The sequence below is a fragment of the Haemaphysalis longicornis genome, unplaced genomic scaffold (genome assembly GCF_048455015.1).
Source record: "Haemaphysalis longicornis isolate Haplotype H1 unplaced genomic scaffold, Haemaphysalis longicornis Haplotype H1 scaffold_12, whole genome shotgun sequence".
Classification (NCBI taxonomy): Eukaryota; Metazoa; Arthropoda; class Arachnida; order Ixodida; family Ixodidae; genus Haemaphysalis; species Haemaphysalis longicornis.
In genome coordinates, this window is record NW_027526225.1 from 118,248,252 (window position 1) to 118,316,927 (window position 68,676).

Below are 68,676 nucleotides of genomic sequence, written 5' to 3' on the forward strand. Positions count from 1 at the left end.
CACTCCTGCGGGGTTAAAAATCTCACAGGGTTTGTATTTCATTCCTATAACAATTTAACCTCTCCGCTACCCTATTTCGGGAATTTCGATCAGATGTAAAAGTGAACGAGCCAACGCTAGCACAAAAACCCATCCCGAGCTCTGACTGCTGATAATAGCTACGTTAAGTTCATCCTCGGCAACTTACTTCGGTTTTGAAGGGTGGCATTTAGCAATAACATATTAAGTTGTGGCATGCGGGGTGGCTTTCTGACTTTACCGCGACCTGCCAAGGTCGTTAAACAAACGTGACCGGGCTTCCAAAAGTTTACACCAACCCCCCCAAGACGGATCTTACAATTTCTACGTGTAGAGAGGTACTAATAAAGTGAGATCACGTGTTTCGAAAAGGGAATAGAAGTGATTTTATTGCCGTTTCTAATAATGGAAGCGATTGGGCGCACAAGAGCTTCGCAACAAAGCGTCGTATAAGGGGATCGCTCGAGAAAAAAGCCCCGGGGTGGTATCCTTTAGATACCACCGAGTGCTTAGCAGGCAACTTTGCGTATGCTCTGCCGTGAACGTTGCAGTTATATCGCTGCGCTATCTTACCCCCAACTTGTAGTTGCGGACTTTGCAGACTTCACGTACCAATTTTATAGTACGTCGTACTTCTCTTTCGCAGCACAAAGGTTTATATATGTGTGTAAGAGTTCAGCATGCGTGCTATGAGCACCTTCTCGTTCATCAGCTCCAATGTATGGTTTGCGTTTCTTATCAACTAATGGTACGCACACACGGATAACCTGGGCCACCTGGGTCGTGGGTTCGGCACCCGGTCTGCACAGAACCCAGCCACACGTCTGCTGGTCGCTCCACTTTCTCCAGTGCTTGCCCCAAAGCTCGACCAGTCCCAAGACGACACAAAACTCAACACCACTAAGCTACAGCCTTTGACAAAATTTTCTAGGCCATGCCAACAGGGCATGGACCAAAAAAATAACATCAAAGTATAAGTTTACCCTTCGAGTGGGGCGGAGACATTTTATGCCAAAACGAAAGGGAAGATACATTTATTTATAAGAGCCATAAAATACCCTGGTCACAGCAAAAAGTTAAGCCTGTGCTTTGGTTTATCTGTGGTCAGAAATCTTCGGCGTCGCGTATAAAATTTTTACAACGGCTGTACCTCTTGGGCGTTCCCTATTTGCAGCGTTCCGCGGACATCTTCGCGTTCAAAACCGTGTAAAATGTCACCTTTCTCCAATCAGATGTTGGAGAAATCCCCAAGGTGGAGTAAGTTTCTCCCAAGTAAAATTTGACCAAGTCGAATTTTCTTCAACTGTGAGTTTCCTAGAAAGCTGTATATGATTCCCTCGCAGCCGTACGACTGCATTCCAGGTAGATGTCAAATTTTCCTTCGCGAAAACTCGCTATACAAACGGCTAGCCGCCAGGATAGCTCAGTTGGCAAAGTGACTGCCCTAAATAGGCGACAGACCCGGTGTTGGAATTCCGGTCCAGAACGACACTTTTTTTCCACCGCGAGGTTTCTTAGAAAGCTGTATAGGGACCGGGCGGCCGTTGTATGGCACCACCGTCGTGTCAGCGAACAGCGCCGCCCGTGGCGAACCGCTCGTCAGTGGAATGCCGGTGGCGGTCAGCGCAGCGAAGTTGTGCATGTCTTTCTTTCGTTTTTCTGCGGTGCAGCTTGCAAAGCGTACGTAACCCCGCGTGCATTTTTCATATCGGTAAATCTTGAGCGTGGATGTGACGTTTACGAGGCATGCCATGTGTGTTATTTACGCCCATACTCAGTATTTACAAATAGCAGACGACGCTCAATGCGCCAAGATGGAAGTAAGCTGGAAGTGAAAGTTCGTGGCTTCGTGCAATTTTTTCATGCCTGCATGCAGTTTCGCGAATCGAGGAGTATATTGCCGCTAAATGCTCCCACAAAAGCCGGTGTGTGCAACCGATCTAGGAATGCTGCGGTGCTGGCCTTTGGCAGTTGATGACGAAACGGCGTCGACGTCGTGCACAAGCGAAAAACAAAGTTGGGGGGGTGTCTTTGAAGATTTACATCAAAACAGAAATTGTTACGGACGACGCTTCCGTAACTTCATTACCTACGGCTGAAACGTGTTTAATTTCACAGAAATGCTCTTACTACAGTCATCGGGAATCGTTGATAGAATAAATACCGCATGATAGTAGAACGTTATTGCTTGTCGTGGAGAAGCATTGCTTTACAAGAATTGCAATGGTTGCTGGCTAGTTGGTAAATGGTTTTTAAAAAACCAATTCCTGCGTGGCTGAAGGACGCAAGAAAGGAGGGTGCCCGAAACCTGTACTCAGCTTCACAACTGAATGCTGCGGTCGGTTTACAAGCTGCCACTTACGCTTGAAAAATCATGCACACCTCCGTCTAACGACGATGATGGTTTATCGCAAAGCTCTATCGTATGGGTTTCCTTGGTTACCTTCTGGATTTAAACTTTGACTAGTTAAGCGTCAATTTGACCAGCACGCAGTTTGGTCTTTTGATCGCAGCGTCTTTGACTTTGACCATTTCCCATTCGATTTCGCACGAAAAAAGCTTTGTGTTCAACCATCATAATCATTAGACGGAGGGCTAGATGATTTTGCTGTTTGATTTTGAACTTCCATGCCCCCTCTCCAAATCTAAACTTTTTCCAGCGTGTCGGAAATGTGTCTGTGGTGGAGGACTCGGGCTCATGCACCCATATTTGAGGCAACTAATCGCGCGTTTTTGGTATCTTCACCAGGCATTACACGATTTTTTTAGGTACTCTCTAAAGAATACTTAAGCATTAAAAAATACCTGCTGACGTTAACACTTCCACATTTTTTAACTATCGGTGCCAGCCTTTATTCCACGCAGGTGGTAAAACGGGAAGGGGAGGAGGGATGGTTTGTAGCGTGGGCTGTTGAGTTGGTGAATAACTTTGGCTCTTTATAAAATGACCACCACAAACGTGGGACTTCCACTTCGGCTTTCAGGCTCCCATGCTGTCACAGTGTCGCTCACCAAAACTGAAGGTACAAAGCTCACGGTTACAGAAAGTGTAAACTACCGCAACATTTCTACGGCTACACGGTAATCCATCTCGTATGCAGGTGCCTTTCTATTTAAAACACACGTATCGAGGTATCCCAGCGCTAAGGCTGGCGTGGAAACCGTAGTCACTGAAACCAGTGAAGATAATTTAAAGTGGTAAAAATGAATTATAATATTGCTAATAGTTTTATTCCTACTCCGATCGCGCGGAGCCAGGCGCAGAGCGCTGCAAAAAGCGCTCGTGTCAATGTTGCCCTTCCCCAACCTTACAAGCATTCAATAAGTTTGCGTAGCCGTTAGTGCATTTAAGAAGAAAATAATACTAATAATAGTAGTTTTCCGCACTCAGAACGGGTGGAGCCAAGCGCAGATCGCGGCAAAAAGCGCTCAGGCCATTGCAGCCGATACCCAACTTTAGACGCGTCTGACAAGTTTACGTAGTCATTACTGCATCTAAAAACCCAACACATCTGTCTAGACTTCGTTTCATCTCACATGTTTGCTCACAACGCCACCAAAACATACAAAGCACCGAAGCAAACACGACAAAAACAACGGGAGGCTGTGCAGTCCAATGCACCGGCTCATTCCACTGACGAGGGAGCGCCGAGTGGTGGCGCCACCCGTCCAGCTGCCCGGTCCCTATACGCCTCGAGCGCGGCCTGTAGGGGCGCCACTGAAATCCCCCTAGCGGCCCGTTTCGAAAGCAGGCGCGGGAGTCCGCGCCCGCTCCCCAGTGCCGCCGCTGCTTTTGCGGCACGTTCACGACTGAGATTTACCGTTTGTGAGCGTTTGAAATTCATGTTTGTGTGGAGCAGTCACTCTGCTCGCAAATGGGGTGTGTTTACGAGAGTGTAAATGTTTCCGACGCGATCTTAGTGTGGTATTTTCGGTCTGTATAAGCGCCAGGTGTGTGTCACAGGCCAGCGTCGCGGAATCGGCGTATGATGGAGCCGATTGTAGTTACGCTGACCTGAATTTACTAGCCTTGTCTCCGTAACCACATGTTCCTCAGATGTTCATGCTACGGCTATACACTACGATTTAAATCGGTTTTGTGCGCTTACATAATCAGCGGAGCACTCATACCTGACAGCACACCAGTTACGTTTGCCAATATAATACCCCAGATATTCATCACCACCATTTACAAGCCAGTCTGTGTTAATTTCGGAAATATTCAACAAAAGTACGATGGACAATGCATAATTATACTCTGGGATCAGCACACGACAGAGTCGTCTTGTCATGAGGTGCGCGCCCGCAGACCTTCATCTGCTTACATATATCCTCTGCGAGCAGCGCGGAGACGGGCTTACAATATAATCCGCGTCCGCGACTAAATGCTTCTTCGAAATATCGTCATATGGCACAGGAAGCCTGCAGAATAAACCAGAAACTGAAATCAGAGTGCCTTATCACATACCACACTCTTCCAACGACACATTTCATCGCTTGTTGGACAGCCTACCCTGTATACTTCCAAAAACGCATCCGCCGTACGATCACCTCTTCGTTGAAGTAGAAAAACAAAAGGAAAGTGAACGCGAGATTTATGTGTGGGATTACTAAAACGTTCATTGCTTGATTCCGCTCCGCATTTGTACACAGCGTCCCCCTCCCCCCCCCCCCCCCCCCCCCCCCACCGATTTCTCGCGAAATAGCAGTGCATTTCACGTATAGTTGGTCTAGTGAAACCTACCTGGCTTAAGTTTAGACGAACGTCGTTAGCATGCCAGAAGCTGCACTGTTTTTTTTTTCTAATTTCCGTTAGAGCTTTGTTTCTAAATTCCGCATTGGCATAGCATTTATTTTTCTGTGGTTTCATTTCCTTGGTTCTTGCTATATGGCGTGTGTGGGCACATATTTAACGACGCACAGGCTTGGAATATACTTTACATTCTCGCATGGTTTATATTCTTATAAAAAGCATAAGGTATTGTCCGGGATTGGGTAATCACTAATCACATCCCCGAAACATATTTTTCTGCGGCGTATATATGCGAAACGATGCCGCATTCGTTGTCCACGCTGCAAAATGACGCCAACCTCTCATTGTGCCAGTATCAGGCCTAAACGAGGCGTCAGTCGAATTCATTTGTGCCTGATGTTTTGGAGGTGACATGGGTGATATGTTGCTGCCGTCGCCGACGCCCGGAAGAGCGGCGACGAAGCGCGCAGAACCGCATCCCCGGGTAGCTCTTGCAGGCGATCGCGTACTCTACGAAGACGCAGCTGCTTTTTAAGTGACCTAAACGTAATCTTTGCCTATAGTCATCACCATAACAAGTTTTTTTTAGGGCGCGGAAAGGCGAAAAGAAGCGAAACAGAACCAAAACACTGCACGAGCCCCTATCAGTCACGCAGCGCAAATCCCGTCAACGCCGCGGAGAAGCGGCGGCAGGCGGCGCAGCGATCGCGAAGCTCGAGGCGTATAGCTTTCGTTTGCGGCCGTACGGCTGCATTTCAGGGCGGATGTTCACACATCCTTCAAAATGGCTTCTTTCTGCTTAAACAGCCTCATTTGGTCCATTCACTTCAAGCTTACTTCCAGCTTTGCAAACTTAATCTGGAGTTATCTGGTCTTCATAACGACCGCAACAGCCTATGACGTGCAGTCGTCCTCAACTCTACTCTAAAATTAAAGTCACCATTCCACTGGGGAAACTACATTATGTCGACAACGTGATAAGTCGGATTGATTGATTGTGGTGTGTAACATGTCGAAGCTACACTGGGGCTGTAAGGCGCGCCGTAGTGGAGGACTCCGGATTAATTTTGAGCACCTGGGTATCTTAAACGTGTGCCGAAATCTCGACACACGGGCCCACCACGGCCGGGATTGAACCCGCGTCCTTTGCCTCAGCAGCACAACGCCTTAGCCATTGAGCCCACGGACTTATACACCCCCAACACCCCCCAGAAGGATTTCGACACCCCCAAAAATTTTTCAACAACCATGCGCACCCTGTCCAGGGATTTATGCACACACTCCAGGTGGTCAAAATTAGTCCGGAGCCCTCCACTACGGCGCGCCTCATCGCCTGCGTGGAGTCCGGCGCGTTAAACCCCACAATCAATTAAATCAATCACCCATCCCCCCCCCCCCCCCACACACACACACACCCCTAGGAGGACTTCGACACCCCCCCAAAATCTAAATACTAGATAGACCCCTGACTGAGGCACCGCAGCGGAGAACGCATTGAGTTTGAATAACCACGGTTGTTTGTCGCGGGTTTTTTAAGTACTGGGCATCATAAGCAGAGCTGTGCAGAATTAATGGTACTTTTCAAGTCCTTGCTGACTTCGTAGCCGGGAGAAACTCGCGGTCGGCCCAGATTTTCCGCTGCGGTCGCGGCGCTATATAGGACGGGCAGAACGACAATACCGTCCCTCGACGTAGGACGGCACATCGAAACGCTTAGACGTGGAACGAAGAAAGGGACGACAAATTGGAACAGATGAAAGAAGTCGGCCAGTGTGTCCTACGCACAAAAAAGCACGAATGCGCACGCCGTGTGCCGTTTGTGTTCCAAGCAAATAAAAAAAGAGATGCATGAGTGATGCGTCGCGGGCTTCTTTTGATAGCACACGCACGGTCGGCTGCGCGGTGACAAAAGGTGTGGTAATAACAAATATTAATAACAATGTCCGGCTGAACCGCAGCGCGGCTGAAGCCAGCGAGGCTATGCACAAAGAGTGACTTCACAGTGAGCGGGATACGCAAGCGTGGCAGGGAAGGAAAGAAAAAAGTCAGAGCCAGGCGATGCGCCTCGTTCCATATCCGTGCAGAGGAAACGTAGCGCTGAAGCCGCTTCCCAAGGATAAAATTCTGCAGAAATTCAGAGAATTATCTACTAATGCATAGCATTCTGATGCCGCTTTTCTCGACTGTGAGTTTTTAGAGTCAATTAAATGTTTTGTTTTTTTCTCAATCCTATCCGACCAATTATCTGCATTACGCTAACCATCTCAAGTGCAACATTCGCGAAATCTTCATTATTGTGGAAATGCAGGGCGTTATACGGTTTGCCATTTTCCGTAATTGGTTAATATTTTGCTTATTTCTTAGTTTTTCAAAATTTTCTTCCAGCAATTATCCACATTTACGCTATCATAACGATTACAGGTGAAACTATTGCGAAATCTGCACTACTGTGGAAATGCCATACGGTATACGTTTTGCCTGTAATTTCCTGTAATTTTTCAATATTTTTCTTATTTTTCAGTTTTCAAAGTTTCGTTCATCTAATTATCTCCATTTACGCTATTATAAAGATTACAGGTGCAATTTTCGCAAAATCTGCATTCGTGAGGAAATTCAGGACGTTACACGTTTCTCGATTTTCCGTATTTTTTGTTTTTTATTTTTTAGTTTTTCAAAATAACGTTTTTCAAAATAGTTTTTCAAAAAAATTGGCTGCTGGGCAAATAACGCTACGCATTAAAATTCGGTGGTGGAATTCATTGTGCCCCCCTTCTCCCCACCCGACAGGTATAAACTACGTCTTGGGATCGCCAATTTTCTCATTATGACGACGACGACGACGATATTGATGTTGTCGATAATGATGATGATTACAATGCTGGTTGTGTTGAGGAAGAAGGTGAGAAGGAGCAGGAGGAGGAAGCATAAGTGGAAGAGAAGAAATAGGAGAGCGAGAAAAAAACATACAAAAGAGCATTATCATCATCATGATTGACAGACTGCCCAATTTTTCCTTCTTGGCCATTACCATATCTCTAGCCAGGGGGGTAAAGCGAGCTCCGAGACCGTACGAATCGTGGGCGCTGACATGATACAATTCCCATGGTTGCCAGATCAATTGTATTCAGCCTTCTAAAAATTTCTGCCATAATTATGTAACTAAAACAAAGAACTGAAGCAAAATAGTTACAAATAATTGCCTCAGTAATTAAAACTAGCTTTATAAAAACTTTTAGTGTAATTAGGCTTTAATTAGCGAAGAAAGAGTAAGTGCGTAGTTCAGTTTTGGTTTCGATTTTTTTAAGTGTGCTAGGAAGTGGCGAGGCCCTTGCGCCTGACTCCGGCTCAGATCTGCGTGCGTGCAAAACGTATACAAGTTATACAACTCGGATGCCCGCGCTGAGCAAGTGCCTCCCCGGGCGCTTGAAAGGCTGTCATTCTTTCACCACGTTAAGCACCCTATCTATTGCCCTTCAATTCTGACGCCGGAACAGCGATTTCGATCTGACCTTGACTACCGCAAGTTCACTACAGGCTACGGAGTGGCAGCCAGCGATCGTTCCCGTTGGAAGAGAAATAAAAAGAGCTTTTATAATCATTCGGTTCCAGTTGTTTTATTCATGGAACTTCTTACAGCTCTTCGTGCTTCGAACTTTCGCGCAATCGTTCGTGACGGTAGAACTAAAAAATAGGTAACGAAATGCGGTTTCTTTTTTAATCAGTCACAATAAATCAATAAGTCAGTGTTCTCTCCTCGCGCGCTATGTGCGGTAAATTACTGCCCATTCAATACTGCGCATTCAGTCCCGCAAGCTTTCCCTTTGAAGTGGTGGAAAGCAGCTAGAACTTGACGAATACAGACAGAAAGGAAAACGGGACACGCCGCGGACTGTATTTCGCATACTCCCTTGACATGCATTCTTCCACTCCGTTGGCCTGCGATCGACCGCGCTCTTTCGTTCCTGTGCTTCAAAGCGCCGCGACTCACCGGCAATATCAGCGTTGGCCCATGCGATGTTTTTTTGTGTGTGTCAATAAAGGTTTTACATTGAGCTAAAGCCACAGTTCACTTCACTTCGTTTGAAAAGCCTTGAGCGACTCGCAAAATGTCACAGAATGGCAAATAAAGCGGCACAGCGCGAAAATGCACGGAGATCATACGGACATTCATTTTTCTGTGCGCCCAGTACGGATCAGCTGACTCCTTGGCGTCCTCGCGCATGCAGTCGCATTCGAGCTTGCGCGCAGTGTTGTGTGAGCGTTGCCACATCTTGCTCAAATAGTCTCAGTACATATAAGTCACACGTACGCTAAACCGAAAACACGTCGGTTACCTACCCACAGGAGATAAACTACGCAATGCTGTCGACGCCGCCTACACAAAATACGCCTGGCCAGCGGTCCGCCATGTTTTCGCTAGCCGGACACGGAAACGCTACAGTAGCACGTTGCCAGATTACAACCCATCGCTTTCGCCGTTTTTAGTAAGCAAAAACTCAGCTGGCAACCTTCAAATCGTTGTATCATGTCTGCCACTATGCGTCGTACGGTTCCAATGCATTGGCTCAGCGGCGCGCTTTCCCTCTAGTCAATATATTATCTCTATGTCTCTAGCCTAGAGAAGCCGGGCACCTCTTTCTGTGAATCCGACTGAAAACAGAAAACTTCCGCTAAAGATGCCTCTCTCATAGTATAACGTCCATTCAAAGAAAAAATATCGTGGAAACTCTCAAGCGGGAATTGGCGAATATTCGATACGTCATGTTATTAGGTTAGATAGGGAGAGCGCACACGCAATAGAGCTATTATGTTAGATAGTGGAGGTGAGGGAGTGGAGGGAGCGATTGCCGGTACCTCACGCAAGGCTAGGGGCACCCGTTAAATAACACCACGACCAACCAGCCAACCGTAACATACATATGGAGCGCAACCGATACAGGGAGGGATGGACGGACGCACGCACGAACGCACCGCCGGCCGGATTTCTACGAAAACTCACTTAAGAATATTTACGCATGAAAAAAAAATTCAGCATCTTCCCGTAGGGTAACCCTGAGTAGTATGCGAAGCAGCCATGGGGTCGTCTCAAGTTCCCATTAGTTTTCAGTTCGATCGCGGCGTTGCGGGAGCAGAATGAGAGGAGCGGAGACGCGCGCGCGTCATTTATACCGCGGAGCTTCCTCCATGGGAGTGGCATTGCCGAAGGCGCCGTACGAGATTTTTCGCCAGCGTTGCGCTCCCACCCTCGTATTGTGGAAGTACTGTCGCTGTTCAAAGCGACACGAGACGTAGATCCCATGCTCAGGAAGCACCTTCACGAGCTGCGAGCCGAATTTGACGCTTACCGCTGGAACCACGGCCGGCTTTGCTCGAACGCGCCGCTGTAAACATTCACAAGCACGGAGCGGCCTACGGGTGCGTAGTGTTTGCCAGGGGCCCAATTCTCCAAAACGACGGGCCGTCGCTTTGAAACGACGGGGTAGCGCCATTGAAATGTATGTGTTCTGGGGTTGGGGCCGTCGCTTTGAGGTGCTCAGCGTGAAGTAGGAGCTGCAAGAAAAATTCCCCCGCATTTCCCCGAGGGGGAGAATGTGAAAGTGCGAATGCACGGTTGTCGGCCCGCTTGCGGCGCTTGCGCTCGGCCCCCGCAGCCCACCGCCTCGCCGCCTTCTCTTCCATCTCTTCCATCGGGTTTGTAGTATCACGTGTACACCATGGTTATCAAGCCGCTATAACGCCGCTGAGTCGCCAACGCACGCCGCTGACGACGTAGTTTGAATGCGTTAAAGATATAAGGCGCGTTACTGACAATATCAGCGTCGCGTCCGTGGCTTATTCGGTAGAGCGTCGGGCTGCGGCCCGCAAAGTCCTCGGATCGAAACCTGGCGCCGGATGCTGTTTCTTCTGAAAGAGCGCTGCGGACGCCGCCGACGCCGCCGCCGCCGACGCCGGCGGTGGATGGTTTGGGGTCGCTTATAAAGTGCATTCGCACTTTATAAGCGACCCCAAACCATCCACCGCCGGCGTCTCTTTTAGCGGGGAGGGCATTCCTGGTCTGGCAACCATGGTAGCTCCGCAAAAAAAAAATTTCCCGTCATTTTTTTGTGGGGCTACCATGGTTGCCAGACCAGGAATGCCCTCCCCGCTAAAAGAGCGGCTGCAGGTGGTCGCCAGTTTATGTTCATTTTTTTCGCAGATCTGTCAGTCCGCTCTTGGTACAAACCCCTGCGCGCTCGCGCCGCGGGCTCGCGCTGCGGACTGACAGATTCGCACCCGAGCCCGAGCCAGAGCACGCGGCGCGAGCGCGCAGGGGTTTGCACCCAGAGCGGACTGACAGATCTGCGAAAAAAAATGAACATAAACTGGCGACCACCTGCAGCCGCTCTTTTAGCGGGGAGGGCATTTTTGGTCTGGCAACCATGGCAGCTCCGCAAAAAAAAAAAAAAATCCCGCCATTTTTTTGTGGGGCTACCATGGTTGCCAGACCAGGAATGCCCTCCCCGCTAAAAGAGCGGCTGCAGGTGGTCGCCAGTTTATGTTCATTTTTTTCGCAGATCTGTCAGTCCGCTCTGGGTAGAAACCCCTGCGCGCTCGCACCGCGGGCTCGCGCTGCGGACTGACAGATCCGCACCCGGGCCCGAGCCAGAGCACGCGGCGCGAGCGCGCAGGGGTTTGTACCCAGAGCGGACTGACAGATCTGCGAAAAAAATGAACATAAACTGGCGACCACCTGCAGCCGCTCTTTTAGCGGGGAGGGCATTCCTGGTCTGGCAACCATGGTAGCCCCCCCCCCAAAAAAATAGCGGAAAAACTTTTTTAACTCAGCCCGCATGCAGTCTTTGCCTCAACGGGCGCTTTCTAACCATTCCGGCGGCGCCGAAAAGGGCAAGGAAGGCGCCAAGAGGCACGATTTGCGTCGCCGTTATCAGGAAAATCTTTTGCTGATAAGGGGGGTATTTTCAAGCATTCTTTAGCACAACTCTTCACTCGAAGGTGTAACCATGGTGTAACATTAGGCTGCGCGAAAAGGTGTAAACTTTGACTCCCTTGAGGGTGTACGTGCTGACTCTCTTTTGCAGGGCTATATCTACACCCTTTGAGGGAAAAAAGTTTCGCTGAAAAGACCGCCCTTATCAGCAAAAGATTTTCCTGATAACGACGACGCAAATCGTGCCTCTTAGCGCCTTTCTTGCGCCTTTTGGTGCCTTCAGAATGGTTAGACAACGCCCGTTTAGGCCAAAGATTTTCGGGACGCTCAAAATATACGCCCCTTCACATCCACAAGCCTGCGAATCTGTAATTAGCCACGCATTACCGAGTTTCGCGTAATTAATTAACGAAGACAGTAATTTAGAAATCCGCGGACCTTTCAGCAAACTTGCCGTGTTTTGACCATAGTGCACAATACTTCGGCTCGAAGGGTGAGAACTTTCATGTTATCGGGCAAATCTTTTGCTGATAAAGGGGGTCTTTTCAAGCGTTCTTTAGTTAAACTTTTCACTGGAACTGTGGAAGTATAAGCCCCGCAGAAGGATGTCAGTCCTTGCACCCGAGAGAGAAAGAGAGAGAGAGAAATATGTTTATTGGAGAGGTTTGCCTAGGAAAGTCAGAATTTGCTCCCTTGCGTGCAGCGTAATGTTAGACCTTTTGAGGGAAACGGTCACATCACGTGTGTAAGTTTTCTCTTCGACGTGAGTTTTCATGTGATCTTATTTATTCGTATTCAGAGATCTTAGTGAGTGAGGGTTTGTTCTAAAGCGTAGTTTCCCATCTAAATTCCCTTTTATATTCATATTTTTAATTTTTTCTTTTCAATTCTGTACATGCACGCCACTGTGCTCAAGCTGGCGTGGCCAGCGAGCTCAGGAGCCTTGATAGAGGCAGAAAATATTTAGAAAACTCTTTTATTTTCGCAATTGAAGCAAGGAGTATGAGTGATATGGCGAGATGCTACGACGTCATGTCTTGGCGGCGTGAAGGATTGCAAGCTTGTACAGAACACGGGCAGGCTTGGACGCGCTTCGGGTTTGGAGCTTCAAAGAGGTGTCCTGACTTGTCGAACAAGGCCAGCGTGCTGAAGCTAAGTGAATGCAACATCTGAAAAACAAAGAAGAACAAGAAGAAAAAGCCAAAGTTACACATATGCAGCAGTCAGGAACGGAAGCAGCTGCGGGCTGGCGACCCGGTCTATTACAGCTCCATAGTAGGGAAGGGAGCAGGCCGACAAGCATCCTTATGAAATTCTACGAGGTCGCAGCTTCGATTCCCGGCGGCGGCGGCCGCTTTTCTGATGGAGGCGAAAAGCAAAAACACCCGTGGGCACGAGATTTTGGCGCACGTTAAAAAAAATGGCAGCATCTCAACTCCGTGGATAATGGCGAGGGTGCGGAGTACGGGGACCGTGACATCCAAGTTGCACCCCGAGTGAAATCCGATTTGCGCCCCCACCGTCATTCGATTTTAGTCACTTTGCCTCCGCTTGCCGTGGTTTCGTATTCGGGGAAGCTCGTTGTCTTCGTAGACGTTAGCAGCAGCGTGACGCGTCTTACGTTCGTTTCCGTCCATGGCGGGAAGAGGGTATGGGATTTTCAGAACCCGCTTACATACGCGGTGCATCGCGGCGCCATCTCGTGTTTCCGCGTACCGCCATTTAGCGTAGTTCGATGCAGTCACTGTGTATTACAACTTGATCACAACCTGACTACACCGGTGCTTTTGCGCGTTTTCTCGTATGGACACCAGGCCATTCTTCCCTCGAGGGAAACGAGGCGGCACACGCCGCTACCCGCTCTCCGTCGACGGAAGAGGACCTTTCCGAACCCTCCATCTATCCCCCGGTCTCTCCCCGATACACTGAAATCTTGTATCATTATCACCAACTGCGGCTTCAATACCCTCCTCCTCACCCATCCCTCAGCACACAGGCGGCTCGCATTTGGCGTCGACTGCAGACCAACACATTCTACAGCACCACGATACTCCACTACATCTCTCCCTCCACTTACCCCTAACAACTGCCCTTCTTGCACCGTCCCAAACACTACCTCCACCTCGTGTGGGAACGCCCCTACGCGCCAAACCCCCTCCCTTCCCCATCCCCTGAGCAGTAGGAGCGCGAGCTGGCCAGCTCACGGTGCGAGGACCAAGAACGCCTCATCACTCGCGCCCAAGCAGCTGCGCTAGCTCGCGGCTATCTAGACTGAGAAAGCCACCCACTTTTATGCTCAATCAATGTTTTCCAATCGAATCCAATCTCGTTGCTAGATTATGTTAGTGCCTGTTTTCGAGTGTTTTGGAGTGCTCTTGTACTCTTTTAGATAGTTTCCGCACAGATTTTCACTAAATGGTGGTGTGCGCACGGATTGACGCGAACGGACATTGGGAGGTCCTAAGGTACTCCGCACCCTTACAGGCGAGGGAGTAAGCCGTTTTGGTCTCGGGTACTAACTCACGGTCGTAGCTCAATGGATAAGACGACTGACACTACCTCTGTCTGGTGTACCAACACAGGCTCGAATCCTGCCGGTGCCTGTGTGATCTTTTTGCGATTTTAAATGTTACGCGCACGGAAGCGGACGGACATTCAGAGGTCCTAAGGTGCTCCGCACCTAAAAAACGCGCCTCGTCGCCTGCGTTGAGTCGGCGCGCTAAGCGATACAATCAATCAAGCTTTACAGCGCAGGGTATACAGAGCAACACTTCGCCTTCCAGCCAATACGCTTACTCTCAACTGGCACCGTTAACACGATCCCCCAGCCCCTCAAAGAACACTGCCTTAGCCAACTTGCTTGTCTATCGCCAACCCCCTAAGGTTCGTTCCTCCTGCATTAACTGAACCTCACTGCTACACTTCGACAATTCTCATATGGATGACTTTTGAAATGCACGCTGGCTTTCTCTCATGCTACCTGCCTGCAATAAAGGCTGCATTTAAAACTTTCACATTTTAGCTGAATGTAGTGCAAAGCAGTGCAGGGATAGGAACAATTTTTCCAGTTTTTCAGCTCCATTGTAATTTGCTTTTATTTTAGCTTTATCTAAATGCTTCATCCGCACCAGCTAGTTCGTCAGCGAGAACCCTGAAAGATAAGTGTGGCGGAGTTCAGTGTCACAAAAATTGAAGTGCCCACAGCTGAAAAAATGCTGTAAACATCTGCACAATGAGTCACTTTACTGTTGCAAACGAGTTCCTTATGCAACAAATCAATGCTGGCAAACCATCCATTCTGCCACTCTTACTAGCACGAATAGTTTCTCCTCCTGATAGCAAGCTAAACGGTGATGTCCTTGCCTATCATGTTTCAGTTTGGCTGGGTGCGACTTCACCTAATGCAGGTTGCTTGGTTTGGAGCCCAAGAAGTGGCTTCAAACTGAACATGTAAAATAATTTGTGGAAATTTTTTGCTACACTGCAGCAAACGTGTCCACAAGAGGCCACAAATGTCTTGCTAGAAGATTGAACTTGCCAATTTCAAGCCCTACACAACAGTGAAAGCTGGGCTAGTTGGTATACTGGATAGTTTAAAAGGTGCACAAGGCATGATGGACAGACAGAAAGAACACAAACAAGCGCTTATTGGGGTTCTTTCTGTCTGTCCCTCGTTTCTTGCATGCTTTCGCACTATTCAAGCCCTAACCAATTTAAATCCCCCAAAATACCTGCCCGTATTGATAAGCAGAACATTGCAACATGCAATGAGCTCACATTAATGTTCTGCATTGAGACGTTCTGGATGAGCCAAACGTGACAAAATGTGACATCAGGATGGATGTGACAAGGGAATGTTTTCATAATCAATCTTGCTGCCAATCTGGTCTTTCCATTCCTCTGATTGTATGATGATGCCACGACAGTTGCTACGAGAGTTGGTGTTGCTACGAGAGTGATTGGAAAGTCACATCACAGTTTCTGCACGTTTTTAGTAGGACCAGAGCTAAGTGTTCGTCTGAGACGTGTGACAGAGAAGTCACGTTCCAGTCTTACCACTCATCCAACATAGCGGCGCAAGTTCCAATGACTGCGTGATCTATGTGATGACAACACTTTATGATGACAGTATGATCTTTGCTATAAATGCTGATGTGGAAGAAAAAATAGGAGCAAGGAATTTTGTCACCAATAGATTACCTGTTGATGGTTTCATCAGCTTCTTTTATCTTCTGCTTTGCCAAAGCTCGATGCCTTTTCGACTTTGCGTGTGCTGAAAAGAAGACAAAATCTCTGAGCATGGCGCACAGCCACTGTGAACTGCTGTGAAAATCTGATAACTAAAAAATGGATGATTTGTTTTGCTCAAATCAGTTCCTAAACAAGAAATTGCGACCTTCGGAGAGTCAACTTTCACTTTTTAGAAAGAGTACTGACACTAATGATTTCTAAAAGTTGACGTAGTTCACTACAGAAGATGCCCTGAAGGTATGGACCTTGATGAAATTTTAAACTGCCGTTATCGCTGCAGTTTTGAGGTTGAAAAATGAACAGAGGGATGTGTGACATATAGAATGCTCCAGCCAGTGAATTTGGGAGTGTTCTGTGCTTTCTTTCACGGCGACATGCATATGAGTTGAGAACACAGCTGAAAAGCTGGTGCACACTCAAAAATAAAAACTTTCCGTAAGGTGTTTGCCAGGTCTTTCGTCCCCTTTACTTGCAATGCTCCATGCAGTTTCATTAACTGAGCTGTGGAAGCGAGGTCTTTTTTAATCCCAGATCAAGGCTGGTGTCTTTCTTGGGCAACGGAATGTTGCGTATGAGATATAGAGCTTTCCGCACCTGCTCCAAAGCTCGCGGCAGCCGAAACCGAAACTGGTGACATGAATGCTGCTGTAATTTATTATTGGCGTCACTTAAGCCAGTTGTAATTTGTGCATTACAGTTTATGGGCTAGCAAAGACTCATATTTGAAGAACTAAAAAAAGGACAAATTTGCTTTCAGTATTTTTTTTTCAAACTATTTATCTGCATCCCTCAAAATCTAGCATGCTGCAAAAGCCCCTTAAGGGGGGACACTGGTCTTAAAACAACTTCTTTTAATTTTCAAGTTTGTGAAACTTGTCCGTCCTGCTGCTTTTCCCCCACTGATTTCGAATATGCCACTATTTTTTTCAATTGGTCAATTAGTTCCCAAGACAACCAGAGGTAATTAGTCATTTTTGGTCAAACAGAAAAAACAGTGTTGGTCATAAAACTGTAATCTTGATATTTTCCAATACTAGGAACCCTGGCGAATGCAATAATTGAAGCAGTTTTTTGATGCATCGCTTGGACCTTGTTTTACAGCTCATTAAACTTTGCTGGAACGAGTGGCAAGGAACCATTCTGAGTCCCCATTTCAAACACCGAAGTTCAATGAGCTGTAAAATAAGTTCCAAGCGATGCATCAAAAAACTGTTTCAATTATTGCGTTTGCCAGGGTTCCTAGTATTGGAAAATATCAAGATTACAGTTTTATGACCAACACTGTTGTGTCTGTTGTTGGACCAAAAATGGCTAATTACCTCTAGTTGTCTTGGGAACTAACTGACCAAATGAAAAAATAATGGCGTATTCGAAATCAGTGGGGAAAAAGCAGCAAGATGAACGTTTCACAAACTTGAAAATTAAAATAAGTTGTTTCAAGACCAGTGCCCCCTATTAAAGGGGCCAGCGTGGAGCTGTTTCACAAAGTTGTGCATAAAATGCTGGCAGGCAAGGCACACGCCGCGTAATTTCACAAAACAAGCAATCGGTCTTCACTTTCCTTGCCTGTCTTGTTCGTATCCTCTCAGACCTCCATTTTTTGGTGCCTTTAAATGGGCCATGCAGACAAAATACAGTGGAACCCCGCTGATACGTCCCCTGGACTTACGACGACCTGCTTCTTACGATGTATCACCGTGGTCCTGGCAAACTCCCCATAGAAACAATGCATTAGAAATCCCGTTGATATGACGCTCGTGTGCACATGGTCCGGACTCTGGAGGGGTTAAAGTGGCGTTTTCCCCATCTTTTACACCGCTTCGCCACCTCGTCTCGACCTTTCTTGATTCTTAATTACTGTTTGACGCTGCTTGATGTTCTAAGGTCGGCAGGCGGGCCAGACGACTTGATGAACAGGCGCAAGCAAGCAGGCGGGTACTCGCGAGCGGGAGTTTACCTTCGATGGCCACACGCGGCAGCCACACGCCAAAGCGCCACCGCGTGAAGTCAACGTTCAGGTGGCTGGTGGACTGAATTTGAAGCTCCTATGGTGCCGCCGCCAAACGCGAAACCACGTACAACGGAACACCCGCTTGCCTCACATGCTCGATCCAAGTTTCTTCCTTTATGATGCTCTCTCTCCCCCTCTCACTGCTCTCTTCTCATCAGTGTCTTTCAAAGCGGTGTCGCCACACCGCTCCTTTCTTTGCCGCTTTTTTTCCATCGCCGTCTCGTACTATCGTTCGTTTCGCTTGGTCTTGGAAGTTTCCCACTCGCCTTTTCCCTTCTCAATTTGCTCGATACGTCGGCCTTTATCTCGCGGGCGCGAGGCGCGAGGCGTGCGGATGGCGGGCATACTTGGACGCTTTGAGGGGGGAGGGGGAACAAAATAGGCATCTTTTTTAAAATGGGATTTTAGCTAAAGGCTCGCAAATATATAGCCATGCCTAATTTGCGTTTGCTTTTGTGGGCCTCAGCCAATCGCAGAGCTGGGCACATATGACATCATAGGCTCTGCTGCGGAAAATAAACTCGTCGGTCGCATTGCCATTCCCTTTTTCCCTAATTATATAGCTTATTTGATCGAGGTGTGCGTTAAAAGAGCTGTCAGTCTGATTCTAATGAGTTAATCTTTCGAATGAACCAAACTTGTGTTTTGCCTGCATGGCCCCTTTAAGCCCGTTTCGGCTATGCAGAACCAAGTGGCCAACATCAAGATTGTGCTACTCACTTTCCCCTCGTGACGCTGCCGATGAGCGAGACGTTGCAGTGTCACAGGTGTTGGCTGTTGTTGTTGCCGTCCAGCAGAGGGAGGGGATAATGGCTTGGCTCCTTGCCCTGTGACAGTTAGCAGCACAGCAGTCAACACCGATTGAGCACAACGGCCAAGTCAGCAGCTGAAATGACTAAAAATGGGTCAAGCCAACTCGGAAACCCTCCAATTTTACACGCCAGACATGTGACGGCAAAAACATTTCAGCATTTTTCTTTCAAGTTTGGCCCAACGCCCCTTCTAGTTGCCCTATTTTAAAGCCATCAGCTGAAAAATGCAGCATGTACAGCACGCATGGCACAAAGAAGACGTTTGCACACAGAGTAGATAGAGATAAATAAGAGAGAGAAAAATTTATTACACAGAGGGAGGAAAAAAGCTGGCATGCCAGTACTACTGCAAATGTTTGATGACGATTTTGTGCTTGCCCCTCTGTTGGCTGAACAAGTCAACTAATCAAATCTGAGCTTTCATCTCAGCAGGGCTTTGTGCACGAAAGGCGAGGACACACGGCAAGGATAATGGACATGGTCATACTTCCTCTCTGCGCTTGTCTTTTGTGCATCAACTCTTACCAAGGAGGGAAGGAGAGAGAGAGAGAGAGAGAGAGAGAGAGAGAGAGAGAGAGAGAGAGAGAGAGAGAGAGAGAGAGAGAGAGAGAGAGAGAGAGAGAGAGAGAGAGAGAGAGAGAGAGAGAGAGAGAGAGAGAGAGAGAGGAGAGAGAGAGAGAGAGAGAGAGAGAGAGAGAGAGAGGAGAGAGACCGCGGTGGCTTAGCGGCTAAGGCGTTGGGCCGCGGCAACCGCTTTTCTGATGGAGGCAAAAGTGAAATCATCTGTGTGTTCGAGATTTCAGTGCACATTAAAGATCCCCAGATGGTTAAAATTAATCTGAAGCCCTCCACTACGGCGCGTCTCATCACCCACGTTGCGTCGGCGCGTTAAACAGCACAATAAATCAATCAGATCAATTTTGTATTGCCCATCAGCGTATCTCAGTGCACACTGAATTCGAGCACTGTGGCATTTGCTGAGTGCAAACAAAGTATACCCCTGTGAACATGGGTGTCAGTGGGGGGGTGCAAAAAAGCCCCCCCCCCCCCCCCCCCTCCCCCATGCCCCACTGGCACCTGCCCCCTTGGCCTGCGACGCAACCAGTTTGCCCCCCTGAAGACAAAATTCTATCAGTGCCCATGCCTGTGACTCAAGTTGGCTTCTCCACTATCATACACGGCGCAAGGCCACTGAAGTGAAATAAAGAACGTCCCACACACCCTCGGTCGCAACTGTTGTTGGCATGACGATTACAACTACCCCGAGTCTACACTGACTGGGGCCATTGATATGACAACTGCCACTCTTTGATTTTGATTTTGGGGCTTCAATGTGCTGGAGCTATGTATGGGCTATGAGGCATATTATACCAGAGGGCTCCGGATTAACTTTGACACCCTGGGGATTGTCAGCATGCGTCCAAGTCTTGACACGTGGGCGTTTTGACTTTTCACCTCCACCTGATAAGCAGCCATCATGGCTGGATCGGACCTGAGACCTTCGACTGCACAGCACAATGCCTTTGCCACTCAGTCACCGCAGTGGGTCAACTATAGCTCACACACATGTGCCCAGCGCAGAGAGAGGAAGATATGGCGCTCTATTAAAGACTTGCAGGCCTCACCTTCACTTTACCAGCTTGGTTCCCGCTGTGCTGCAAGCTCACGCTGGCAACAGCGTTGTGTGCACAACTAGTGATTTTTACGCACGGTGAAAAGCCAAAACATCTGCATGTTAAGATTTTGCGCATGTAATTCCCGTTAAACAGGAGCCCGCCACTATGCGTGAGAAATCCTGAAGAGGAAACCTTTCCTTAAAGTACTGAGAGCCCTCCATTTCTTAACTGTCATTTTCCTCGGTGCTGTAAGCAACACCCCATTACTGGTTATGAGATGCATAAATGCACTGAATCCAGTCGTAAAATCAGGCTGTGCGATCAATAACCTCATAACAACCACAGCAGTTCGCGCCTATTGCTTACGGTGCCTGAAGTGTGTCACAAAGAGAAAAAAAGAGGCTTAGCCAACTCACTTCTCAAGAAACGCTGTGTGATCCACTTTTTCTGCTTTCTGGAATATCTCTTAGCCACTTGCTTCCACGAGCCACAACCCTGGAGAAATAAAAAAGCTCACTAGTGCATGCAGGCATTTTTCGTAGACCTCGGCAAACCTGCAATATGTTGGAAACTAAATTTGTTTGATGCAAATAGATGAGTGCCAAACAAGGCCCCAGGATGAGCTCATTATGTGTCATCCAACTTCCCACTGCCAGATTGCAAAAATACAGAGTATTCGCGCAAACACTTTCAAAAGCTCTTAAATAGTTTTGGAGCAAAAGAAAAAAAGCATATTCAGAGGGAAGCTGTGGCAGACATCAGTAACTGTGAGTGACACGCTCATTAGCTTGGTGGTTAACAAAACTTTATTAATTCAAAACTTAGTCATGTTTGAGAGCTATTAGCAAGAGAAAAATTGAAAATTTTTTTATTCTTTAAAGCTCTTACATGCAAAAAAATGTGTTTTTTCTTCCGCGTGAAACCGAAACTTGGCACATAACGAAAACAATGCAAGGTCCACTGGTAATGTGCTGCAATGACTGCAGTGGCCAATTCAAAATGTACGAGCTACTCTCATGTGCCACCAGCAGACGTTGCATTTGCACTTGACTTCTGGCGCTCTGTATGCATAGTTACAGCTTCATGTCTTGCTAGTTTTACACAAGCTAATGTCACAAGTAAAGGATCCTAATAAATAATATTTGTTGCGTACTTAACCAAAATGTCTTAAACTCGGTTAATTTAGTTCTACACAATTTGTTACCTCAAGCCTTCAGCCCTACTCTTTCTACTGCACCAGTAGTGATTCCATTGCCGCATGTGCCACAAGCAAGGAGTTGGGGATAGAGATTCCCAAAGGGAGCATTTTCAGTGCAGCTATGTACCTTCAGCAAATGCTTTTTGTCCCTTGGCGGATGCCTTTTCTTCACCGTCCATGTCGGTGGGATTCCTTGAAACCAATGGACTGGAAGATGCCCTTCATGTAGTCAGCGTCCCTGTGAGCCCAAAGAGAGAGTAACAAATTATAACCCCCCAAAGCAACAACAAGCGTTGAAAAGAAAATTGTGGCACAAGAGATGAAACAGGTACAAATGAAAATGTCCAGTAAAGCACGTTGTAGAGAATTTTGCTGCACTTGTTATTACGAAAAAAATAGCTTGCTCGTTTGGCACCTGCAAGAGCTTTTGTTTTTCACTGCCATCACTGCCATCCATTGCATTATTTCGCGCAAAGAATGCAATGAATGCAGTTTTTTAATGTTAACGTTTGGACACAAGGTTTTGCCGCAATAGACCTTCGTTAACACATTTCCAGCCATTGTTCCGTGTTGGCACTTAGGTCGTTTTTAGTTAACATAAGTTTCAATAATACATTTTTCTTCGGCAGTCAGTCGAAAAATGTATCAACAAGGTTCTGCTGTAGTATATGAGGATTGACAAGTGCATCTCTGTGGAGCTATCAATGGCCTATCTTTGCTCTCCCCAAGCATGAGCTCTTGCCAAATCTTGTACAACACATGTCAACCACGTTCGCTAGAATTGTCTCCACTGTTTTCTCCTGCACTTTCCAAGAGTGATTTTTTACGGGCAAAGCCCCTTAGTGGCTAGGGCTGTGGCGTCTCCCGTCGTCGTTGTAATTGTCATCTCATGTAGTCACCGTACTAAAGCACCGGGAAACTCGTTTACGCCTCACACTAGAACGTACCGGGTGCTAAAGAAACACCGGGACACCCGTTTGCACCTCGCGCTGGAGCGCTTCGTGCTTCAAAGACGTGAGACTTTTACAGCGAAGCTGTATACCTGCACCCCCCACTGGTTTCATCTCCGTTGGCAAAAACGCCAAGGCAATGTGATAAAGTGATCGGACAGCGTTTACGACTTTTTTCACTCTCCCTGCAAGGAAAAAAATGAAAGCCGGGGAGCTTACAAAGTCTGGTTGAGCCGGTGCTTGTAACTATCATGAAACTCCTCCATTTCTTCAATAAAGCCAGCGCTGATCATGTCATCCACATGGGATTCCAGCCGCTCGTCCGAACCTGCAATAATCGGTTTTTGCACACACTGCATGCTTCACCGCTATCCAGGTTTCACGTTAGCGGAGATGGCCTGGGATTTTTTTTTCTTACATCTGGCCCCTTGCTGCCTTGCCCTTGTTGCCTGATACTACTTGAACAGTGAAGAGCTTACTATCTAGCTGAAGTATATTACCCCTTGTTTTGCTACTGTTTCTTCCTCCAAGGATAAGGTTTCTTCCTCCAAGGATAAGGTAAACAAGGTAAGCTCAACTGACTGAAAAACCTTCTCTAATGTACACTACAAGAGGGCGATGAAGCTGCCCATGAGAATGCCGTGTGGCCACACAGCCCCCTAGAAAATGTGCAACTAGCTCACTCCTCTCTGGATCATCACAGTTGGTTGCACAAGGGATGAAAAAAGTCAGCAGTAACAGAATTCAAAGCAAGTGGTTTCGGGCTGTGAAAAAAATTGGGCTCATCTCCCCGCGAGGGGGACTCGAGTAAATGCGTCGCATAGGGGGTGGGTGTATTGCGTTAACGTTTAGTGTTTGGGGAGTTGGTGAAAGTGAATGCGTTGTATCAGCAGCTTCTTGACGTAGTTTGAATGAGTCAAGGATATAAGGCGCGTTCGTGGCCTCCCATTCTGTGTCGGCTTTGTGGCGCAGTGGGTAGAGCACCATGTACGTTCCGTTCTGCCCGCAGGGTCGAGGGATCGAAACCAGGCGCCGGATAGTATTTTTTTTTATATAATGTAGGGGGAGGGGTGCGGACTACGACTACGGACGTCAACGCAGGTGACATCGTGAGTTACTGAAATGCTCTGCATTTAAAAGAGTGAGAGAAGGAAGCGGGTGAAGTGGATTCGGTTTGTTGACACAGACCTGTCGCCCGTCTCTCCGCAGGAGCCCGATTCCCGCCAAAATGCCTCGCCTGTTGAAGCTTCTCGCTCAGTCTGAGATCGAGAAGTGTAAATGTTGAGCTTGAACTGTGGCTGGCTCAATGTTTTTGTGCTATTATTCCTTTCACACTGAGTTTGTCAACCAAACTTCCAGCGCACGTCAAAGTCACACTTTATCTACTACTCTTACCTGGTTTCCAAAGTTAATCAACTCGTACAATACCTTTTCCACTTAAGCACGGAAAGTTGAGCTATGCAGTTGGTTTGAAGATACTCAGTACATTGTACTAGCACAAGGGCAGAACACAAGAGGAAGAAAACCACAGAATGAATGCTAGAGTTCGTCCAGGACAGGACCAACGCTAGGACAGGACCAACTAGCGTTCGTCCTGCAGTTTTTGATCACCAAAACTCGACTGAATAAAACCATGACAACCTGATGAAATAAGTCCAATGCCTTACTGCTGTGCTAACCACTAGTACATCTTTAGCACCCGCCACGGTGGCTGAGTGGCTAAGGCGTTGCGCTGCTGAGCACGAGGTCTCGGGCTCAATTCCCGGCCCCGGTGGCCGCTTTTCCGATGGAGGCGAAAGGCAAGAACGCCCGTGTGTACGAGATTTCGGCGCACGTTAAAGATCCCCAGGTGGTCAAAATTAATCCGGAGCCCTCCAATACAGCGCGCCACATTGCCTGCGTTGCGTCGGCGCGTTAAACCCTTCAATAAATCAATCAATCAATCAATCAATAAATCAATCAATCAATCAAGTACATCTGTAGCATTAAGAGCCAGGTGTTCACATTTGAGTTAAGCTGCTTCTGAAGGGAGCCTGAAATGAATTTGTAGAACTTGTACCTGTGGTTGCACTGCACAGTTCGACTAAGCCAATCATCCATTTATTTTCTCAGTAGAAGAGTTTATTCGCAAAACTTGCAGACGCAGAAAGCACTAGCCCCCTTCATGGCTGCCTCACAGAACTACTGCAGTTACATTCTACATTTGCAACATGCGATTCTCAGAATTCCAATTTTCACCTGTCATAGTCAGCATCGACTTCCTGTTTCTCTACACAGTCTACAAGTTAAAAAAGCTCCCAATTTGTTGCAATCCGCCTTGCGGCGGCACAATTGTCGAGTCGCAGCCAATGTTGCAAGTCGGTTAGGAAGAGGGCGCAAGAAAAATGACACTTTTGAATTCGCCTTATGAATGAAACAGATCACGTAATTAGACCACACTCTGGACATGGTCCACACATCTAACACAGTAATGTGATAAAATGATCGGACAGCGTTCATGACTTTTATCACTCTGCCTACAAGGATAAAAAATAAAAGCTGGGCAGCTTACAGGCTGTGGTCGAGCCGGTGCTTGCTGTACTTCTCATGAAACTCCTCCATCTCCTCAATGATGCCAGTGCGGATATGTCATTCACACGGGAGTCCAGCCGCTCGTCCAAAACTGCAATAAGTTTTTGCACACTCCCCCCCAGACAGACAGGCGCTAGATATCTGTAGGACATAAATGGGCACACTTCTGCTTTCGACATGCTTCCCAGCGACGCTGGACGCATGACAAAAAAGAAAAAAAAAAATAGGAAAAGATTTTTGCAGGAGACGCAGTACTGTCATTTACATTAAAGTTTCAACAAGTTCTAACGGAAAGCTTGTTGGCCCGCGTCACCTCTCTCTTACACTTCAACAAGCAATCTTGCATGTGTACACATGTACTGTCAGCGTACAAGTCGAGACGTAAAAGGCATTGCAAACAAAGGCATTTGTAGCATCATGCGGTGGCTTGGCATCTAATATTTGCAGGAATGTACTAGCACTTTACAGCTCTAATGTTCTCCCCAAAACATGTTTTTGATGCCCAGTTATAAGACCCTAGCAATAGAAATTTCAGTAGCAACATGCTCCGAGTTTGGACTTTTGAAGACGAAAGCACGTACACATCTAGGTATGTAAAGAGGAGAATTTAGATGAGCGAAAAGCTGCACATGATCTGCCAGCCACAAATCTTCGGTGCTTAGCTTGAATAATGTTTTTTACACTTACCTCATAAAAAACACGGATTTTCCAGAGAAGGGACTTAATGAATGTAGTAGTTGGTGCCACCCACAACAACTGGCAACTTCTGACTTCTAAACAGGTTGTCAATCTGCAAAATGAGGAAAGAAAGCAGAGGGACGATTTATTCATGAACTTTCTGTCATCTCAAGGACCAAGAAAAGAGATTCAGCAATTTTAAACCGTGCCTTTGCAGGCCAGCATATTTTTGTTTTCTAGAAAGACAGGCCAAGACAAAAAAGAGGTCATTCTTTCTTCCTTGCTTTGGGCTGATGTATCATTCCCACTCATAGCTTCACGTAGCAACCATTTAAGAACATCGTCTGCTCATTCTGATGTTTTGACTGTAAATGTCAGTAAGACCTTGCAACCTTTACATTTTTTTGAGAATTTGGCAGAAGGTGCATAATATTGGCCATTAAAAATCTGACAAACTATAGCCGCCAAATTTGTTGTCTGAGTAAAACTCACAGTAAGTTCCACTTAAGGGTGGAATCTCGCATACACGCGGCACTCAACACTTTGAGCGTTCTCTACCCGCAATGGCGGGAGAATCAACATCACTTGGACCCACCGTGGTCTTTCGAGAGTTTGGAGTGTCACCTCGCCATCCCAGGCATTTGCTCGAAGAGATTTACACCAGTGGCTGAAGCAAGAATGTTAGCGCTTGAGCACTCGGAACGGTTGTACGGAGATTGGGTTCACGTGTTTACGGATGCATCTGTCAACCGAGAATTAAACACCAGCGCAACGGCCTTTGTGATTCCCGGCATAAACGTTTCCTAGACGGCATGCATTCACCATTTGACATCATCTACAATGGCGGAGTGTATAGAAATTGAGGCAGCCTTGAAAAAGATCAAATTGCTCCAGGTGCGGCCCGCGGTAATTCTTACGGATTAGCTCAGTGGCTAAGGTGTTGTGCTGCTGATCACGAGGTCGCGGGTTCAATTCCCGGCCGCGGCGGCCACTTTTCTGGTGGAGACGAAAAGCAAAAACGGCCGTGTGTACGAGATTTCGGAGCACGTTAAAGATCCCCAGGTGGTCAAAATTTATCCGGAGCCCTCCACTATGGCGCGCCTCATCGCCTGCATTGCGTTGGCGCATTAAACCCTACAATCTATCTAATCTATCTCCTCACGGACTCCAAGTCAGCCGTACAACTTTTGCAGCTTGGATTTCCTGCAGATGAAACTTGTCAACGCTCCCTACGTCTCCTTCAGGAGCTAAATGAAAGCGGGATTAGCGTTTGCTTCCAGTGGGTTCCTTCCCATGTCGGAGTGCTTGGAAACGAAGCCGCGGACAAGTTGGCCTTTGAAGCGACATCTTGTACTCGTTTTGTGAAAGTGGCTCTAGATGAACGGCGAATTGTAAAGACCATCATTAAAGAACACTTCAGCTCTCTTTGGCAACCACAACACCAACCTTGTGTTACCAAAGGAATGAAGAGGACAGAGGCATCCGTACTGTTCCGCATCCGGACCAACTCAGCGTGGACACGGGCGTGGCTTCATAAGCTGAACCTTGTCTCCTCACCTCTATGCGCAACGTGTTGCGCAACAGGTGGTATCCGATATTTTCTTATGGACTGCCGAGAGCATGCAACGGAGAGGTTAGCTTTGTTTAAGGAACTTCGAAGGAGGGCCAGTCCGCATGACTTTTTGGATGATGTCATTTTTCCTGTAGGAGAGACATTTTGCACCTGATCCCCTGGTTTTTAAGTGACACACGCCGCAGTGACTCGTGGTGATTTCCCGCACATAGCGGCAAGAAGGTGTTGATCGGGGGAGCAACTGCCGGCATATCACGCAAGGCTAGATCCACCCGTTAATAAACATCACCACCACCACCACCACCATCACAGTGAGCGAAAAACTGAGTACTTTTAACAGCCTTAAGTTGTGCGCCTTAGCCACTAAGGACACCTAGTATTGTAAACTGCACACTTGTTAAAGAGGTAGTGGCTGAAAGGGTGTCCCTAAAGGTGCATCCTTTTTATTTTGATCCGCTTATCACTGGTGGGCAACACTAGCAACAAAACAAAAAGTGCACCAAATAACAAACTTAATTAATGCAGAAGGCTAACTGATGGCATCAGTTACTGTAACAATAGAAACCAAGCAAGGATAAATTGACTTCTTGTGGCAGGAGGGTGGGGCACTCATTCCCTAATCGGCACAGCCTTCCTAGATTGCCTCAAGTCCCGGGAACACACCTATCACCCAAACAGTTCACCAACTCCCTTAATAAGCCATCATTGAAGGAACCATCATTGAAGAAACCCATTGAAGGAGCCCATTGAAGCAACTTCTTTACATGGGCTTTGCATCACAATGTTGTTCACAAGTCCAACTTTGAGTAGCGAGTTCTGGCAGCACACGAGGATGCCCGCATAAACTATGACAATGTCCTGGCAGTCGAGGACGGAAACAACAAACAACCAAAGCTGCTTTTAATGCCGAACTCCTGAAAATTAGACACAGAGCGGGCTGTGCAGTTAGCTAAGGCGCAACAAATGCTCTGTAACGAGCCAAATATTGGTTGCACTGCGTTTCAGAAAATTGTTATCATTTAGCGCTCGAGTTATGCACACGTCAGTCAGACACTTGCTTTGGGATAACCTTGACAATCCAATAGCCGATCACAGCAGGTTTTTAAGAGTCATGTCTTGCACCTTTGTGGAAGGTGTTAAGTTGTTTGCATATGCACCACCTAGAGGACCTTTAACTTGTTTCAAGACCAGTGTGGAGGCCTGTAAGCAGTGTTCCAGCCAAAGCGTTTCTGGTAATACTGCTTGCCGTAACTTTAACGAATGAAGGACACGTGAGTTGGGTAGGCACTTTATTCTGCTGTTTTAGGCAGCCCATACCCCTCCCTCACCCCCACGCCCTATTTCCACTTTTTAACAAAATTTTTCTGCGTCAGTATAAAAATGAGTATTCATGACTGCCTGCAGGGCAACACTGCGGAAGGTATTGTCAGACTGACCATTTATTACGGCTCCTTAACAATCACATCCTATCTGTTTGCTCACTGTACAAAGTTGCGAAAGGCGCGTACGTTAATTCCTGTTGCTACCGCTGCTCACTGCATCGTATCGTACAAAATGAGCTCCAGGAGCAGACGACACGGTCGCTACTGAAACGCATAGACTTCGCGCTTCACAAAAAGAGAAAAGAGTTCCTTACGATTCCAAGAGCCTTGTTTTGGAGGTCGGCCCGGTGTAGTTCACAAGAGGATTCAAGAAACCGAGGAGGTGGTGAGGGGGTCGCTTGTCTTTCCGCTTGTGTAACATTGTTCGTGATGATGTCGAGTGACCTGTACACCTAGTCAGAAGTATTTAACAAGCAGAACAAGTGAAACAAGCTTACCAGTTGTTTCACGAACGAAAAGCAACAGGCCAGCAGAGGGTAGAACGGAACTAAACTGAGAAAGTAGAAACAGTTACGCCTTCTTACCTACATCAAACCTGCACTGATTATTTCGCCATTAAACCTTGAAGCTATTTCTATTGCCAGTTTAGATTTTTCAGTTCCAGTTGGGCCCAAAACTACGACGAAAGGAAGGTTTCGATTGCATCGCAACTAGCAACGCTGTAGGCGGCGCCGGCGCTAACCTTACCTGCCTTACCGGCGCCTTCTTGAAACATGTCTTGAAACATGGAGGAAAAAAAAGCTTAGGAGAGGCCCCCAGCTATCCCCGCGCATTGGCAAAAGTGTGGAGGAAGTCACGTGTTTTCGGCGGCCATTTGAAGTCGCTTAGCAACGGCGTCCTAGCAACAGCCCGCCCGCCGTTCGCCAGTCATGGAGGAAAGCTATCTCTATGGAGGAAAGGCAGCGCCTGCCTTGTCGTCCGATTGCGAAGATTGCTGCTTCGCTTTGCTGCGCTGTGGTCTTGCGGAACTCGAAAAGGATGCTGCGAGTTGCGACAGCTGCGCCGATGTGAATATGTCATTTAATTTCTACTTGCAAGTGCACCTTGTACCGCGTCAAGCTTTTGCTCCGGTCGCGATCACGACGCGCCTATTGAAGTGCAGATATCGTGAACGCGCCGTCCCGTCGTACGCGCGGACACCCGTCAGGTAGATTTTCGGGAAGTGATACACAGGGTGCAGTACGTAGGCGACTTGCAACCGAACGATTCGCAACTCATTTTTTCGGTTATCGCCGCTGCATGTGGTTTGCTAGGCCGGCAATGCGGGGCAGTGCCTTTGCAATTGTTACAAGGGAGATTCCCAGTTGATATAATTCCATCGTCCTATTACCTTAGTAGGTGTCCGTCTGTTGACTGGAAGAGTGCTGGATCTGGAATCTGGATCTTTTTGTGGTCTCGCTCTGGATTTCGCTTTTCAACGCTTCATACTGCGAGGTTAGGGTATGAACGTTTTCAACTGATATCACCTTGAATTTATTGACACTGAGACAAGTTGAAACTTGGCGAAAAAAAGTTTATTGACGCCACCCACCCTCTCATTTTTTTACTCAATAAAACGTTTTGCCTCCTCCTCCTCCTCCTCCTTCGCAAAAAATTCTATGCACGCGAACAACGGTAAAAACATTCCACAATTTTTTAGCGTGAAATCTGCATGCAGTACTGCTTACATATATATATATAGAACGGCCGTTTAATTGACTAGTCGTCTCTGGGATTGCCAGTGAAACTGCAACGCAAACTTGGGCACTTTCCAGTCCGGTAGCCGCACGGCGTTCGCCCACTGTTTGCGGCGTTCTCCATCGCTTGGGAACCTATAAACGGCGGCGATTGCAAACAAAGGATGAATGCACACCAATGTACAGCAATACTTTTCAGCGGAATGATGCACTAACCGGTGGAAAGTGACGCCCAATTCCTTGGGTACCGATCGCGACTTGCAGCCTGGCACCGAGCATTGCGGCATTGTTAGAGCGAGCCGCTTCGCAAACCTGCTGCGGCCACACTGAAGACGTGTAACAGTGTAACCACGCGTTTAGGTTCACGGTCACGCGCTGCAAAACGGCCTTCTACCTGCCTATCAGCTGATTTCCGCCGGCTCGGCGCTGGCAGATGCAGACGACAAGAGAGGCGATACAGGACGGAGGAGGCGGAGAAGGTGCACCGAGAGAGAAGGCAAAAAGAGTCCGCCAATGGCATGGAGGGCCAATCATAGAGTTAATACTACTGACTTTCAAGACATGGAGGAAAGAAAAGCTTAGGAGACTTTAACTCTATGCTTGAAAGGACCGGCTGGATTGCTTTGGCTTTCAACTTTTCTAAAGAAGCGGCGCACATGGTAGCCAGGATTTTTGCTACTGGCGCTAAGTTTCAGTCTCTGTTTTATATGGCTGGAAATAGAGTTGCATACTAGAATATTGAAACGCTGTGGCTGTAAAGGGCTAGAGCCACTAAATAAGCTATGCTCCTGATCTAGTGGCTCTAGAAAGCGCCCCTATAAAAAACACCCGCATTTCCCCGAAGGGGACCATGGGGAAGTGCGAATGCACGGGTGATGCTATGAGGGGGAGTTATGTTGAACCAACGTTTATAGATATCTATAAACGTTGTGTTGAACTGTGTTGGCATTCGCCCGTTAGTTGCATTTAACACCCCCGCGTGATCAAGTGGGGATTCACACACCCCGTTAGTCGTTCTCTGGAAATCTTGGTGAATTAAAGTGTATGTTCGAGGAGATCACACGCACACGCAAGTAAAGTGAAACGACAGTATTCTTTATTCAGCACTTGTTGGTGTTGTCGTTGTAGTTGACGGTCATTATGACCGCCTTGTGGTCACTGAAATGTACGGTCAAGAGTTGTTGCAAGACCGCGCGTATCAGACAGTTCCTCGCAAAGCCCAGGTCGATGTAGCTGCCTTTTTAACAGGCATGCAAGATGGAATGAATAGACTTATTGTTCCTTCATCAAGGTCCCCTCACCTTTATGTGTAGACGTTATTACAGACAAGGGCCATTTGGCCCTTGTCTATTTTGGCCATTTTTGAGAACTATGGTGCCTTGATACTATGGTTTTTATAACAGCTGGAAACACTATAATTGGATTCCGAGATGCCGATCCTCGTCCAGGAGTGGTTTAGTACAATGATGTTTTATAAAATCGATTCTTTCTCGCAGTCATCGCGGAAGATAAAATACAGTGGCATTGTAGGCTTCTAATAATGCTTTTTCCACAAGACAAACTAATTCAGGGATATCTGTTCACCGACATTTCCTTGTAGTATGTATTTATTTAACCTCAATCACGCGGCCGAATCTCCACGGCCGCCACCACGCAAGCCAACAAAATACAGACTGCAGAAGCTCTGGCAATCGCCTTCGCAGCCACCACCCACGCCAAGATTCCTCACATGACAGCAGTGTAGTCCCCGACTCGCAGCAGGCACGCCGCATCTACCGGGCAGGTCTAGAGCTACCCCAGGCCATTCATTTTCCTCCAACGTCTACCCGAAGTGACCACCATCACGATCATGTGGACTTCCGTACACTCCGCGGCCTTCCGGGGAATGAATTGCGGGCCATGCCGCAGCAGAGCTCTGCACTCCCGGGCATATTCTCCACCAAGGGATCCCACCACCCTACAATGCCCACGACCTCCAAATTCCTATCGATAATACATACAACACCCTTCTGCCTCACTTCATCCTTACCCGCCGGGTCTACCCACCTCCGCACCCCACCCTAACCAACCAGCAAGCCATAATAAATCTATCGTCACCTTCAGACCGGTACCTTCTACAATCACGTCATCCTCCACCAGATCGCACCGACTATCTATTCCCGTCAATGCCAACATTGCGACACCCCCCTCACTACATTCCACTTCGTATACTCCTGTCCCCACTCCCCTTTCCCGCCCCGGAGCAGTGGGAGACAGCAAAACCACCTGAGCTGACCAGCGCGGACCCGGCCCGCCAGATGGCCTCGGTTTCTCGGGCCATCCAGTCGGCCTGGTCAAGAGGCATCCTGGACTAGGGACGCTTCACCACTACCCCTTTCCCTTTTCCTGTAATAAACTTACCGCTACTACTACATTATTGATTCCCTCATTTATCTATTTTTCTTTCTGATACTTCCAACACATCTTAATTGCTCGCCACTGAGCACGAGGCCGGGGCAACCCCAGCCACTTGATATCCCGTGCCCGCACCAAGGACTTGCCTGGCGATTTGCGCGAAGTGTCTAAAACTGGGGCCCACACATCCCACCTCACCACAATTCCTTTCTTGCTTTTCCCCTTTACAACATTCGTTAGACCCTCCATTGCTTCCATCCGCTTTTCCCCCTTGGAATCCTTCGAGGCCGTCACTACTGAGTTGCATGCTGTAGCCGCCGCCTCCTCATCGTTTCCCCCCTACCTTTTCACATGGTAGTTGGCTGGCGGACGCCGCTAACGAGTTTTCTTGAGATTTTTTTTTCTTACAAGGTTGTCACATACCCGTGTATGCCCACAGCTCTTCGTCCAGTCAAGATCACAGTTGCAGAACTTGCTCGAAGGCCACAGCAAGAATGACTGGCCAGAAAGAAACGCATCATTGTTTTGACAAAATCACTAGCCTCAAGTCTGGAAACAAAATTAGGCCGGTCATTTGAAAGCTCGCACGCTGCGGCGTAACACCCCGTCCGAATTTAAATTCAACAGAGCCGAGAATACAAACCGACGATAAGGGGCCAGGCGTCCATTCTCGAATACACGTGGGCAGCAAATACATAAACAGAGTGCGAAGTCAACCGACGATGATGCCAAGTTTTGACTTTTTGCGACACAGGATAGAAAGTCCCGTTTGCGCCTGAAAAGAAACAATGTCAAACATTCCCCGGGGCCTCGTCGTTATACATTATTGTACTTGCTTTTCTTTCTGTAGGTCAATACGTGCATATATGATTATTGCTCCTACCTATTCATTCTATAAAATCATGTCTTTATTTCTACCTTATGTCTTTATTGTCTTTAAATTATACGTCTTTAAATTATGTCTTTATTGTAATCAATCTTTACGCTCGGGGAAGTATGGCATGCAATACCAACCGCGTACGAATGACAGGTCGCTGAAGCGCTCGAGCCGACAATGCCAGCGAGCGCATTACAGTGACAAAGGACAAAGGCAGCTTTAGAGCTTGGCAGATGGTTTATTGCTAACAATGAAGGCAGTAACGCCGTCGGAGAGTATGACGGCATCCTACACCGGGCACGGCCGGAAATCCAGGACGGTGACGTCTTCTTCAGAGAGGCATGCAAGGCAGGACACCGCGTAATGCTGCGACAATAAAGAAAGCACATAAAACAGCAGCTGTAATAACGTTGCTTTGTGCGTCCACGTTATGCCCAGTGTTGCTTACCTTTTGGGTGACGAATGCCCTATAGGAGTGGGACGGTCGATCACTGGAAGGCCACTCGAGACCGACTACGAACAGCAACGAAGTTGTAGGAAGGGCACCGCGAACACAGCCTTGTCCTGCGACAGGAAAGAAAACACATCAGACCGCGTCCCCGTCATGCCCAGTGCTGCTTACCTTTCGACGGTTCACGAATGTTCGACGGGAACGGAAGGACGCTGAAATGGAAATCGAGACAGACGACGAACAGCGAGCGACGCCACTTTTATTCATAAAATGCACCTAAATACAGGACACGCTTCGAGCTAGACAGGACAGATGGAGACGTGTGCCTGCCTATAGCTAGAAGCATAGTGCATGTTTGCGTGAAAGGAAGCGCAATGAGACGCGACACAAGGGTCGGGGAAAAAGGGGGTCAACCTGAAACGGAACCGAGGACACGAAAAGCCGCTACTCGCCTTTGCCACGACTCCAATTTGGTGCCGCGGACCGCCGAGCTGCGTTTCATGCTTCAGTGGTGCTCGCTGGAGTTGGAGACTATTCCGAACGCCTTGAGTAACGAGGATGTGCGCATGCACGAGCGAAGTGCGTAGCATACCTCGGTTACCCCGGCGTTCGGAAAGGAAGACCGAATGTCACCAAGGCTTAACGAGGCTTCCGAACTAAACACCGCCGCGAGCCTAGAGACAGCGGCGAAGGGCTTCAATACCGCCGCTGCGCTGCAGTCCCAAAAGCTAGGCCTAACGCACACCGCAAAGCTTTGGTGACAACCGGAGTCCCTGTCTGGCGACGGCCGATGAAACGTCCGGCTCCGAGGCAAATGCGCGCTCGGTTAAATTAACTCCAATTGGCCAATAAGGTCCTGCCATAGCGAAAGAATGACGTGAAAGCCGGTTTCATGGGCACGCCGCACGTCTCCCCGGGCCTTTGGCCACGGAACTCACCACTGCGAAGTCGGCGAAGTGCTGTCGGTAGCAGAACACACAGGTCCGAGCGCGAGTTCGGAAAGGCACGCTTGTTCCGGAAAGCCGGGTGGGAGCGATGAATGCACACACAGCAGCAAGATACTATAGAAAAAGAAACGAAGAATCGCAAACAAACGAAACACCTGTTAGCGCAAACCAAGAATTACTCGTAAGGCCGTGCGACGTCCAGGAATAACGTACCGTGCGTCGCCGCCGCTGGTGTGCGGTGTGCCGAGCTCCGTGGCCGAGCCTCAACTGCGCAGCAGCCTTCCCTCTTTCGATTCGTTACCGTCTTCCAGAAAATTCTGCTTGTCGTAAAACAAAACGAAACACAAAAAGCCGTTCGCCTTCCGCTCGTGGTTATCGCTGCAATCACGACCCGGCGGTGAGCGAAGCATGAGAAGGCATTTTGTTGTGTGTCACGGAGCAAGAATGCAAGCTTGCGCGCTGCGTGTGTTGCTTGCAAGTGGACTTTGGCTGGGGCGGTTGCACGGCGCTGGCCCATGCGGCCCGCCTTTCGGGGTCGTCGAAATCGGGAAAAAAAGACGCCATCTTTCTTTTAAAGCGAAGCTTTCTTCGCCTCACTAACGACATGGTTCGTCGCGAAAAACGCACTGCAGGAAAGCCAACGTACACAACGAGTATCACAAAATTATGATGATGGTAAGCGAAGGCACATCAAGCGCCTCAATAAAAAAATTGGCGCAGCTTGCACTATGGTGCAGGGCTGTAGAAACGCCAGAGCTGGCGGCCTCTCTCCTTTCGTCGGATGCCCGGTTGTTGCACCTCACGTGGATTTCCGAACTTGCCGCTGAAAGTTCTCGATGACTGGCAGAACCGGATCGTTTTGTCCGCAGCCTTTCACATCTATCCCAAACTGGACCTCACGCTAGAACCCGCGGCAACAGGCTTCGCGAACTCGGCGTCTGTGCTCTTCACTTCAGGCGCAAACGCACGTGAACTGGTGAGAAGAAGAGCACGCCAGAGATCCCGCCACGAACGCTGGGCAGAGTGTTCTCGGAGGCCGAGATGGCCGACGCTCTTCACAATAAGGCGCACGCTCACGTGCGTTCTGTCTTTCTTCTTGGTATTTTTTTCTGCTAACGCTATACGGCGGAACGAAATGCTTAATTAAACAGCTCTGCTGTTAAAAAAAAAGCTTGCCGCGGTCAAAATCGAACACTCTGTTTCTCGCGGTGGTTTGCAGTCGCACCCCACATCGGCTCCGCTTTTTGACCCCTTGGTCAAAGCTCCTTGGTCCACCAGAAAACAGAGCTATCATGACCTTCGGGCGTGGGTCGATGCTCGAAACAAGTTAACATTTTGTTGCCCGCAGTGCACCAAGAAAACATGCGTAAGGGTATGGCCCCGCGTACATAAATGCTACAGACTACCGTGTTTCAGCACAAAACGGACAGTAATAGTTCAATTACGGCACTCGCTTGGTTGACAGCGACCGTGATGTTTGAAGCACGCATGGTTTCAGGCTACGACATAATATATTGGAAAAAAAGAATTGCCAAGTTTACGCTGATAATTCCTGTTTACGGTGATGATTCCTCGGTCATTTTGGTTACTTAAGTAACGCTGACTGTTGCTCAATATTTCCTTCATGCAACATTTTAGTGGATCCAGGCAGAATCACTTCAGCGCGCACCCGTATGTGGGGGCGGGGAAAGGGGGGAGCGCGGAAGTGTGCTGGTTTCTTTTCTTGAAAGGCCCTGTGGTCTGTAGCCTGTTTCTTTAATTACTCCATTCTTTCATCGTGCCAAATCGATTAAGCATTGAAAGAACGATGCTCTTGAGCCCACAAAACTACAAAAAAAAAAGGCCAGAAAGAGGGAAAGGAAAACTCTACTAGAAAGGCACGTGCGTTTCCTCGCCACCAGTAGTTCCTTCACTTGCGCACACTGCTATGATTTTAAAATTGAGTGTATCAGTGGATGCACGCGTCGGTATGTAACGGGGTAACAAAAGTCGCGATAACGAGCACACCATGCAACAGCGGTTACCTCCCATGGAGTTGCGTGCCTGTCAATGAAGCAAACTATAAAAACTGCTGTGAGAACAAATATATTTTTAATTCTTCATGTACTTTACCTCTTCGTGTACTTCATGGACAGCGGTAACTCTACGTACTTGACGCTGTCCCGATACGCTCTTAGTAACCATCGCCAACTTTGTGCTTTATAGGATATTCAGGCGTTTATATGAGTTGAATTTACGTTTTCCCTCGTTAAAAGTTACCTATCCGCTTCATCGTGGGCGCTCCTTTCAGCAACCAATTCAAACGCAAATATTGCATTCGAAATAACACGTTACAAATTTTTTGGCTCGCAGTAAAGCTACTGTGACAGCGTGTAAATATTAGGAAGCGATTATTTAAATATTAAAAGACTGCACGCAAGGATAAATCAGTGGGCAGGGGGAAGAAAATGACTTACAATTGAGGTCTATTTTGTGCGTTGGCGCTTCCCAAAGTCAGGGCGCTGCTGTCCTTGCGCCGTTCTATCATATGTATCGCCATTGTGACTCCGGCCCCTGAATATACACTGCTCTGGGCAGCCGACCGTGGACGCGATGGAGGGGCTTTAGTTGTGACCGAGGTCGAAGATGGTCATCGGGTATTTGTTACTGTCGCGACCGCCGCCTGCAGGGCTGGTGACCGTCGTGCGCGGCGAGCCGTAGCGTGCCCTTTTTGCCAACTCGCTTTTCCGCAGTTGCACCTAGTTTCCATCGAGCGGCCGTGCCTGTGTTAGCGAAAAATGCCGCCGAACGAATCTGCCTAATCGCGGAGTTTTAGCATAGCGCGCTTCGTCCGCTAACGCTACGGCGGAGGGTAGCGGGGCGCGACTGGACAACACCACCAAGATAAGTTATCTAGGTGGTGTTGGACTGGAGCCCAGTTTAAATTGACCCAACGAGGGCGCGTTGAGTTGAAATAAACAGGTTTTTTGGACTCGACGCACTGATGTATAAGCGGACGCGGTGAGTCGAAAAGCCGTCGGGGCAGTAGCGGTCCCAGAGATTGGTTTTGGGGAAGGGGGGGGGGGGGGGGGCGATTATTATTATTTTTTTTGGGGGGGGGGGCTAGGGGGGGGGCGAGGTGAATAAAGAATCGCACCCCTCCTTGCACCAATTCTGCTGTAGTGGTGATAACCATGGAGGCGTGTGCGCGTATGCGGTGCAACCCGCTGGGATTTAACTTCGCACAAGTGGAATGCTTAAAAAAACTAAAAATAAGAAACTGAGGACCTCTTTGGGGGGGGGGGGGGGAGGGGCGACCGCCCCCCCCCCCGCCCCCCTCCCCCCTTCTTCCCCCTGGGAGAGAGAGAGAGAATAAACTTTATTTGGGCCTGCAGACGGTGGGGCGCCCAGGTGCCGTGACGCGGCCGCGACGTCGTTACGATAGCACCTCTTGAGCCGCACCCGGGCGCGCTCTACGAGGTCGGGGGGATCGTACCCCCTTCCGCGCGTCGCACTCCGGCCGCTGCCGTTCGAGGGCCGCCGCAACCTGCTGGACGGCCTGTAGCTGGGTGTTGTAGTCCTTGCTCTTCTTCGCCGCATTGTACTGCGGTGGGAGCGTAGTGGTCTCGCTGGCCTCACGCGGTCGTAGTTGACAGTTCCAGAGGAGATGAGCCGTAGTGGCTCGCTCCCGCTCGCACAGTCTACAAATGTCACTTTCATATACCTCCGGGCACACATGTCTGGCTAGCACTGGAGTCAGTATTGAATCAGTTTGCAGCTGTCTATATAGCACCGCCTCCGCTCGAGTAAGTCCCGGATGCGGGGGCGGCATAGTCCTCCTGTTGAATCGGTACCACTGTAGCACTTCGTTGTAGGTGGTCAGGGGGTCCTGGTTACCTTCTGGGGGTTGCCACTCCGAGATTTCGACACCACTAGCCACCGCGCGGTCGGCCAGTCCTCGCGCGGCGGCATGGGCCGTCTCGTTGTGGTTGTCATTGCCCCGGCGGGATACACTGGGGCCCATATGTGCCGGGAACCACTTCACACACACCGCACTGTCACGCACTCCTGCTGTACGGAGGACACGCGCCGCGACACTGCACACCCTGTTCTGAGCGTAGTTTAGCACTGCTGTTCTTGAATCGCTGAGCACCGTAGTCCACTGGGGATTCACTATAGCCAGGGCAATGGCCACCTCTTCGGCGTGTGAGGCCTTGCTAGCCCGGAAGCATGCGGAAGACCTGATTTCGCCCGTTGTAGCCGTCACCACTGCGGCCGCAAAGGTGGCGTGCTGACTCTGATGCTCGGCCGCGTCGACGAAGACTGCGCCGGTGTCTTGTGCATGTAAGTCCACCAGAGCTCGCGCTCTAGCAACTCTGCGGTCGTGGTTGTGCTCGGGGTTCATGTTCCTGGGGATAGGACATACGATGAGACGGTTGCGTACGTCTGCCGGTATCTGCTCCTTGGACCCCTGCAGGCCGCCTCGGGGGAGGAGGCCCACTTGGTGGAGGATGTAGCGGCCCGTCCGTGTTCTAGATAGGCGTGCTATTTGGGCGGTGCGCTGGGCTTCGGAAATCTCATCCAGGGTATTATGGACACCTAGAGCGAGCAACTTTGCAGTGCTGGTACTCTGGAGAAGTCCCAAAGCTGTCTTGTAGGTCTTGCGGATAGTGGCGTCCACCTTTTCCCGCTCGCACTGCCGCCAGTTGTGGAAGGCGGCCACATATGCGATGTGGCTGACGGCAAACGATTGTACCAGTCGAGTGAGGCTGGATTCTTTCATGCCCGCATGTCGCGTGGAGGTGCGCCGGATGAGATGGACCGCCGCTGCCGCCTTCGTTGCTATCTTGCTGACCGTGGACCCGTTGGTTCGGTTCCGCTCGATCAGGAGGCCCAAAACCCGTATCTGTGCGACTTCGGGAATCGCCTGGCCCCCTGTCGTACACACCGTAATGGGAATTGGTGATTGCGGCTTGCGCCTGCCCCTCGGGGGGAGGATGAGCAGCTCTGATTTAGAGGGGGAGCGTATGAGGCCCGTGCCATCAAGCTGGTCTTCGATAGCGTCGACTGCTGCTTGGAGAGTATCTTCGATGTGGCCGTCGCTCCCTCCCGTGACCCACAGTGTAATGTCGTCGGCATAGATGGTGTGCCGAACGTCCGGCACCTGCCCGAGGCGGTTGGCGACGCCAATCATAACCAGGTTGAAAAGCAGCGGCGATACCACGGATCCCTGGGGGGTACCTCTGCTGCCAAGTTGCTTCTCGGGTAATTGGAGCTCACCGGCGCACATTTGCGTGTAGCGGCCTGTGAGGAAGTCCCGTATGTATGCGTACGTCCGCCGCCCCATGTTCAAGTGAGAGACTTGCGCCAGAATCGCAGAGTGCCGCACCCTATCGAAGGCACTTTGGAGGTCGAGGCCCAACACCGCCTTGTTGTCCCGGGCGTTGACCATGTCGTCGATGACCTCGTGCTTAAGGAGGAGCATGGCATCTTGAGTGCTCAGGTGACTCCGAAACCCTATGAGTGAGTCGGGGTAGAGTTCGTTGTCTTCGAGATAGCGCTGCCATCGGTTGAGGAGGACATGTTCTAAGACTTTGCCCACACACGAAGTGAGCGAAATCGGCCGGAGATGGTCGATACTTGGCGGTTTGCCCGGCTTCGGAATTAGGACTGTTCTGGCCGTCTTCCACTGTCTCGGGAGGCGACCTGCATGCCAGCACTTGTTATAATAGCGCGTTAGCGCAACGATAGCCTGATCATTGAGGTTCTTAAGGGCCTTGTTCGTCACTCGGTCGGGGCCCGCCGCCGATTTGCAGTTGAGAGTTTGCAGGGCTGCCCGCACTTCCCAGACTTCGATGTCCCGGTCTAGGACGTCGTTGGCAGCGCCGCCATATTCGGGGTGCTGATCAATAGGGGAATCGGGGAGATATTTGTCCTCTAGGTGTTTGCTCACCTCGGACTCGCCCCGCTCTGCGATGGCTTTGTGAAGGATGCGAGCGAGGGTGTTCTGTTGGTAGCCTTTTGTCTTAGTCTCATCGAGCAAGTGCCGGAGCAGTCGCCATGTCCTACCCTTATGTATCTGGCCATCGGCTTCGCTGCATACCTCGTGCCACTGTTGAGCGCTGAGCGATTTGCAATGCGCCTGGATCTCTTGGTTCAGAATGGCGACTTTCTTGCGGAGGCGCCTGTTGGTGCGTTGCTTCCTCCAGCGCGCTTGTATGGAACGCTTGGCCTCGAGCAAGTGGGCGAGTCGGCTGTCCATTTGGCTAACGCTTTCGTCAGTCTCGATCGTTCGGGTCGCCTCGGCCGTGGCCTGCATGACTGCTGCCGTCCACGCCTCGATGTCTTCGATTTCCGCACTTTCCTCAGGTAGACATCGCCTGAACTTATTCCAGTCCGTGAGCTCATGTGTGCGGGTGCTCTGCGCACTCTTGGGGTTCAGGAGTGGAACGCGCACTTCGAGAACGTAGTGGTCGCTCCCGAGTTCCTCGCCCGTGTTCTGCCACCGCGCCCCCCGGGGTGGGCGCTGCCGTCTTAATGAAGGTGAGATCCGTGGTAGTATCACGGGTGACTGATGTACCGATACGCGTGGGGTACGCCGGGTCCGTGAGCAGCTGCAGCCCGGCCTCAGTTGCGTCCTCCAGCAAGTTACGGCCTTTGACGGTCGTTTTCGGGTAACCCCAGTCTTGGTGTGGCGCGTTGAAGTCTCCCCCGATCAGAAGTCGGTTCGCTCGATGGAGGAGCGCCCGAAACCGCTGCTTGCGATGGGTCGGATTGCTGTACACCGTGACGAGAAGGATGCGTTCTTTGCGTTTCTTGCCAACAATCACTTCCAGCGCGCAGTGTTCGATCGCACTGCTTTCGATGAGACTGTGTTCTATGAACATGAGGTCTTTGCGCACGAGAATGCACACCCCTCGGCCGGCCCCCGAGGACGTCGCACGCGCACTGGGTGGACGCGCGTGCGCCCGATACCCAGAGAGCTGCGGCGGGGACTCGCTGAGCGTTTCCTGTAGCATAATAACATCGGGCTTACGGTTGAGATGTCGGAGGTATTGCTGTAGTATGGCTTTCTTGCCAACGTATCCATTGCAGTTCCAGTGCCATACCAAGAAGTCTCGTGCGGGTGAGCTCATTGCGAAAAGTGCCCGTGCGTTTGTTGCTGATTAACCGGCTGGAACTGCTGAGGGTCCCCACCTAAGCCTAGGTGCGACATTAGCATTTGGAGTTGGGTTTGCATTTGCATGATCATGGTTTGCATGTTACAGCACGTTTGTTCTAACTGCGCGCTGCGCTCGTTTGACATTTTAATGAAGGCGTCGGTGCGTTCCTCCAAGTTCTCAAGCCGTACTAGTAGCTTCCGTTCCTTGGCGGCCTCGAGTGCCCTGCGCTTAGGTGTCGGCTCCGCTTCCCGCTGTTGACTTCGTGGGTCCTGTTCTGGTCGTGCCTCCAAGGTGGCTGCCTCTGCGGGCGGCGGGTTGCCTGATGGTGATGAGTGCCGTTCGGAGGGCGCTTGCTGCTGTAGGGCGAGGAGTCGGTCCAGCTTCGTGTTGATGTCCGCGTTCATGCGTTCAAGTTCAGTGATCTTCTGGCGTAGTTGGGCGTTTTCGTTCTGGAGAGCCTTCATTGCGGTGTCCTCCGTTTGGGATGGTCGTACAGGCGTCTTGGGTGTTTTGAGGGTATCGGCCCAGGCGACTCGTTCACGGGTTACGGACGGCTGTCGGGCGCGACTTGCGCTGCGCTTGCTGGTAGAGCGGTGTCCACTGTTGCCGCGCGTTTGCGACCGCGATCTTCTTCGTGTGTTTTCGGGCGATGCAGGGCGAAATGGCGGGAAATCGGCAGCTGTGTTGTATTCCGGGAAGCGTTGGTTGCCCAGAGCATCCATCTTGCGGTTCCACTGCCGGCGCTTGACAACATAGGGCACCTTGAACTTGTTTGTGCACTCGCGAGCTCCGGTCACGTGACGGCCGCCGCACAGCTTGCATTTAGGCGTGCAATGGCGGTCGTGGTCCGCGTTAGGGGTAGCCTCGCCACATGCAATGCATACTCGGGTGTCAGGGAAGGGGCATACGTCGCTTCGATGGCCGACTTTTCCGCATTGTCTGCATACATCGAAGTGCTTCCTATATAGGCCGCACCGCAGGAGAATCGGGCCGTATTTCACATAGTTGGGGACCTTGGGCCCCTCAAACAGGACGATTACCGCTGTCGTGTTGCCGATTCTGTGTGCTTGTAATGCCAGAGGGTTCGCCTCATTTACGATATTGGCATTGATCTCGGCGGGGGAGTCCTCGATCGCGATTCCTCTGATCACACCCTTCACGGTGTCTTCGTGTGCCGCTTGATACGCGCTGACCTTGTAATTCCTGCCTCCTATGAAGAGGCCTTGCATGCTGACATATAGCCCCGCTCGGCGGGGATCGGGGGTGCTCACCACGATGATATTTTGGGCCACGTTAGTGCAGATTGTGTCCGCGTTTGCTTCTTGTTTCGGGATTCCTGCCGCTGAGACTACGGCGGACATGATAATCGTCGCCTCGGTCCTCGCTATGTTCAGGCCTCCACGTGGCCGCACTATTATCTTGATATCGTCCTTTGGCAGTATCGGTGGCATGCGTGCTGCTTTCGTGGCCGCTGCCGTGGCTCTCCTGGCGTAACTAGCTCGCTCTCGCGCTCTCGACGTATGTTCAATCGATGGGGACTCACCGGCTTTCGAAGCGTCGTCGGCGGCAGCGGCGGGCTTTGTGCGCTTGCCCACTGTCGTCCATCCCGCCGTATCTCTTGGAGTTATGTCGCTGCCTTGAACTCCGATGCTCGTGCGGCCGTCGTGGCTGCCGAGCTGCAGATCCGAGCTCCTATCTTCCTTCGGTGCCGTGCTAATATCCATCGCCGTGTCCGCGTGGGCCATACCGAGCAGCGGTTAGGCCTAACGGCCGGTGCCGGCGCTCCCGGGGGCCGTACTCGCGCTAGGCCTCGGCTAGGCTTAGCGGGGCGTCCACGCTGTGCACAAGAAAATCGTTCGTAACTCGAGTAATTCACGTACCACTTGGTCGACTGTGGTGTCAGTCGGTGCCGGAGATGGTACCGCCCACTGTGGTAACAATGAAACTTCGGTATAGGATAATTAGCGCGGCGATAATTGGCATATTAGCGGGAGCCGACGTGAAGCGCGTCCGCACTCGCCGGAACGAGCACGCCGCCCTCCCCCTGGGACCGCCACTGCGTCGGGGCGAGTCCGTTGGACTCGCAGGTGGGTTGACGCGCTCTTCGGGCTGAGTCGGCGGGCCATGGTGAGCTGAACACCGTATTCGCACGATTATAACGCGCCGATTGTACCGCGCGGGTAGGTTCGCGCAGGAAAATCCGAAAAAAATAATTGTACGTCGGCTTTACCGCGCAGGTGTAAAATACATGACACTACTTACCTAGAAGAAGGGGATTTTATTTTGCGCGTGCAACTGTGGCAGCCAAAAATAAATTGTGCTTCGTAAACTTGCTTATCCAGCTGCTGCAGGGAATAAAACTCTTGTGTGAAACATTGAAGCTGTTTGCTATTTCAAGTGTCTTGACCTTCATAATTCTACGTGTGACGGGGTAATTGCAATAGTAGAAAAATGTGTAACAGCTTACCAAGGTATGTCATTCAGTAATGAGTGCGCCGAAATTCACTCACGTGATATTGACGGATTTTTTTATTGGGTTGAGTTGGAGTTTGGAAGGAACTCGTGCCTATGGCAATGTTGCTGGTCGATTTAAAACCTGTTTCGGTTTTGAGCCCGATTGTAACGCGCACACAAATTTTAAGGCTAGCTTATAGCAAAAGAAGGTGCGCGCTAGAATCGTAAAAATACGGTAGCTCCTTCTCCGGCAATCTCCGGCCCCCTCGCCTCGACTCTTTGAACGTGAGGGGTCGAGGTAGCTGAAACCGCCATCGACTCGACCCTCCCTCGTCGGGTCCATGTATCCGGGGCTTGGGTAGGCGCAAATTCGTTCCGGTAGGGGGATTAGTTCTGCGGGACAGCCTTTCCCTCGTCAACACCCTCCCGGGCTCCACAGAAACGTGAAAACGAAAGAATGGAGGGGGGACGCACAGAAGAGGTCACACTTTGCCGCATTCAGCTAAAGCACACATTTCGCCAAATACGCAGCAGACCCATCGCTTTCTTTCAGTTAACACGTGGTTCTGCGTACACGTACAAAGACCGTCTTTTCCATTTCCGGCCTTCACCATACCAGTCTTCAGTTATCAATGGCTCTCTTTTTTTATGCCGCCAGTTAGTGCGGACCACTCCTTGCTTCCCCGGCCATACCGTGACGAGTAAATCTCCTCTGCTGAGAACGACTCAGCATTCTCTGTGTGGGGACATGCCACACACCAAAGGGCACAACGTGGACTGAGCTTACCCGAGGGCGCCATCACTTTTGGAGCTGCACACCTCCGCAATAAAATTTGTTTTTTGAGCAGAGGGCACGGTGAAATCGAGGTGAGTACACGAGGCACCCTCGCTTCTACGGACTTCATCTTCCGGCAAGCACTTCGCATGCGGAATTGCAAGCTGCCTGGGAAAAACCCAAGCAATTGGGGGTATAAAAAAAGCCTCTCGGGGGTGTAGGGAGGAGTAGGGTTTGGGGAGCACGAAAGATCGGCGATAGAGGAAAAGCAGATTTCTTGCTGCCTGATTGGGGCCACTTTCCAGGCCTGCGCGGGTCAGAAGGGCGACAAGCTGGTTTCGTGAGTCATCATTCCACCACCCTGTGAATGCCTCTGCGAGTTCTTGACTGACCCATCGCCTCGTCCGCCACCGGACTTTTTTTTTCCTTCCTCAGTACCGCGAAGTCGTCGTCAGTTTGGTTGTCAGTCTGTAGTCATCTATCCGACAGTACGTGTTCGCTGATTTTCTGAGCGCTCTGTCGGACTCTCCCTTCTGTCAGAAGAGTTGATTCATTTGGACGAGGTCTGACCCGGTTCTACTTGTCTTGAAGAGATACCAATATTAGGTCTTCCTCTATCTCCGCAACTCGAAGTTGTGATTATCTAAGAGTAGGGAGGGCTAGAAAAGCCGCAGCAGCGGAATCCGCCCAACACACGACTGTCCGGAACAGCGCCATCCCGAATCGACGGAGCCTCATGACGTGACCGGGAGCTTCGCCGAGACACTGAACTGCAGGCTGCCAAGACATGACGAGTGAGTTCATTTTTATTCTGTGCGCAGGCTATCTTCGTTTGCCTTTTGCTTCGGGAATTAGTTAAATGCGGCGCGTTAAACATCGAGTGAGCTACACCCGAGCTGAAGCGCTTGTTTAGTCCCAGTGTGGTTGCAAGTTGGCTGCAAGTTGGTTGCAAGTTGGCTTTCCGTATTCGGGTACCGGTTCGGGTTGCGCGAATTTCGAAAGCTTCAAAACATTGAAGAAAAAAAAAAACTCTGAGTGAACTTGCCATTATGAGGATTATCTATTTCGCAATTACCGTTATAGTGACGTTTCACTGCGTTAACGAGGGTTGCATTTCTGCGGGTTTCATAAACGCCTCTATCAAAAGGTTTTGCGGCGCCAACCACGGAATAGTGCCCAAAAATAGCGTAAGTATCCGGTATTGCCCAATACTCTATTATGGCTGGAGCACATTGATGAGCGTCAGTGTTGCCAAAGGTTACTTGCGGTAGACCATCCGCGTGCTTGCGTTGCATTTTTCCAGTAGCGATCTGCGCATGCGCGAGCTTCCAGTCTGCCATCCTGCCAGGTCGCCCCGGGCAAAATAAACACCTTATAGGCACCGGTCACCGCTCAGAGGGCGCGACGAATAAGTACACCCAGCGCCGCTCCACGGAAGCTTCAGCTAACTTTATTGGGTCGGAGAGAGCCAGACGGCGGGCGCGCTTTCATGCATTGGCACCACTCGGTTATTTGTTTTTGCGATTCTGGGATTGTTTTTGAAAGGTGTCTCGTGCTTGAAAACTGTTCTGGCAAATAGTTTCCCCGTGTCTCATGTGCTTCTGTGGGATTTCCGGACAATTACCGGGCTGAACTACTACTGTCGGCCTCGCGTGCGCGAGAAGTTAGAGATTGCACGTTCCGGCACGCGTGTACGTCGTGAAAGAAACTGATGGGACGGACATCGTAGAGAAGTCTCATTATCAGCAAGGGAAGCTTATTTACTGCGCCAATTCAGGTCAGTATTAATTTTTTCTTGTATCACAGCCTAATAAAGTGGCCCCAGCGTATACAACGGCGGTCCACGACAGAATTGTGTTTGTGTTGTTTCCTGTTCGCGCAGCCACACTAGTTACTTTTTCGGTTGCCCTTGTTCAGCTCGGTTGGTGTTGTCACTAGTTAACAACGAATTCCAAAAGTTATTAGCTGATGACAAAGTAAACGCAGTTCTACACAGTTGGAAATCTGCTGCGGAGCTGCGCGGTTGTCTTTACGAAGATTCCGTTTAGTTTCGGCTTCTATCTTGTGAGTAATCGTCTTAGCGGCTAATTGTGATAGTTTGTTCAGGCCGTTCAGAAATCTCCAAAAAAGTATTTCCTCCTCCTTCCCATCCTCTGCTTTTAATAACCTCAACATTCAGAGTACGCCAAACGCATTAAAGAAGTCAGGGCGAGTGAATGCAACCTTGCCTTTGATAGCTTGCCATGCTCTAGCTTGGAATGCGTGGCCGAACTCTGTACACTTCAGCGAACAAAGTAGGGCAATACGCGGAATGCGTATTGACCGCATTGACATTGCTTTTGGCATCACCCCCGAAGTGCTGTGAATGCATATTCTTGTGCCGCCTATATCCATTCGGTGCCGTGAATGTCGCTAAAAAAAGGTTACTGCTGATAAAACAATAGTGGCGGAAGCCGTAATACCTTGTGTTATGGAAATACTACGACGGCATGTGATTCATCGCAGCACGCGATGTGTATGAAACACTAAAAGCAAACGTTTTATATTTACCGCGTCTGCGCTGCGCATAAACAGTCATCGTACTCATAATTTTACTCCTTCCACTGATAAAAAATATCATGGCTTTCTTACTGCGGAAATCCATTTCTTGCGATGCTTATTCTCCACGGCTGCCCGAGAAACTTGTACAGAAGGATGGTAGGCTGCCTTTCGCGATTGTGGCAGTCCTTCACGCAGCAGTAGCGGCGTGGCCACTAATTCTTTCCTGCAGCATTTTCATCCTTTCAGTTACTGCAACTTACAATTATAGCTGTTTCTTAAAAACTTTCGCCACACAACGTCGAACCGCACGCAGCGCGCGTGTTTTTACGTGCGCTGAACGGTCGGTCGCGACATCCACCGACTCAGAGTTACTAAGCGGCGGCGAGAGGCGGCGCTGCAGTCACGCGCAAAATTCAGTGTCCGGTGCCTATAGTGAATTCTCATCTTCCTCCTGACAAGGAGCTGCTACTTTCCTGCGCTGCACCCTTTCATACACCAGCCTTTTCGACAGTTTGCAGTTTGTTCGTACATACGCAGGCAGAAAAAGAAAAAAAAAACTTGCAAAGGAAATGTGGAAGTCACGCAGTGTGGAAGTCACAGGGGGAGAGAGCTAAAGAAACCCGCTCTTCGTCCACCGCAGATTAGTCTCAGTAATGTGCACCTCCTCCCGTGGCTTTCCCAAGCAACCACGGACGTCCGGGGGCCGTCCGAACCACAGCCGAACATTCGATCCCCAGTGTGGACAGCTACGGTACGTCCATGTATGGATGTACATTTTAGGACGTACAGTGAACATCCAAAAACGGATGTACATGTCCGAATGACATCCGCCAGTGGACGTTCCAAGTTACTACGAAGCGTCAAATAGTGGCTTAAATTGAATATAAAAGGGAAAAACGAAAAAAAGCTGCCTTAAAAACATTTTGTACATCAATTAAAAACATTTTGTACATCAACACACCGACTTGTCTATTGCAAGCTTCATCTTTATATTTCAAAAATTAAGCCTAATAATTTTTTTGAAGCACCTCACCGACTGCAACGATGATATCTCTGGGGTAGGATATATAAGAATTGAGAACCGCGCTAACGGAACATGTGAAGCAAGTTCTTTGTGTTTATGTATGCCTGTCTGCCCGGTAGAGCATTGCAGTATTAACTGTGGGAACATAAGCTTCTTGCTATGTGGTTCTGGAAATTTTTACTGAATATCCCAAATACATCCAATTTCGGACGTCCGACTGGACGTACGGGAGTGTTAAATCCGAACGTCCCACGAGCGTGCATGTCCATCGACCCTAAAACGGACGTCCTACGGATGCCCGCTAGAGCCGGAATGGACGAACGGGCTGACCACCTATTGAATCTACCATAAAAAATTCCAAGGTTTCGGTTGTTGGCTCATTCTGATGCTGTTTTCCAGGCGATTCTCGCTGTGACAGTGACACGTGCCTCAATGGCGGCACCTGCGAGTACCTCGGTGATGCGTTTGTCTGCCCGGAAAACTACCACGGCCACACGTGTCAGATCGGTGAGCGCATATTCCTTTCCGAAAGCTTTTTGCTTATGAGTCTTATGTGAGGAAGTCATAACTATGACTCCTGCCCTTCCCCCGTGAAGGAACCAGTGACAGGGTGGGGCGGGAAATGACCGGCGAGAATGCCTCCTGCCCAGGCCTTCTGATAGCGAGATCTTTCCCGCCCTGACTGTTTAGGCCGCCGTGGCGGTCGCTGGACCGGTACCGGAAAAGGGTCTTTAACAGATAGGCTAACCTGGTGAAGAGCTTTTCAAAAAAAATTTGTTGGGGGCACTACGTTACGGTTTCCTCGACGCTGAATACGAAAAACATGTTTATGTTATGTGTAAATACACCCACAACATCTTTTTTCGTCAAACTACACGACACCTGACCGGCGGCGCGGCTAGAGCCCTGGCCGGCTGGCCGGATTGGCCGGCTGCAGATGACGTCATTTCGGAAGTGCCGGCGCTGCGGTGACCGCTCGGCCTGAAGAGCTGAAGATCTCATTCGGTTCCCGTTCAGATACGGGCCAGAAGTACCTCTCGTGAATGGAGGGCTCACACAATCTTTCCTTAGAACAAAAGAGCCTGACGGAAGTATAAACGCAACAAGTTCGCTGGCGGCGAGCTTTAGAAAGGGGTTCTGCCCCGACGACTCATGGCCGACTTCTGTTTCTCGGGTGCAGGGTGCAGATATTGGTTCGCCGCTTTCGCTGCCAGCGCTAGTCACAATTCCTAGCACAATTTTTCAACACACCATCATCCCCATCCTCGAATGTGGAACTTTGTTTTTACATTCGGGCAGGCGGCAACAAGCTCTGAGCAGCGGCCTGCGATGCGCGCAGGCAGCAGCAAGCGATGCGGCCGCCGCCGCTGCGTCGCGCTGAGGGGTGCTGGTGCCTAGAGTTCCTGTATATAGCTCCCTGCGGGAGCTATATACAGGAACTCTACTGGTGCCGGGTCGCTGCTCGGCCGGTCAGCGGAACGTGTCATTGCTGCGAAAATGCAGTTTTAGAACAGGGGAATTGAACTTTGGTGGCCCCCCAAAAGGTTGAGGCCAATTGCAAAACGCAGCACACTGGTCCCCGACGAACCTTAGAAAAATGCCTTCCCCAACAGCTCCAGCCAGCTTGGGTTGCACGGATCGCCTCGTTTGTTGGGAACTTTGCTTAGCACCGAGGCAGATATTTGGTCGCTGCTATCTCTACTATTGCGAATGACTATCCTTAACACAGTTTTTCACCGCACTATCATCCCCTTTCTCCACGTGGAGCCTTATTTTCACGTTGATATTCGGTGCTGCGTTCATGTTTGCACGCCGGTAGCGCTGGCGAGATTAACTCTATGCCTCTCGCCGCATCTCGTGCTCGGGCAGGTTCCTTTGCTGCCGTCGACGAGCTCCGCGACCGGTCGGCGCACCGCATCGCGATACGAATTCGATCACCTCTTTCAAAATCATCTTGGATGACAATCCCTAGCACAATTTTATCATCAACTCTCTTGCACGTTCACTTGCTTTTCGCGACGGCCTTGATTCTGGACGGCAGCGAAGAGCGGTCGCTGCCGCGGCATGCGGGGTGCGAGCCGTTTCGCGCGCCGTACGGACATGCACGACCGGCGGGTGTGCGGAGCGCTTCCGCGTGCAGAAAACCCTTCATGCTTTCAGCTTGCTTGATTTCTTCTTAAAATCTAGCTACTCAGCTAAGCTGTCGTCACAGCCAACAACGTTGATCGGAAAAAAGAGCAAGAAGTTCGGGAAGCCCAGTGCGCTGCGGTCCCACAAATTTTATAATCCCCTTATAATAATGGATCAAAAACTTGGGGTACCCCCGTATTTGTTTGAGCCCGTCTCTTCGCGTATGAAGCACAGAGCACCTGACGACACGGCCGGCCCGCCACTACTCGTGAAGGCAATGTAGTAGTAACCACGGGCGCTCGGGCAGGAAATCTCTGTTATCTAGGAGTCGCTTTAGGGAAACCCACAGTAGCGTTACGGTTGAAAATCGACGCGGAAGCAACTCTACTAAAGCGCAGTTCACACGCCTGCTTAATTCAGAACTTCGCCCAGAAAACTGGGACACAGCGAAGCGGCGGCGCACGTCTCTGGTCGGCTTCCGAATACGACGCTACTTCCAGTCTCTAGCTCGGTTTCTCGCTCTTCCGGCGATGCGGGAGGGAGCAGTGGGCGGGGCGTAGGGTCAACTTTAAAGGGGCCCTAAACAGGGTTCCAAATGTTGAGTTTTTACGTGCGCTATCGTTGGAGTACTATACAAATAACGTCTTGCCGCTAAAATGGTTTAAAAGCGTTCAGTATTAGCCGAGTTATCGTTCATTAAAAAAGGCCCGCAACAAGGCCTGGCGCATTGCCTCTATCACCGCGCCTCCAAAGCACTGTGGAAGCAGTGACGTCACCGACCTGGCGCAAGACCGCCTAGAGAAACAAGGCAAGGTTCGAGATGCGCGCTGCGATAGGCTCCTCTCGGCAGTACGTCACGCTTTTTTTAGCACCAGTCACACAGGCTCCTCCTACAACTGCCGAGCGGGACCGGTCGGGCCTCTCGGATTTCCCGGCGACCGTACTCCTTGTGTCGGCCGTGGTCGCGACGGCACGTCAGTTTTATAATAGTGCAAACAGCGTTTGCAGGTGAAGGTCAGGTAGGGGGGTCCCTAACACAACATGCTTGCTCAAGGCATTAATTGATGATTTACACCGACGACTAGTGACACGCTAGCGTTTCCGCATGCGGCACTGTCGTAGCGAACACGTCCCTCCAAGGCCCCGACATTCGGAAAAGGCTTAGCATCGCCGCAGTTATACAGTCACCGCTTTACGAAGCCGCGCCGACGACGATCACCAGCGCAATATTTCACTGCACTATCACCCACTCTCACGTATTCATAAACCGCTTTTCAGCAGTATACCTCTGACGGGCGGTGACAAGTTTTAGCTGCTGCGATGTATGCCGTATCGTGCATACACCGCAGAGTGGGCTCCTTGTCGACCGTGCAGGCAGACTGCTTGCCGCGGTCGCGCGTGTAGCGGCCTTTCCGCCTGCAGAGACTCCCCGGTTTTTTTTAGCGTTATTCATACCTTGTAAACACAGCTCAGCTAAGCTCGTGTGACGGATAGCGACGACCGACATTCGTCCGTACTGAAATACGCCGAGCCGCTAGTGCCGTAGCGCAGCGCCGGGACCGCACCCGCGTTTCCCCCAGAGCCGGGAACGCTGATTGGCTACAGCATTCAAAGGGGCGTACCAATAGCGGCGCCGTAAGGTTCAGTGTTTCGTGCGTCATAGAGGCTGCGTCAGAACCAAACATTACGTCAGAGCGCGGCAGTATAGCGGCGAGGAAGCAGTAGGTAAACAAGGAAAGAAAGAAAGAAACGATCTTTTTTGCGTGTTTGTGCGGCCCCTGCTTTACGCAGAGGTGTAATATTTGTTATACGACGTCGTGAAGGGGTACTTAGCGATTGCGCGATTGAAATGGCGACCTTTGGAAGCCTATTTAGGGCCTTAAACCGATTAATTTCTCAGTGAATAAGGCATCGTTTGCTTTCTGACAAGCGCTGGGGGCACTATAAAACACGAGATCTCTCGAATAAAACAAGCTTGTTTTGACTAAATGGCCCCTTTAAGATGCCACTCAATGAGAAGTTGCTTGTGCAGGAAAGGAGCTGATAATTTTGGCAAAACGACACTTATAAAGCACCATCCGCGCCACTAGGGAAAGCGCCAGTGAAATATCCGCTACCGTGGCTAGCTTAAAGGAGCCATGAAGAGAAAATGCAAGTTGGTTTTATTCGAAAGATTTCGTGTTTTATAGTGCCCCCAGCGCTTGTCCGGATACAAACGGTGCTTTATTCACTGAGAAATTAAACAATTTAGGTTAAAATTTTGATTTTCCCGCTCAATCGTGCGTTTTCGTGGTCCCAAGTGACATCACTGGAACCGACCGCTCTGCAGCCTAGAGTACCTTCATTCACGCATCCGCCGTACAGGGTAGAGACACGTATACGCTGGCGCCGCCATTTTCGGTTGCTCGCTCGCCGCCAAAGCAAGTCATTGTGTCAAAACCGCGCTAAAATTATCGCCGCAACGCGGTTTACGGAAGAAGTTTGAATCATATTGTCTGTTTCGCGTTGCTAGGTCTCGTGGGAAACGAAAAGAATAACGCGTTGAGCCCGTTGGCCCAATTGCGGCGGCACGGGACCGTTCAAAGGTTGTCTCCACCCTGTACAGCGGTGTTGGTTTGTTCCCGCGTTTCTTTACGTTCCGTAACCTAGATGGCGCCACCATACCGTGGCAAGCGTTTGGTTTGTTTTTGCCCGCATTTAAACCTGGCTTGTTTTTGTTCTGGGAGAAAATATTCGTTCCCTGAAACAGTGCTCGCTCGACAAATGGGGTCACGTAAGACACCGTTGCTTGCGTCAATCGGCCAGTGTCGTCTGAGACAACCCCAAGCCCCGTAGTGCTGTGCAGCTAAACCAAGCATGCTGTGCGCAGTACGAACAGCAGAACGCATCAGTACTTCTATGTTTACATGTGCTTTCGTAACTTCCACTGTTTGTCCCATCATTCTTATTGCTTTGTAAAGAGTGTGCCCTAAATTTCAGCGCAAATCGCTCGTTCGTCTAGTTTGTAAGTTCTACCTAATTTGCGTCTGCTTCTGCCAGCCTCCGCGAATCGCAGAGCTTAGCTCATGTGACGACATAGGTTCTGTTGCGGGAAATGAGCTGGTGGGTCGCATGACCATTCCCGTTTTTCCTAATTATGTAGCTTATTTGAGCGAAGTTTACGTTAAAAGTGGTGTCAGTATGATTCTAACGAGACAATCTTTTTAATGAACCAAACTTGTGTTTTCTCTTCATGGCTCCTTTAAACATCTCCGGCGGGGCCAACCGGCTGCCCCGAGCATTTTCAAACTGCTGCCATGAAGAGCGCACATCCCAATTGGCGCAAGTCGCCAGGCTCCCGCCATTGCTGCGTGCACCGCGCGTCATTTTCTGACACGAAGTAAAAGCTGCTGCGAGTGCGCAATCGTCGATCGTGCGCGCAACGCCGACCCGAACGAATCGTGTACAAAAACGCTACATGCGGTTCACGCTTTTACTACCATTTTTAGTTCACCGAGACGGCCGCTAAGAGAACCGGTCCTGCAAAGAGGTTGAAAGATTATTTTGAGAGCCGATCGGTCACGTGATGCGTGGTACAGGTCCGGCTCCGTGCAGAGCGCGTCCACAAGGCGGACCAACCAGCTGAACTCCAAACAGGGGTGCCGTTTGGCCGCGATAACTTGTTGAAACACACCAACCTGCTAGGGACACTAGGACGATTGAACCGGCGAGAACCAGTATGCCGGGTGCGCTCATGCAGCCGCCGGCATCGCCCGCACGAAGGGCGACGCGATGAGTGACGACATGGCCAATTAACCTGGCTGCAACTAACGCCCGTCACCGCTCGCCAGAACGGCATCCTTGTCAAAAACGAAGTTCCACATGCGTGTAAACAATGGATAATGATTGAATTGCACTAGTATACCAGCCATACAAGTCACTAGTGAAAGCGGGGACCCGCCGCGGTGGCTCAGTGGCTAAGGCGTTGCGCTGCTGAACACGAGGTCGCGGGTTCGATTACCGGCCGCGGCGGCCGCTTTTCTGATGGAGGCGAAAAGCAAAAACGCCCGTGTGTTCGAGATTTCGGCGCACGTTAAAGATCCCCAGGTGGTCAAAATTAATCCGGAGCCCTCCACTACGGCGCGCCTCAGCGCCTACGTTGCGTCGGCGCGTTAAACACCACAATCAATCAAGCGGGGATAGAGTGTTAGTCGCGATGGTAAGCCTAAGCCACGGAGCAAGAACAAGGCAGGAGGGGAAACGAGGCTTCCTAGCCTGGTGAGATAATGCCACAAACGCTCGTCATAAGTTAAGCTAGAGGCCTCTGCAGTGGGTGAAGACACTGCGCAGCCACCACGGTCGGCATTTCACTGCGGCCTCCATCATTTCGTCCATCAGGTGCAGCTGCCCTATCCTTCGCCGTCCCGGCTACGAAGCTATGCCTTGGTTTCCATGCATTGCCACATTATCTGTTCGCTCGCCCACACTTGCTGCAATGGGCCGTTTCGCCTCCTATATAACCTTACTCTGTGGGTTGCCTCCGGGAAAGATGGGCTTTTTCGAGCGCTTCGAAATTGCCATGGTAGGCTATTGGCGCAAGTGACCAGGCTCCGCTTCCGCGAAGCGCTGAAGAGAGGAAAGGCTGCGGTTTGCAGGCGGCGTTGCCTGCGCAAACTGGTGGTGTCCGATCACGTGATGCGCGGACCCCGGTCCAAAAGAGCGATTTGATCCGTCCTGCTGTCTACGCCGCCGGGGTGACAGAATCCTCCGAGCAGTAGGTGCACGTTCCTCTATTGGAGCAAGTTCGGTCTAAAAGAGGGATTTGGTGCGTCGTGTGGAAAGGCTGTGGGCCCGGCATTTCCTCCGCCTACCCAGCACCACCTACTGCTTCGCGTTTTATTAGTAAGGCGTTAAATTTCTGCCCCACAAGCGATTCTTATGTGTAAATCCAACAGCCCTACTTGACTTAGAGTTTAGGGCTGTGACGAAATTTTGGCTCGTTCAGCTTCTCGCTGCCTCCACTGCCACTTCAGCGGCTTCTCGCTTTGATAACTCTGCTCAGCCGCCTTGCTCACCGCACCACTGTGTTCACCGCTTGCCTGCCCATCTGGGATTCCTGTGGGGGATTTCTGTCCTTCACTGTGGCTCACCAGTCCTTTAACGTAAAGAGGGGCTTTACTTACAAATGCTCTTTTTTCACTGCGGCAGGTCGCTTCAGACATTTCGCAGTGGTATGTGATGGCTTCACGCTTTGTGGAGAGTGAACTAGCCCCCCCCCCCCCCCCCCGCCATGCTTTCCTGTCTCACATGATGATGGTGATGATGATTATGATGGCAGAACTTTTCTGCCATTTTGAAGTGCCCTCGAGGCAGTAATTACATGATGCGTCCCAGGGTTTACAAGCCAATTTCGTGCCAGGGCTTTCTTTTTTTTTTTCCTGCTACGAGCACAGCTTTCTGATCTCAGTGCTCTGCAATACAAAACGAGATTCATGCATTAAGATTCACAGTGAAAAACAGCGCAAGGAACACAGGGACAAAAAATTCCCCCGCACCTCCCCGAGGGGGATTGTGAGGATGCAGAAATGCATTGGGTGCACCGATGAGTGTGATGCGATTAATGGCGAAGAAAGAGGCGAGAGTGTGAGCGTAATCATTTATTTTTTTCTTTTCCCACACCCGTCATTTCCGCTTCGTTATAGAGAAGCGTCTTCGAGACCGCGTTGAGCGCAACCGCCAACTGCAGAGGATCGTTCACGTCAAAGTCGTCGGGAATCGTTTCGAACTCACCGTCAGCATCATCGACGTCGTCTTCCTGCGGTTCCTCTCGTTCGCCGCCGTCATCGAAGTGATCGAGCCGACTCCAATCGACCCGAACGTTGATGGCGCGATACAGCGGGGTGTGTTCCAGGTGCTTGAGCCAAGCCAGGATGTTGCCGCGCTTCACCAACCCGCGCTTGTACGTTGCCAGACTCATCAGCCTCCGCTTGATGTGAACGTCGAACGCAACGTCCTCGGGTACCATGCGAGGAAGGCACCGCACAACCTTCGATACGTCGATGGGCACGTTCACCGCCTGTCCCTTGATTCCAAACTGCCCGTTGCCTCGAGTCAGCCGCCTGATGCTCATGAAGGGGAGTCGAGGCGCGATGAGCCGCTCTTCGACCGGGTTCAGATCGGGAAGATGCGCCGGCCGCGGAGGATAACGGTAGCCAAACTCACGCAGCCCTCCTCTTCGCAGCTTTGTTGTTGTTGTTGTTCCTTTGTATATTGGCGCATACCCAATCAGGGGATCGGCCAAACATCAGTCGTTAATTCGAATGAGATTCAAAGAAAATTAGAAAATTAGAATGATTCAAAGAAAATTATAAAAATTTGGAAGCTTTTCTTTTTCTTGTGTTGGAGGAATTGAGTTTGGAATTTGGTTAATATTGAAACAAAAAAAAGGAAATAAGTAAATAAATAATTAAATAAAGAAAAATAAGAAGAGGAACGGGAAGATGACGATGGTGGTTGAACGCGAAGCTATCTCGTGATGGATTGTTTGGTTGGCCAATCCCTAGGGGCATCATGCCACAATCATCATCAGACGCGCTGCGGACGCCGGCCAAGGGACGCACGACAACCCCCGGCTCTAATGCATTTCTGCATAAAAGGAAGAGTGGACGACGGAAGAGTGGAGTTGCGAGTCAGCGCTGTGCGTCGTCCAGTCTTCCTTTTTGTCCCTGTGTTCCTTGCGCTGTTTTCCACAGTGAATCTTAATCTGCACCAACTAGCCCAACTTGCCATCATAATTCATGCATTGTCAGCATAAAATCTGGGACTACTCCCCGACCAGCTGCCATGCTCCGAAAGTTGCATAAGGTGTTTGTATCATCATGCCATACGTCACAGCTCATCTGAGGGCGGTTCGAAAAGTTGAAGCTAAGCTTAGCATGAAAAACAAAAACATAGTTCGTGCAACAAAAAGGATGTGTGTTGACTTTCGCAAAATGCAACTGGAGTACTCCGTGCGAGACAAGGAAGTTGCTTTTTTTCTGCTGAGCTCTGCCACATTTCCACCTTTGACGGCTCGTATGTTCATGTGACACATTTTTTGATGCCAACTAACTTTTTCATGCTCTATACTTACAGACGCCTGCTTGAAACAGCAGCGAGAAAAGTCAAGTCATAGCGATGCTTTTCGTGAACTGGACTCACTCATTCGTGCAATCAAAGGTGAGGACACAAGTGCTTAATTAAAAAAGTACTGTAAGCATTCTTTGCCTCAACACGATCAACATCTTGACGCTCAGGAACTAGACAGACTGCAAGTGTACGATAGCTTTCTCAGTGGAAAAAAAAAAAAAAACACAAAGAAAACTGTAAAAAAATAAAAATAAAAAGAAATCTTGATGTACGTTAATGTTACTAAATGGTTGCCTAACTGTTTTGCTGTGGTTTGTACGATCAGACCGCATGGGGGGCTCAGTTAAGTAACTTTCACGAGGTATTTTGTAGTGACCGTGGTACAACTGATATAAAAACTTAATACGAGACACAGTTCTGCCGGTTCTGCGATGAGCTAGTTTTTTTTAATTTTGCCCTGTCGCGAAGAACGGACACGCTGGAAAAACGCGAGTATGTGGAGTATATAAACCGCAAGGCTAAATTTTGCACTCTTTCTATTTTCTTGATTAAGTATTTTTGATGCGGGCTCCATATCAGATCCGCATATTCTAATTTTGGTCTAACGAGAGCTTTGTACGCTGTTAACTTAACGGCCGATGATGTACGACGCAATTTTCGTTTAAAAAATGCCAGCTTTTTTAGCGCATTGCTGCAAACGTTTCTATATGGGGTTCCCAACTTAAATTGCTTGCGAGTGTAACACCTAAATACTTCACTCGCTGGGTTTTACTTATATAAGCATTATTAATAGTATAAGAAAATTCCAAAGGTTCTTTTTTGTTGGTAAATGTAATAGCCGCCGTCTTAGAAGTATTAAGCTTCAAGCCCCATGTTTCACACCATACACTAATTGAGTGCAACGCATCATTGAGTCTTATTTGATCGGAGTGTTGAGTTACATTGGCATAAACAACACAATCATGAAGCAAGGATGACGAACACAGGGCAAATATTTTTGCTGGTAGCCTGCTGCCTGTCCATTGCTCTGGTAGAACTGCATTCTTGCACGGTAACAGATTATAACAGCATTGTGTATTTCGAACCTCAACGACCTTATGAGAAAGAATTATTCTTGCAGTGTGAACGCTGCGGCAACATTTGAAGAACGGGGGTGGTACCAAAGCATGAGATGCAAGATGTCCTTAGCCGTGACATGCCCTAGCTTGATCAGCAGAGCCCGTCTTCAAATTTGGGAGTGAAATACCTTTAAATTTTACAGGTTTTACATGTCACACTGCAAATGCCCCATAGCAGATCTGAACTTGAATTTATTTTTCTCTTGCGGACATGTGTGCAGACGTTTGTGGCACAGACATTAGAAATAAAGGTTCGTGCATTTACTTAGCAAAGGCTGATGTTATTCTGACAGGACACGGTGCACGAAGGGTGGCTTAGGGAGTCATTAATACCACGCCAAAATTTCATAGTTGACCTGATGGCATACGTAGGCTTTAAAAGGTTGGCTCAATTTTTTTGTGCCCTACATGCATGTCTCATACGCCGTTTCCTCCCTGGAAATTTCATGAACATTCGTAAAATGAGCGTGCTCAAAAACATTTCCAGAGCAAATCACTCTTTCGAATGCAGAAGTTGCATTTTGTGGTTTATTTTGTGTGATTCCAAGAGCGGCGATGCCACTTGCGTTGTTTAGAAATTGGATAATTCGCTCTCCCGCAAACCACATCGTGTGTTTCGTTTCGTATACCCTAGGTGCATGATGCCCCTGTTCTCAGGTGGAATTGTTTTTCTAAGATTGCTGCTGATGTCTTGCCTATCGTTCCGACACCCTGCACAGAGGTTTTCGAGCGTGAGCACTCTTTGGCGACATCATACAAACATACGCCTGCCACTGTCACACTTTGGTTGCATAAGAAAACGCAAGTAAAAGCCCCCTTGGCTTTCATATTTTCCTACAAGGCCACTCACATCACTCCTGAGAAAGCATTTTCTCGGCGATTCTTTTGTCTACAGTGGTGAAGCCAACTTTAAAGGGCTCAGTGAAAGGCAAAGCAGCTGGTCAGAGTGCGTACGCGCTCTCAGACAACTATCTATTTTTTCGTTGCTTAAGGGAAGCATAATAACGAACGCTTTCTCAGCAGTGACCTGCGCACGCCCTGCTATTGTACACAGCTCCTGCATGCTGCCGGTTCACCATAATATCCAGGGCAAAGTAACCTGGGCAATGTAAACAAGCTAGTGTGGCTTCTAAGCTTGTAACGTCACTAGAGCTACTACTGTGGGCTGGTGTAGCATCTTGTTACTTTATCCCTGCTTTTTCAACAGTTTGAGGAGAGTTTGTGCTTCTGCAGACACAAAAAAGGCTTACAAATAAAAGAAGCAAAAACGTTCGGGGCTGGTCATGCCAGTAGGAGAGCAATAAAAACAAAGTAAAAACAAACGTGTGCGTTGCCCATTACAGATTAGCGTCGGGAATGTGCATCTCTTTCCGTGGCCTTTATGTCAATGAACCATGCATGGGTTTGCAGTGTGGCCTACGCCACTAGGCAAGTTGTTTCTGGACGAGCGTCCTCGTTTGTCAGAGCAGATACTGTAGAGACGCGCCCGGGTAGCGCGGACGCCACTAGCCGGGCCGAATGTGGGCGTGAAGCGCGCGAATGAATGAATGAAAAAAACTTTTATTTAGTATCAATCACTGGGTTTTTAATACCCTTGCTAGGAGTCGGCCAGTATCCCTTGGGACCTGGCGGCTGCCTGAGCTTGATTGATGATTGTCCGTTGGCCTTCTAGGTCTGAGCTGAGCATCAGAGCCTCCCATGTGTCTATGCTTGCCATCGGATATCTGTGGGCACGTCCATATCATGTGGACCATGCTTGCCAGGCTGTCGCAATGTTTGCATTTGGGTTCAAATTGACCTGGGTAGAGTTTACTAAGCAGTAGCGGATTTGGGTAGGTTCCAACCTGTAATTTTCGCCAGATTGCCTCTTCCTTCTTGCTGAGTTTGCGGTCTGCGTCCGGGTATTCTTTTCTTGTTAACCTGTAGTATTCAGTTACTTCTCGGTAGGTGAACATCCTGTCTTTTTCAGACAGTATGTGTCCTGTGGAAGGAGCGCCTGAGCCTGCCTGGAAAGTGAGTCCTCGGGCGAGCTCGTTTGCTCCTTCATTGCCTCTGAGAGCCTGATGGGCCGGGGTCCAGATTAGTAAAACCTGATGGTCCATGGGGTTTTTGGCAAGGATTCTGACCGCCTCAGCTGATATGCGTCCTCTGTTATAATTGTTTATGGCGTTTTTGGAGTCGCAGATAATTACTTTGGTATTTTTGAACGTAGCTGCCAGCGCTATCGCCACTTCTTCCGCCGTTGTGACAGATCTATTTCTGATCGTGCAGCATGCACGTATGACCATGTTTTCATCGGACGCAACCGCAATCTTGTCTCTTCTGCGATGGTATTCCGCAGCATCAGTGTATAATACATCGCACCGTCCTCTGTAGCGCTTCAGCCCTGCTCTGTCTCCTATCCTCATGGAACGCTGGGTTCATGTTCTTTGGAAGGGGAGGAATTCGGATATTGTTTCTGATGTCCGCGGGAATATCCTCTTGCGGGTCGTCTGTGGCTTCATGGGGGATACCGAGTTTGCTCAAGATATGCCTGCCTGCCTTGGTTGACAACAGTCTTTGGTGCTGTGCAATTCTTGCCGCCTTGATGAGCTCGTCTATGGTGTTGGAGACGCCTAGCTTCATGAGCTTGTCCGTGGAGGTACAAATGGGAAGTCCTAGGGCAGTTTTGGTGCTTTTTCTAATGAGCGCGTCTAGCTTGTCCTTCTCGTCCTTGGTTAGCTTTAGATATGGTACTGCGTACGTGATTCTGCTGATCACGAACGCTTGAACAAGTCGGAGGTTGGCTTCTTTCATGCCTGAGTTCTTGTTTGCAATTCTGCGAATGAGCCTACTAGTTTGTTGTGCACTGCAGTCTAGACGAGTTATTGTCTCATTATTTCTGCCGCTGGCTTGAAGCCATAGGCCCAGTATGCGGATGGTTTGCACTCTTTGTATTTCCTTTCCACCTGCTTTAATCTGGATAAGCGCGCGAAGAATGACCCAAAAACGCGCAGTTCACGACCAGCAAAAAGCCCCGTTTAATGCCCACCAATGCCTTTATACAGAGTGGGGGCGCCACCTCCCAGTTACTACAATCATCAGGTGGCGTCCTCTACATCCCTCCTTCCGGAGCTCTCAAACACAAGTGCTACAAAAGAGCACCACCAAGAAACAGTCCTTGCAGCAATCTCACAAATCCAGTTTCCGAGGTGGCACCACGCGCCGGCCGTATCGTGCGTAACGGTGGCCTGGCGATCCTGCAGCAGGTGCAGGAGCTGGAGTGTCTGAAGTGTGAGCGGTTGCTGCCAGCTGTGGCCCGGGAGACGGCACTTGGATTGTAGATGTCGGGGCCGCAGGGTTGGTGCTTTCCCTGTCAGCTGAGGGGGCTGACTGAGGATTGCTGCAGGGGACAAGATGTCTGCGGTTGCGCACTAGTACGCCACTGGGCGTCTGGACGATGTACGAGCGGGGTCTCTGAGCTGGGCTTAGGACCGTCGCCCTTGACCTCGTGTCACGCACCCATACCTCCCCTTCATCGTCGAGAGCCCGAAGGTCATGCGCTGCGTGTCGGTTATTATAGTCTCTCTGTTGTCTTCGTCTCTGGGCGGCATCTCTGTCATTGAATTCTTTCACCTGGGGCCAATCTGGAACAAGGCTTTGAGCCGTGGCTGGCACACGAGTTCGCAGAGAGCGTCCCATGAGCAGTTGAGCCGGGCTGTAGCCAGACCACGGTGTAAGAATATTCTTACACCGTGAGCCAGACACACCGGGAGTGTTACGGTATGCTAGCAGAGCCAGAAACGGGTCTGTGGCCTTCATTAACAACTCCTTGATTGTGCGAACCATGCGCTCTGCTTCGCCGTTTGACTGCGGGTAGCGTGGACTGCTCGTGACATGTGTGAAACCATAGGTCTTGGCCCGTTGTCGCTGACGATCCACCGGGATGCCGTGTCGGGCAAACGTGCTCTTGATTGCAGAAATAACGGCGTCCGCAGAAGCGGACCGGAGTGTGATGACCTCTGGGTAGCGAGAACGGTAGTCGACAACCACAAGGAAATATTGATTAGCAAAATGAAACAAGTCTACCCTCTTCCACGGAGCTGATGGTGTCTCGGTCAGAATCACGGGCTCACAGCGTTGAACGCGTGTAGAAGCACATGCTAGGCAGTTCTCTACGGCTGCTTCAACCTGGCTGTTGAGACCGGTCCACCACACAGTCTCGGGCCACCGCCTAGCATCGATTGACGCCTTGATGACCATCATGCAGCAGGTTCACGATGTCTCTGCGTAGTGCTGCGGGTACAACTAGACGTCCACCCATGAACGGAAGTTCCTCGCATATGAAGTCCCCACGATGCTCCCAGTAACGTGTCATGTTGAGCGGCAGCCGGTCTCGTCGAGGCCACCGCTTCATGCAGTATGCTTTCAGCATTGAGCGCTCGCTGTCTGAAGTTTGGTGAGACCCGAAGTCTTCAAGACGTACGGTCAGGGTTGAAGAAAGGGCTGCCACGACCAGAGACAAAAATTTCTGTGCTGTCCACTTTGGACGTAGAAGAGCCTTCAGGATCCCTACAGAGGGTGACTGCAGTGGCCAGGTACCTCCCTGGAACATACTTGACGGTGAACTGATATCGCATGAGCCTTATGCGAAATCTCTGGATGCGAGGGGGCATGAGGTCAAGATCGGCGGAGCCAAGCAACCTGACGAGCGGCTGATGGTCGGTTTCAACGACAAAGCTGAGTCCGCGCAGGAATTCCTCGATGGCCCAAGAGACACCAAGCGCTTCCTTCTCAATCTGACTGTACTGCTGCTCAGCGGTATTCAGTGCTCTTGACGCGAACGCGACAGCCCGTCGCTCTCCCGTTTGTTGCTCCTGCAAGAGAACCGCGCCTAGCCCGAACGAACTGGCATCTGCCGACACAGGGGTGGGCAGCTCCGGATTGTAGCTAGCCATACAAGTATTAGATGCCACCATTCTCTTCAATGTCTAGAAAGAGGTTGCTTGCGCTTGGTCCCAGGTCCAGACCGCATTCTTGTTCAAAAGGAGCCGAATCGGTGTAGTACAGGTTCGGCAAAGACCTTCCAATGTGGTTCAGCATGCCCAGGAAACGACGGACGCCTTGCGTATCTGTGGGCGGTTTCAGGTTCACAATAGCAGATACCTTGTCGGGGTCAGCCTAGATGCCACTGGCGCTTATCACTACACCAAGGAACTTGACGGAAGATACCCCGAAGGAGCATTTCGAGGCATTCAACGTAATGCCCGCTTGTTCTAACTTACGAAGGACTGCTTGGAGTCTGCTGTCGTGCTCGGAACGGTCCCTGCCGAATACTACAATGTCATCTACCATGTTCACACATCCTTCCAGACCCTCTAGAATCCGAGACACTTGGCGCTGAAACACTTCGAGAGCGGAGGTGATGCCGAAGGGCAGGTGGCGGTAGCAGTAGCGTCCAAACGGGGTTATGAAGGTAGTCAGTTCCTGACAGCTTTCATTGATAGCCGAACTTGATGAAACCCCGACTTTTCATCAAGTTTCGAGAAGTCTGCGCGGCATTGCCCAGACGCCCAAGTACCTGGTCCACTGTGGGCATAAGGCGTCTCTCCCGAAGAACTACTTGGTTCAACTTCGTGAGGTCGACACAAATTCTGTATTCTCCATCCGCTTTGGGTACCAGCACAATACCAGCACACCATGGGGTTGGCACGGTGACTCGCCGGATGACCCCGTCCCTTTCCATCGCGTCTAAGTCCTTCTTGACTACACCTTAGAGAGGAATAGGGATGCGCCTGGGAACGCTGAGAGAAAATGGAACCGCTCCAGGCTTGATGCGAATGTGGCATTCTTCAAGCATCTCTCCAAGGCCTGAGAACAGCGAAGCTGTGGCCTTGGCTGACGTTGGGGGCCTGTTCGGAGCTTCCGCGTCTTCCACGGTGTCAACAAACTGGACGACTCCCAGGTCCACTACCGCCGAGTACCCCAGCAGAGGAGAGTCAATGTCTGCTACGACGTACGTACAATTTTTTGCATACCGTCCGGCCTCGCCACAACAGGGTAGCAGGAAACGTCCCGAGCAACTTTAGGCGGCAGCGGCCCGGACCCATCAACTGTTCATCCTTGAGTTTGTCCAGGTCTACTGGGCACCCGCGAAGCTCGGAGGTACGACAGAAACGTCCGCTCCAGTATCCACCTTGAATTGAAGGGGGCGTCCGTTGACATGAACAACGTGTTCTGTTCTGTTCCGGCGTTCTGTTTGCGACGCATCCACGGCGCATGCCTAGTACTATTCGAGCGGCAAACCGCCGCGAAGTGTCCGTCCGTTCTTGCGAGAGTGGTTGCATTTGGCCCACCGTGCTGGGCACTGAGATCGCGGATGAGGAGCGTGGCCGCAAAAATCACATGCCGACTTCGGACCGGCGCGGTGCGAGGCCGACTTCGGCCAGCCTCGCACACCGGGGCGGCTGCCATTCTATACTGCTTATTCGCAACGGCGTCGACGTTCAGTGCGTCTGGTGCGAAGCCTGTCCCCTGACGCCGCCTTTTCTCAGCTTCGGCGTCGTCGTACTGACGCGCTTGGATGAGCGCCTCGTCCAGTGTAAGCTTTGGATGGCGGCAGAGCTGGTCAGTCAAGCGAGAGTCAAGCAAACCTACGATAAATCTGTCCCGAACAAGCCGGTCGTCGATTTCTCGAGAGGCGTAGTTGCATTTCTTCACGAGATTTGGGAGCGCCGTCAAAAACACGTCGACTGACTTGCATACCGCTTGCGTGCGCTTGTGGAACCTGCTCGATTCGTATACCTCGTTGACGGTACAAAATATCCCGAAAGACTCGTTGTCACGCCGGAGTACGAGCGATAAGCCTCAGCGTCTGACATGAGAGACGAAAGCACCTCGCGACCTTGAGGACCCATACAGTAGAGGAGCGTGCGTACTTTGGTTTCTTCGGGGGCGGAGGACAGCCCTGAGGCGAAGGAGTAATCCTCGAATTGTTGAAGCCACTTTTGTCGAAAGTGAACTGCGGCGGAGTTCGCAACGTGAAGCTGGCGGTCACGGCGGAGGCGGCGGCTGGGTTATCCTCCATGTTGCACGGTTGTCGCAAGATCCCACTTCTGACACCATGTAGGGACGCGCCCGGGTGGCGCGGACGCCGCTAGCCGGGCCGAATGTGGGCGTGAAGCCTGCGAAGAATGACCCAACAACGCGCAGTTCACGAACAGCAAAAAGCCCCGTTTAATGCCCACCAATGCCTTTATACTAGAGTTCCTGTATATCGCGTAGCGCAAGAGTTGCGCGTCTGATTGCCACATGCCACGGGTTCCAGTCCGACGGAAAGCTCGCTTTCAGTGCTGCGCACAAGACCCCGTATTCAGTCAGTTCTGCTCAACTGGGCATCGGAGATTGTGGAAGCGGCGGCAGCGGCGGCCGCTCATCTGATAAGCGGTCCGATATCGTGCGCCAGTTTTTGCTCGGCCGCTCCTCGCCGCTGCCACTAGCGCGGCGGCAGCTTTTTCATGCGAGAAGGGTGGCTTTCCCGCACGACCTGGAACTATGCCTTCGTGATCCCGTTTTGCTTGTTAGCTTGACTACAAGATTAAGCTTGTGCTTAGTGTGAAAGACAGAATTTGATAACTTGTGGAACAGAAAGGACATGTTGCGTGTGGCGGAGCACACCAGGGGTACAACATGCAGGTGAAGCCAGTTGTTTCTCTTCTTGACGTTCGATGCATTTCGTAGGACTTGTAGAGTTCTTGAAAACCATTCCTGATAAGTATGCCAACTACATTTTTGCTCTCTTCTTGCAGATACCTGTGCACCAACGCCACAAGAAGAGGCAGATCGCCAACATTTGCTACACGAACTGCAGTCCCTAATTCGGCCACTCTACAAAGGTGAGGACAAGAGTGTTTAAACAAGCACTGGGATCATTCTTATCTTTGAAGAAGTAATTGAAGCCACAATTAGCACCTTGATGGTCAGGAAGCACACAGACTGAAAGTATATGATAGCTTTGTCAATGAAAAAAATCACTAATTGTGCACATGTGTTGGTTAAATAAACTGCGAGGTGCATGCTATGTAGCAGGGAGGAGTTGCTTTGAAATCTTTGTGATAGTCAACACAAAACTTGGACGCTTATCAGCAGTCCTTTTCAGCAGGCACCATATGCATAAAGTCTACCAAGTGCACCTAAAACAATACAGGCACAAGCCTGAAAAATTTTGGATGCATGCAAGAATTATTCTTTGGTCATGAACGGAACTACCAAAGGGATGGTTATGCAGGGATAACATTATTGCCGGTAGTTCGTCGAGTACCCTGGTGAAGGAACAGCTCTCAAGTTGGTTTTTCTCAAAAGCAACGATAAATCCTTCTACAACACCGACAGCTTCACAAGAGCACTATTTGAGTTACATTGCTGTTCAAAAGTACAATGGTGGCACCACTGAGTGTTTCGTGAATCATGACACAACCTCTCTGCAAATGCAGATGCCAAGCTGACCCTGTTCGGCTCATCGTGTAGTGGCTTTGGCTTCCGAGAAAGCGATGTTGACGTCTGCCTGACGTTTGGCAAGAGTAAGGATGGCAAGGTAGGTAGACAGGAGTGCTAGTTGTCAACAGTCTTCTATCCGCAAAGGGAGGACCGTAGCATCAAAGGGGCATTTCCTCCCAGGACTTTTGCCACGCCAAGGTGATCAAGGCACTTAAATACAAGCTGCGCAGATACAACTTCCTGGAGAAGATCTTCGCGATCACCACAGCTAAGGTGCCCATCGTCCACTTCTTGCATGCCCCGAGCGGCCTGGAGGTGGACATATCCTTGTACAACACACTGGTATGTATTGCATCGAGACTTCCTCATATCGTGCACGCACACATGTTAGCACAATACATGCTAGTAAATTACTAAATTGGCATCTCACAGCTGGTGTGCTATGTTAAGTGAGTACTCTTAAAAACGTTGTACAGTCACGCCTTGATAAATAATGAGCTGATACGTACAGCTTGCAAAAGGTACACTGAAGTTGTACACTTTTGAGAGCAATCAGGGCAAAGTTTAAAGTGTTCAATTTGTGTTACAAATCTTGGCCAATTTACGCGAGAAAAGTGCGGTCAAGAGCACCGTTTACCTTGCACCATTGTTTTAGCTGAATTCTTGGTGCCATCATTGGTGACAGGCTTGCATTTATTCATGGGGACTATACACGACTTGCATGTGATTCGTTTACAAACTGCAACTGAACTCAAAATCTGCAAGAAATTTTGAGACATTTAAATGGCCTCAGATAACACTGCAAGCCAATACGACATCACTGC

General features: G+C 49.9%; 2 protein-coding genes and 2 long non-coding RNA genes across 19 annotated transcripts in view; 2 read left to right on the forward strand and 2 right to left on the reverse strand.

Annotated features, from left to right (window-relative positions):
- Nucleotides 1–12,659: 12,659 nt before the first annotated feature.
- On the reverse strand, nucleotides 12,660–29,466 carry LOC144163374 (tRNA dimethylallyltransferase-like). 16 transcript variants are annotated; one of them, XM_077694346.1, is made up of 11 exons: nucleotides 29,266–29,462; nucleotides 28,996–29,133; nucleotides 27,275–27,395; nucleotides 25,796–25,898; nucleotides 25,089–25,199; nucleotides 22,757–22,865; nucleotides 21,715–21,825; nucleotides 20,806–20,884; nucleotides 18,682–18,788; nucleotides 15,900–15,972; nucleotides 12,660–12,868 (listed from the first exon to the last, which is right to left on the reverse strand). In XM_077694346.1, exons 5-7 carry the CDS (start codon nucleotides 25,123–25,125, stop codon nucleotides 21,756–21,758), a joined length of 216 nt encoding a protein of 71 aa, XP_077550472.1. In that variant the 5' UTR covers nucleotides 25,126–25,199; nucleotides 25,796–25,898; nucleotides 27,275–27,395; nucleotides 28,996–29,133; nucleotides 29,266–29,462; the 3' UTR covers nucleotides 12,660–12,868; nucleotides 15,900–15,972; nucleotides 18,682–18,788; nucleotides 20,806–20,884; nucleotides 21,715–21,755. The 16 variants fall into 16 exon arrangements, 12 of the variants coding, with proteins under 12 accessions (XP_077550472.1, XP_077550469.1, XP_077550464.1 ...); XM_077694343.1 differs by having other exon boundaries at nucleotides 25,089–25,219; XM_077694338.1 differs by having other exon boundaries at nucleotides 25,089–25,249.
- On the forward strand, nucleotides 24,773–25,307 carry LOC144163375 (uncharacterized). The gene is made up of 2 exons (XR_013320899.1): nucleotides 24,773–24,898; nucleotides 25,091–25,307. It is a non-coding gene; the product is annotated as an uncharacterized LOC144163375 (long non-coding RNA).
- Nucleotides 29,467–33,892: 4,426 nt separating the features above from the next.
- LOC144163377 (uncharacterized) lies at nucleotides 33,893–35,545 on the reverse strand. The gene is made up of 3 exons (XR_013320900.1): nucleotides 35,300–35,545; nucleotides 34,137–35,200; nucleotides 33,893–34,054 (listed from the first exon to the last, which is right to left on the reverse strand). It is a non-coding gene; the product is annotated as an uncharacterized LOC144163377 (long non-coding RNA).
- A 31,570-nt stretch (nucleotides 35,546–67,115) lies between these two features.
- LOC144163378 (terminal uridylyltransferase 7-like) overlaps nucleotides 67,116–68,676 on the forward strand; it is a 4,320-nt gene continuing 2,759 nt past the window's right edge. The window contains exons 1-3 of the mRNA XM_077694348.1: nucleotides 67,116–67,251; nucleotides 67,849–67,949; nucleotides 68,033–68,194. The gene's annotated coding sequence lies outside the window, so the exon portion shown is untranslated. The remainder of the gene's footprint in view (nucleotides 67,252–67,848; nucleotides 67,950–68,032; nucleotides 68,195–68,676) is intronic.

Coding starts and splice junctions, on each gene's coding strand:
- LOC144163374 (XM_077694335.1), bottom strand. CDS start 25,287: ATGTCGAAAGCAGAAGTGTGCCCATTTATGTCCTACAGATATCTAGCG. Junction 22,866..25,088: donor CACCGGCTCGACCACAGCCT/GTAAGCTGCCCA, acceptor CGATTATTGCAG/GTTCGGACGAGCGGCTGGAA. Junction 21,826..22,756: donor CACCGGCTCAACCAGACTTT/GTAAGCTCCCCG, acceptor TTGGGCTCACAG/GGACGCTGACTACATGAAGG.